We start from the raw sequence: 72089 nt of genomic DNA, 5'->3' as shown, positions 1-72089 counted from the left end.
CTATGGGGCTGGTCAGTAGCTTATGAAGTTTCCTCACTGAATTTTCTGCAGATTTTTGTTATGTGGCTGGACTTTGTCACCCACCTGCACTACCAAGGCCACAACCACAAGCTTCCCTGGTATCACAGAAAGGTAAAATTAATGGAGCTACTATCTCAGGAATAGCAAGTTAGATTGCTTAATCTGCATAACATTGTGCCAAAACTAGTGTGTTCATTATTATTTCACCCACTTGGTGTCCATTGTTCAGCAGTATAGCTTAGCCCAGTATCTATGCACATATATTGTATTGTAGAATGTGCCACTAAAGAGATGGTTTTAGTTTCACTTGCCAGCAACATCCCCTTGTGACCTTGGTGAAATGGATTGCTAATATTTTGTTGTCTAAAGAATAGTATAGCATCATGTCAAGCCATAGGTGTTGTTAATTAGTGTTTGAGAAATAAGAGATACTATGGTCTGTTGTGTTGGTGTGTCATATTATCTTTTTCTTCTCTGGGTATAATTTGAACAGGAGATTCATCTATATTTGTCTTCATTTTGCAAGGTTCTGGCGCATCAGCATCTTTACCTTATGCTATGATTTCATCTTTTAGCAACACTTCTACTTCAGCTCAAGACAAAATTTGGGTTGCAAAAGGTTTGTTTTGGTGCGTTGGTGCATTGTCTTTGAAGCCCCTTACCATTAAAACAATATAGCAATCGCACCTACCTTTTGCCATCCAGTTTGTAGGGACAGTTGTCCAAGATAGTTTTTACCTATAGTGAATCACAAGTTTGGCTGCCAAGGTCTACATTCATAGGAATTATGTTTTTATAGTTGGATTATCTTCCCTGATTCCTCGTGATGGCTGGAACTGTTACTTGGTAGTTATAGAAAAATATAAATGTTACTTCATAAAAGTTGATGTGTTTATGAATTCATGGGCCACAAAAGAACCATAAGAAAAATAACTTAGTTCAGAATAAAGTTCATACAATTCACAGAGAGCAACACAGCAACTTCGAATAAATGTTCATTGTATGCATCTGTTGACATTTAGACATCTGGTTGTGTTTAGCAAAATTACATTATTAATGATTAGTTTTGTTTGAACTTTAGTTTCTTATTCATTCTAAAGTCTAATATTCTAATGTCTCTTCAAGAAGCAGAAGTACTTCCGAAGCAGTGGCAAGATATCAAATCTGAAGCTCTTGGCCCTGACTATCTTAATCGGTATGCTCTCTGAGACACTTTTATTAAGAATGTGAGGGCATATAGAGTTCATGCATAATTGTGTATGTCGTGCATAATCAAATCAAATACCCTCTTGTTCAGCAGTGGCAAGACTTGGCTTTATCAACAAAGGATCTGTCCTGCTACTAGAGATTTGTTCTGGTGAATCTCTGTTTGTTGAGACGAGATCCTATTGTGTGAGGCTGGTAACGATGAGAGGCAGAAATTGATGCTTTGCTCGAGGAAGCTGCTGAGCTCGTTGATGGACTGCCAGCCCAAGAAGCCTAGTTAGTATAGGTATTTTCGAACATGCCACTTCTGTCGATTGCTTTCTCATTATGCTCTAGAACTAAGCATGGTACTGATGATTTGTATGGATATAACTACAGTATGTATGGAGTTCAGTACACACCGGGGTCGGGGATTTCCATGCCGTGAAGAGGGTTATCGACGATAGTATTGTGGGTGCCACATGCGGTGACCTACATCACCTACATTGCTGGGCTCTGGCGCTCTGGAAACGTCGAGGACGCGTTTTGGCAGCTGGAGATCATTGTCCCCAAGGGACTACAGCTGATCGTGGTCGGCTTGAACATACTGCTGGATCATGCTGCAAAGGATCTAGATACGTGGGTGGCCAAGGAGTTGCTGGAGCGATGCGAAGAGCTGGGCTTTGAGGTTGATAGTCATGGATCATTTCTCCAAGAAGATGAAGTGACTGCTTGTCATTAGGTTGTTCACTGATCTGCTCAAGAAGCCCATAACACCCAATCCGCAGACATACAATATACCGATCTCATCCCTGTGCCGAGCCAGCAACTTCCAGCTTGCCAAGACGGTGTTCAGCTGCAACGGGTTTGTGGTGGACACCGTGGCCTGTAACATTCTGATCACGAGTCCTACGGTACTGGAAAGGTGGGGAGCTCGAGTTCTTGTTCTTCGACGTTGATGTTGGGGAGTTTGCCCCAGACGTAATCACATACAACACACTGGTCGATTGCCTCTTTAGGTCTGGGAGGAGACCCGAGGCTGCCAATCTGGTCAGGCACATCGACGATGGCTACCCTGCGGATCCCGTAGCGCATCTAGCGTACCGGTTGGCTAGGAGTGGAAACGTTCGAGAGGCTTTGAGTCTGTTTGATGACATGCTAGCGAAAGGAGTCGCTTTAGATGCTAAGGTTTTCACCAGTGTGATCAAGGCATTCTGCCAAAAAAGGTGCAGTGGAGTACACAGATATGACATAGCTGTGCTCTGTGCTAGATAGTGTGCTTGGGATTGGACGATCCATCTCTTGCTCCCTTCATGATGAGTGCCCTACTGCTACTGCTGCAATTTGGCAGCGCCTTGCCATCGTCCCGGCATCTCGGTTCCAAGACCTATGGGCAATCCCCACACCGGTGCACCTCGACTCTTCAATCTGGCTAGAGATCCTCCTGCCTATTCTTTGGAAAATCTGGGAATCACGAAATGCTGCTGCTTTTAGAAATGAAAACCATAGTCCCCGTGTAACCATTACTAGCTATAGGGACTTTGATCTTCGGACTCTTTGGTTTTTGGAGTACATGCATCACAAGCATCAGATTCAGACCACGATACGCAGGTAGCTTATTTACATGTTTTGGTAGGATATAGACTATGGAGGCCAGTTCAAGTTCAAGGACTTGGTTCACCACTAATATAATTATGGATACATAATAAGTACGTACAAGTAGATATGTAGTACTAGTATGCATGCAGTCGCGACCATGATACTGACTACCGAGGACGCATCGGGCCAGGCCATCACAGTGCAGATAGGATCGAAGGACCTACATGATCATGCAGGCCTAGTCGTCGGCGCCGGCACCGGCGTAGAGATCCAAGATGCAGAACGGAGGCGCCACCATGCGGAAACCCTCTGGCACAGGGATGCGGCGCTCCTCCATGTGGGGCTGCTCCTCCAGGTCCTCCACCCGCTCCGGCTATGAAGGCGCAGACCAGCAAGGGCGGATCCAGCCTAGCGGGCCGCCCCGGGCCCCTTTTGTACACTGTAGCATTTCCTACAGGACTGTGCAACATTATACAAAGAAGTTCGGCCTCAAGCCCCGCCCCGCCCCCGGCCTGGGGCCTAGATTCGCCACTTCAGACGAGGACGAGGACAATGGCGGCGATCGATGACGGTGATAATGACAGCGGCGGCAACGATTGAGCTCGTCCTTGAGGCAGTAGAACAAGGATGCAACGAACAGAGGACTACCACCAAGCTGATGACCACGGCACAGATCTTGCCGACGGAGAATCGGTGTCCGCCGCTGCCATGGTTGCTGGTCGCCGGGGAGGTGGTTGCATTGCCGGTGCATGGTCGGGTTGCAGCTATACAATTGATCATGGGGCATGGTATGCCCCTCCCCTCATGGAAGGAGCATATGCAGCACGCCATCATGGTGGAGCTGGCAGGATCGGACTGCGCTTGATTGTCCTTCCCAAGAGCAGGAAACCTTCCCTTCAATAGTGGTGGACCGCCATCGTCCTCGTCAGGCGCTGGCTGGGTGTTGCTGTTGGCATTGGCCACCATCATGCATGGATCGCTTGGGCAGTTGGGCAGCAGGACACGCCGTCTCGCGAGGGCACGGCGGGCAAGGGAACTCGCAGTAGATCTGCTGCCCCTGCCCACCCGTGAGCAGTGCGACAAGCAATGGTGGAGCTATTGGGGGGGGGGGTATGGCCCCCCTATGATTAGAAAACACACTGAAGAAATTTTTTCTATGGGCTAAGATTTAAGAAAAAAGTAATTAGCCCCCCCCCCTCCCGCCAAACAATCATATTTTCTGTTTTGCCCCCCAGTTGTTCTGTGCTAGCTCCACCACTGGCAACAAGCACTATTGTGACGCAGACAGGCACGCCATGCGAGCTGGCATGGCCGTTGCGAGGTGGGAGAGACGGGTTCTTGCAGGTGCAGCTGTGGGCGAAAAAGAGGGCAGGAGCAAGGAGGGAAACATGGGAGGGGAGGGCGGTCGAGGAGGGAGAGAGGGCGGCCTAAAAGTGAACTCCGGTGGATCGATGATGATGGACATGCTAGTGCCAGGAAATTTCCTGTAGGCGAGGCTTACAGAAACGGAAAGACGCGTCTGCTACTCACGGAAAGACGCGTCTGCTACACATGGGAACCATGCCTCATGGGCAAAATGACCAAGACCCCGTTCTCTGGAACAATGGAGCGAGCAACCAACTTATTGGAAATCATACATACTGATGTGTGTGGTCCAATGAGCATTGAGGCTCGCGGAGGCTATCATTATGTTCTCACTCTCACTGATGACTTAAGTAGATATGGGTATGTCTATTGGATGAAACACAAGTCTGAGACCTTTGAAAAGTTCAAGGAATTTCAGAATGAGGTAGAGAATCAACGTGACCGAAAAATAAAGTTCTTACGATCAGATCGTGGAGGAGAATATTTAAGTTACGAATTTGGTACGCACTTAAGGAAATGTGGAATCGTTTCACAACTCACGCTGCCTGGAACACCTCAGCATAACGGTGTGTCTGAGCATCGTAATCGCACTCTATTGGATATGGTGCGATCTATGATGTCACTCACCGATTTACCGCTATCATTTTGGGGATACGCTCTAGAGACATCTACATTCACTTTAAATAGGGCACCATGTAAATCCGTTGAGACGACACCGTATGAGTTATGGTTTGGGAAGAAACCTAAGCTGTCGTTTCTAAAAGTTTGGGGATGCGATGCTTATGTCAAGAAACTTCAACCTGAAAAGCTCGAACCCACACTACTAGAAAAACACCTAATAGTCCCGGTTCGTAAGGGCCTTTAGTCCCGGTTCATGAACCGGGACTAATGGGTCGTTACTAATACCTCCACCCATTAGTCCCGGTTCAAACATGAACCGGGACCAATGTGCCTCCACGTGGCCCTGTGAGTCGAGCCCAGTCAGGGGGCCTTTGGTCCCGGTTGGTGGCACCAACCGGGACCAAAAGTCCATGTTGTTTTTAGAAAAGTGGCTACTTTAGGGGTTTTGGGGGTTATTTTTAGGTTGTTATTAGCTAGCTAATAGAGAGAAGTGTCTTCTCTTATATCTTCGTCCTTGGTTTACCAACGCTGCTGCTATATATGTTCATTTCACCAGCTGATATAATAACTCATGCATGCTCGCATCATACGTCATCATATATAATAACAAGTCCTACTAATCATGCATCATCATACAACTTCTACTCGTTATTAATAATAAGTCATACGATCATCATCCTCATAGTCATCGAACCCAACCCTACATAATTGTTCTTAGCACATGATCATCAGTATCAGGTAGGACATGACCTAAACACCCTTAAGGTAAAATAGCATATAACAATATAGACCCTGACTCTCCATTATGAAGAATGGTGATCATCCTGTCTCCAATTTTCGCCCTTCACTGATTGTTGCTTCCAAGAAGCTCCTTACGACTGTCCATACATTTTTTCCATTCTTTGATTGTCATGTCTCTACTTCTTTTAGAAACCCGGTATGGACAGTTCAGATTCGAAGGAAGACCTGGTTGTATGTTCAAAACATGAAGGCTACCATGTGTATACATCAGATGAGGCACACAATAATTCGGGATTATCTGTTGAAAAACATAGTAATAACTTCGTAGTTAGCAATGATGTACTAGTTTTAGAAGTGTGCAAAAAGATGCACGGATGTCGTAATAGTAAAAAATCTTACCAGGGTATCTCCATGGTAGTTACCGTAGTTCAACACGTGTACTAGTGGGACGTACTGACCATAATGTTGAGGAGTTTGATTGTAGATATTGTAATTCTCAAGATCAGTACAAAATGCGACCAGATGATTTTTCTCCTGATAAGTTAGTTCGGAGCCTTCGGTGTAGTAGGTTCTGTCTACCATCTTCCGCACATTCTTTAAAGAATGAAAATAAGCTGTCAATGGAAATAAGTTGTCAACTATTTTGAAATAAACAATATAAATTACTTAATAACTATGTTAAGCTCACATGGGGGAAGAATTGGAGGTGTATCCACAAGGACGAAAATCGTAGGTCTCTCTTGCGCGATTGTAGGATCACCAAGATCCATGGTGACAAGCATACCCTCATCAAAACCATACATCTTGCAAAGTGCTTCCCAGTTTTTGCAACCAAAATGGGTTACACTCTGAGCATTGTACAACTTTACTTGAAAATCCACGCCATGATGGGTACTTAGGATAATTCTTTTGGTTTCCATACTTTCATGGTCTTCAAAACCCATCCTCTCCAAGACATAGCGTCTTGCAAAGCACGGGATAAGCTAGTCGAATTGGAAAAGATGAAAAATACACGTTAAAATAGTTGAAGTCGTGCTTAATTACGAAAAAACTATTGTCGTCGTTGCGTACCGTATGAACATCGAAGGTCTCCTCGAGCTTAATGCTGAAGCGCCAATCTTCGTCTAGCTCAATGAACCTGTCGCACATACCTCGGTCGTCGTGGCACCAGTCGCACTCCCCCGGGCGGTTTTCATCGTCCGAGTACGACATTTCCGGCCTAAGTTCATAATTCAAATATTAAATATATGTACTAAAAACCCTAAATTAGATCATTATTATTAATCACGGGTTGACTATCGGTGATGGTATGTAGCTCCTCCTTTCATTCCCGAGTGCATTATTACAACAAATTGTCTAGCACACGGGAATGAAGGAGAAGCTACCCCCACGACGGCGTGGATGATGGAGGGGGCTCCTAGATTTCTGCATGGAGTGCTCTTCAATTTTAGCATTCAAAGTAGGAGTACTTTTCCAATATGAGCATTCAATAAGAAAAACCAAATCATAAAATAAAGTAGTATTCAAATTAGCATGCATTCAATTATAACCAAAAGTACATCATCTCTTGTGTCCGTACATCGTCGAATACTCCTCGAATACTATCATACATATAGCATCGCTAATTAATATAGCTAGAACCGTAGCACCCGACGGGTATCGTCGCGGGCGGTGGACACCCAAAGATAAGGAACGATCACAGGATCATAGCTCCAGTGAGATCCCTGAAGAACCTGTCAGGTATAGTCGAACCTGCCCTCCAACGCAACCATGTAGTGACGGACGTGCTCGTCCTCCTCGCTGACACGGTGACGTACCACCTCCGCGGTGTCCGGAAGCCTCGGCACTGTCACTGGCCCACGCGACTGCCACCAAACAAGGATCCGGTCAACAACAGGCTGCCTCCTCCCAACCTACATCCCCCAGAAGGTAGCACCTCCCAATACCAGCCCGGCGGAGCCCAGTCCCGAACATGGCCCTGATCAAGCAGGCCTCCACCGCTGAGTCGACGACGACGAGGATGCGGGATAGGCATCGCCACGTCGATGCAGGAACTACGTACTTCTATATATAGTTAAATAAACTAGTTTTATTAATTAAATCAACTATCTAGTTCAACTACTAAGCACTTACTATAAATAAAAAAAGTAGTACTTACTAAAAACAAAGTAGCACTTACTATATAGTACTTACTAAAAATAAACTAGTATTTTTCTAACTAACTAATATTTTTCTAACTAATTATATTACCAGAAAAATCTAACACAATATGAACAAATTAATTATACAATCTAAATTAACAAACTATGAACTACATATCTAAATTGCTACACATCTAATCTAACAAAAAAATCTATAAACTACAAAAAAATCTAAAACAAATCTAACAAAAATCATAAAACGTTGCTCACGGTGAGGTCGACGGCGACGGCGACGGCGACAGCGAGGTGCGGCGCGGGCGGCGACGGCGTCGGGGCGGCAACGTCGGGGCGGCAGGGCGGGGCGGGGCGGTGACGGCGTCGGGGCGGGGCGGGGCGGCGACGGCGTCGGGGCGGGGCGAGGCGGCGATGGCGTCGGGGCGGGGCGGCCACGGCGTCGGGGCGGGGCGGCTATGGCGTCGGGGCGGGGCGGTGACGGCGAGGTGGCGGCAGGCGACGGCGCACGGCGTCGAGAGATCGAAAGGTGGAGGAGAGATCGAAGTGGGGATGCGGTTCTGAAATTATCCTTATATAGCAAAGCCTTTAGTCCCGGTTGGTGGCACCAACCGGGACCAATGACCCCTTTAGTCCCGGTTGGTACCACCAACCGGGACCAATGGTCAATTTTCAGCAGCCCAAAGGGCGGGAAGCAGAGGGCTTTGGTCCCGGTTGGTGCCACCAACCGGGACTAAAGGGAGGGCATTGGTACCGGTTGGTGCCACGAACCGGGACCAATGGTCGTGTGCTGGCACGGTGCGTCACGAAAGTTTAGTCCCACCTCGCTAGCTGAGAGGGGCGCGCAGTGGTTTATAAGCCCCACTGCCGCACCCCTCTCGAGCTCCTCTCCACTGCAGGCTTATGGGCCTACTTACTATTGCGTTGCCTGATGGGCCTACTGGGCCACCTGCGGGCCTAAATCCTGGCCCATGGTGGGTTTCTAGTCGTATTCAGGCCGTGGGGGCCAGTAGGAGGCACTTTTTTTTCTTTACTTATTGTTGCTATTTTTATTTTTTTCCAGATTTTTTGTTTTGTTTTCTGCATTATTTATTTTCTTTTGTTTTTTGCTTTATTTTATAATTCTTTGTGCTTTTAGTTTTAGAACAATTTTAAACTTTCTGTTAGTGCCATTAGTTCTCAAATTTGAAAACACTTTTTTTGTTTTTTTGTTTTGTTTCGTGCTTTATTTATTTTATTTTGTTTCTACTTACAACAAAATACTTATTGTTGCTATTTTTATTGTTTTCCCAGATTTTTTGTTTTGTTTTCTGCATTATTTATTTTGTTTTGTTTTTTTTTGCTTTATTTTTTAATTCTTTTTGCTTTTAGTTTTAGAAAAATTATAAACTTTCTCTTAGTGCCATTAGTTTTCAAATTTGAATACACTTTTTGTTTTCTTTTTGCTTTATTTATTTTATTTTATTTTCTAGTTTTTTTTGTTTTGTTTTCTGCATTATTTATTTTCTTTTTGCTTTTAGTTTTAGAAAAAGTTGAAAGTTGAAAGTTGGCATGGTATCACGAGGGCCGAACCATAAGACATTAAAGCATTATATGCCGGGACTAAAGAGGGGCATTGGTCCCGTTTGGAGCCACCAACCGGTACCAATGGACCCGTCTAATTACTTATTTATTTTCTGCAGGTGTTTTTTAGTTGATTCTTTCTGCAGCTGTTTTTTTAGTCCCACCTCGCCAAGCGAGAGGCACTCACAGCTGTTTATAATCCCTGAGTGCAGAGACGATGAAGAAGAGGCTCAATGCTCACCTGCACGTTGGTTCGCTTCAAGCCTTGAGGAATAGGGTAGACTGCACGGAGCTATGTGCAGTGCAGTTTACACTATTCCGAAAGGCTTGAAGCGAATTAACTAGCATTGCGCCTCTTTTTTATTTTTAATGACTTATTACCACACAAAAATAAATAGAAAAAAAAATATAGCAGAAAAGAAAAAAAACTATATAAAAAACTACTCAGAAATAAATAGAAGAAAAAATAGTTGTGATTAACTTTACTAAAATCTTTTTTATTTTTAATTTAATGACTTATTACAACTCAGAAATAAATAGAAAAAAATAAATATAGCAGAAAAGAAAAAAACTATATAAAAAACTACTCAGAAATGAGAATAGATGCGCTTATAGAGAAAATTCAACATAAATTCATAATAAATTTCTACTAACTTAAGAGAAATTCAGTATGGATTTAGGTCAAATTTCCTGTATAAGGGCATCTATTTTCATTTTGAGAGGAGTTCAACAAGGCATAGAGGGAGGGGCTTATAAACCGGTGTGAGCCCCCTTCGGTTGACGAGGTGGGACTAAACTCTGGCCGTAACGAGGACCAACACTCTAGTCCCGGTTGGTGACATGAACCGGGACTAAAGGGAAACCTTTGGTCCCGGTTCATGCCACCAACCGGGACCAATGGTGGTGGCCCAGGAGCAAGGCACATTGGTCCCGGTTCGTCCCACCAACCGGGACCAATGGCCCATGTGGCCCGGCCGGCCCCCGGGGCTCACGAACCGGGTCCAATGCCCCCATTGGTCCCGGTTCTGGATTGAACCGGGACTAATGGGCTGACCCGGCCTCGACCAATGCCCCCTTTTCTACTAGTGCCAAGTCGGAAAAATGCGTCTTCATAGGATACCCTAAGGAAACCATTGGGTATACCTTCTACCTCAGATCCGAAGGCAAGATCTTTGTTGCCAAGAACGGGTCCTTTCTGGAGAAAGAGTTTCTCTCAAAAGAAGTAAGTGGGAGGAAAGTGGAACTTAATGAAGTACTACCTCTTGAACCGGAAAGTAGCGCAGCTCCGGAAGATGTTCCTGTGGTGCCCGCACCGACTAGAGAGGAAATTAATGATGATGATCAAGGTACTTCGGATCAAGTTACTACTGAACTTCGTAGGTCCACGAGAACACGTTCCAAACCAGAGTGGTATGGCAACCCTGTCCTGGAAAACATGTTGTTAGACAACGATGAACCTTCAAACTATGAAGAAGCAATGGTGGGCCCAGATTCCAACAAATGGCTTGAAGCCATGCAATCCGAGATAGGATCCATTTATGAAAACAAAGTATGGACTTTGACAGACTTGCCCGATGATCGGCGAGCGATAGAAAACAAATGGATCTTTAAGAAGAAGACGGACGCGGATGGTAATTTTACCATCTATAAAGCTCGACTTGTCGCTAAGGGTTATCGACAAGTTCAAGGGGTTGACTACGATGAGACTTTCTCTCCCGTAGCGAAGCTGAAGTCCGTCCGAATCATGTTAGCAATTGCCGCATACTATGTTTATGAGATATGGCAAATGGACGTCAAAACGGCATTCCTTAACGGCTATCTTAAGGAAGAACTGTATATGATGCAACCGGAAGGTTTTGTCGATCCTGAGAATGCTAACAAGGTATGCAAGCTCCAGCGATCCATTTATGGGCTGGTGCAAGCATCTCGGAGTTGGAACATTTGCTTTGATGAGATGATCAAAGTGTTTGGGTTTATGCAGACTTATGGAGAAGCCTGCGTTTACAAGAAAGTGAGTGGGATCTCTGTAGCATTTCTCATATTATATGTGGATAACATACTTTTGATGGGAAATGATATAGAACTTTTGGACAGCATTAAGGCCTACTTGAATAAGTGTTTTTCAATGAAGGACCTTGGAGAAGCTACTTACATATTAGGCATCAAGATCTATAAAGATAGATCGAGACGCCTCATAGGTCTTTCACAAAGCACATACCTTGATAAGATATTGAAGAAGTTCAATATGGATCAGTCCAAGAAGGGGTTCTGGCCTGTGTTGCAAGGTGTGAAATTGAGCTCGGCTCAATGTCCGACCACGGCAGAAGATAGAGAAAAGATGAGTGTCGTCCCCTATGCCTCAGCCATAGGGTCTATCATGTATGCCATGTTGTGTACCAGACTTGATGTAAACCTTGCCATAAGTTTGGTAGGAAGGTACGAAAGTAATCCCGGCATGGAACACTGGACAGCGGTCAAGAATATCCTGAAGTACCTGAAAAGGACTAAGGATATGTTTCTCGTTTATGGAGGTGACGAAGGGCTCGTCGTAAAGGGTTACGTCGACGCTAGCTTTGACACAGATCTGGATGACTCTAAGTCACAAACCGGATACGTGTATATTTTGAATGGAGGGGCAGTAAGCTGATGCAGTTGCAAGCAGAGCATCGTGGCGGGATCTACATGTGAAGCGGAGTACATGGCAGCCTCGGAGGCAGCGCATGAAGCAATCTGGATGAAGGAGTCATCACCGACCTAGGAGTCATACCCAATGCGTCGGGGCCAATCACCCTCTTCTGTGACAACACTGGAGCTATTTCCCTTGCCAAGGAGCCCAGGTTTCACAAGAAGACCAGGCACATCAAGCGTCGCTTCAACTCCATTCGTGAAAATGTTCAAGATGGAGACATAGATATTTGCAAAGTGCATACGGATCTGAATGTCGCAGATCCGTTGACTAAACCTCTTCCACGAGCAAAACATGATCAACACCAGAACTCTATGGGTGTTCGATTCATCACAATGTAACTAGATTATTGGCTCTAGTGCAAGTGGGAGACTGTTGGAAATATGCCCTAGAGGCAATAATAAAATGATTATTATTATATTTCCTTGTTCATGATAATTGTCTATTATTCATGCTATAATTGTGTTATCCGGAAATTGTAATACATGTGTGAATAAATAGACCACAACATGTCCCTAGTAAGCCTCTAGTTGACTAGCTCGTTGATCAACAGATAGTCATGGTTTCCTGACTATGGACATTGGATGTCGTTGATAACGGGATCACATCATTAGGAGAATGATGTGATGGACAAGACCCAATCCTAAGCATAGCACAAGATCGTGTAGTTCGTTTGCTAGAGATTTTCCAATGTCAAGTATCATTTCCTTAGACCATGAGATCGTGTAACTCCCGGATACCGTAGGAGTGCTTTGGGTGTACCAAACATCACAACGTAACTGGGTGACTTTAAAGGTATACTACAGGTATCCCCGAAAGTATCTATTGGGTAGACACGGATCGAGACTGGGATTTGTCACTCCGTATGATGGAGAGGTATCTCTGGGACCACTCGGTAATGCATCATCATAATGAGCTCAAAGTGACTAAGTGGTTGGTCACGGGATCATGCATTGCGATACGAGTAAAGTGACTTGCCGGTAACGAGATTGAACGACGTATTGGGATACCGACGATCGAATCTCGGGCAAGTAATGTACCGATTGACAAAGGGAATTGTATACGGGATTACTTGAATCCTTGACATCGTGGTTCATCCGATGAGATCATCGAGGAGCATGTGGGAGCCAACATGGGTATCCAGATCCCGCTGTTGGTTATTGACCGGAGATTCGTCTCGGTCATGTCTGCATGTCTCCCAAACCCATAGGGTCTACACACTTAAGGTTCGGTGACGCTAGGGTTGTAGAGATATTCGTATGCGGTAACCCAAAAGTTGTTCGGAGTCTCGGATGAGATCCCGGACGTCACGAGGAGTTCCGAAATGGTCCGGAGGTAAAGAATTGTATATAGGAAGTCCAGTTGCGGCCATCGGGAAAGTTTCGGGGGTCACCGGTATTGTACCGGGACCACCGGAAGGGTCCCGGGGGTCCACCGGGTGAGGCCACCTATCCCGGAGGGCCCCATGGGCTGAAGTGGGGAAGGGAACCAGCCCCTGGTGGGCTGGTGCGCCCCCCTTGGGCCTCCCCCTGCGCCTACGGTTGGATACCCTAGGGGTGGGGGGCGCCCCACTTGGCTTGGGGGGCAAGCCACCCCCTTGCCCCCCCCCCTTGAGATCCAATCTCTAGGGGGCCGGCGCCCCCCCCCCCTCCCAGGGCCCCTATATAAAGAGGGGGGAGGGAGGGCTGCGCAACCCTGCTCCTGGCGCCTCCCTCTCCCTCCGCACCACCTCTCCCTCTCGCTGAGCTTGGCGAAGCCCTGCCGAGATCACCGCTACTTCCACCACCACGCCGTTGTGCTGCTGGATCTCCATCAACCTCTTCCTCCCCCTTGCTCGATCAAGAAGGAGGAGACGTCTTCCAAACCGTACGTGTGTTGAACGCGTAGGTGCCTTCCGTTCGGTGCTAGGATCTCCGGTGATTTGGATCACGACGAGTACGACTCCCTCAACCCCGTTCTCTTGAACGCTTCCGCTCGCGATCTACAAGGGTATGTAGATGCACTCCTCTCTCTCGTTGCTAGAAGACTCCATAGATTGATTTTGGTGAAGCATAGAAAATTTTTATTTTCTGCAACGTTCCCCAACAATGGGCGCGCCCTCCACCCTCGTGGCTGCCTCGGCTTCTTCTTGACTTGCACTCCAAGTCCTCTGGATCACGTTCGTTCCAAAAATCATGCTCCCGAAGGTTTCATTCCGTTTGGACTCCGTTTGATATTCCTTTTCTTTGAAATACTGAAATAGGCAAAAGAAACAGCAATACGGGTTGGGCCTCCGGTTAGTAGGTTAGTCCCAAAATGGTATAAATGTGTAAACTAAAGCCCATAAACATCCAAAACGGGTAATATAATAGCATGGAACAATCAAAAATTATAGATACGTTGGAGATGTATCAACCAGCACCCTGACAAACCGGACATCACTAGCCAAACCCTGATCCAATATGAAGGCTTGAAACTCCTACACACACGGTCGGATCAGCCAGCCGCTATAGCACTGTGGCACCACCCCAGAACCTCCACAACAAACGTAGAGCCCACCTCGCTGTGACGAAGAAGAAGACACGGGAAAAAAACTCACCAAGCAGGTCGTTGCCTCCACCACACCAACCATGCCCTGACCACGAAGACTCACTGGGTCGACAAATTCGAGAACACACAACTACAACCACTCCCCAACTCCGCACAAAGCTTTGTTGGGAAGGAGTTTGAGCGGCGGCACACTTATTCAAAACGGACACAGTCATCCCCAACTCAATGGTGCCACCAAGACCAGTAACCCTACTATCTACACGCTGGGGCTTAAATCCGGGGTCCCCTCGCTCTTTCGCCGCCGGAGCAGCAAACGGGAGGTTGGGAATCATCGGTCTGGCTGGCGGCAGACTGAGGGAACGGGGTCGCCCTGTCACAGTAAGAGCGTGTCTAAGCACACTCATAAACATTGTTTTTAGTGTACACAGACATTTTTTCGCATTCTTAATACATACTACTCCCTCTGTTTATAAATGTAAGATGTTTTGGATGTTTCAATATGGACTACATATGAGCCAAAATGAGTGAACAAACAAACTAAAAGCCTGTGTATATATCCTAATCAGATCAGATTTTTTTGAAACATCTTACATTTATGAACGCAGGGAGTATATGGTAAAGCAATTTTATTTTTTTCTAGCATAAATATTTCTTGTTACGGTTTTTGAACACATGAATATTTTCTATAATTCTTAAACTGATTACATACAGTACCATCCAAAATATAGATCAGAATGCATCCAGGTGGCCGAGGCCGACACGTCCCGATTCACCGAGAACATGTGTTGGTAACAATAACAAAAATGGACGAAAGCCATTTCGCCGGCGTGCGGGTCCCACCCATCAGCCAGCACAAGCTCTTTCTCGCTTCCACTCCAGCAGCCAAACCAGAGTACCGCTGCCTCCACTCCTTCACCGCCCACTCTCCGTCGGTGCAACCGGAACACACACCGGCCGAAGACCAAAACCCCCCACCTCGGACCCGGTGCGGCATCCCAATCCCTAGCGCATCAATGCGAATGCCTCCCTCCCACCCCATAGCTGGGGATCCGGGCCGGCGGGATGCTTCTGGAGGACCTCGCAGCTCATTCGCGAGGTGCTGGCTAACTGCCCAGACGGCACCACCGTGCTACAGAAGCTCATCCAGAACACCGACGACGCCGGGGCAGGGCCGCGCGGGTCCGCATCTGCCCACAGCGACGACCACTTCGCCAGCATCTCCCACAGCTGGGGCAACAAGAAGAAGTCTGGGCGCTTCGGGTATGCTCTCTGTCGCTCTCTATCAGCAGTCGCTACTGAGCTATACTTGCAGCTGCCAATTGCAATCTGAGCCTCCCACCCGTGGAATTGAACCAGTGCGTGTTTGTTTCATGCCATGACTGCTGCAATGTCTGCATTCCCACCCTTCCTTGTTACTCATTTTGCTGTATCTGCATTCCTAACTGAAATATAGAGGGATGAGAGTGCTTTTTTCTAGGAATTTGATTAACTCGGTGTTTTGAATCAATTGTTGCTGCAAGTTTCAGCTTCCCGAGAAGCTGTGCAGGAGCCTGGACAGTGCCACTCGGAAGCTTCCGTTCGCGCTACCGTTACCTATGATGCTTGGGTACCTATTCTACTTAGTGATGCCAAATAAGCGAACATGACTTTTTATTCTACTTGCTACTGCTGATTAATTTGCTCATGATGTAACATATTTGGTAATGTCATTGTTGACCGTGCTGTTTTTGTTCAACCTGTCCAGTGGTCGAGGAGTGCAGGGAGGTCAGGCTCGCATTTCCACCCATGGAGCAATTTGTTCCACCCGAATGAGAAGGACGTGTTGGCTTGCCATGGCTGGACTCACCGTCGTGATGGGGCCTCTTTAGATACTCAAGCTATACGCCGTCCCCAACTGGGTATGTGTGTGTGCTATCTGCTCTTGTTGCATTTGTAGCCTCACTTCCTGCCAAAACTTCTGATTTTTGTTGACAGGTGGATTGGGCTGTGGGGCTGGTCAGCAGCTTATGAAGTTTCCTCACTAAATTTTCCTGAAGATTTTTGTTATGTGGCTGGACTTTGTCACCCACCTGCACTACCAAGGCCACAACCACAAGCTTCCCTGGTATCACAGAAAGGTAAAATTAATGGAGCTACTATCTCAGGAATAGCAAGTTAGATTGCTTAATCTGCATAACATTGTGCCAAAACTAGTGTGTTCATTATTATTTCACCCACTTGGTGTCCATTGTTCAGTAGTATAGCTTAGCCCAGTATCTATGCACATATATTGTATTGTAGAATGTGCCACTAAAGAGATGGTTTTAGTTTCAGTTGCCAGCAACATCCCCTTATGACCTTGGTGAAATGGATTGCTAATATTTTGTTGTCTAAAGAATAGTATAGCATCATGTCAAGCCATAGGTGTTGTTAATTAGTGTTTGAGAAATAAGAGATACTACGGTCTATTGTGTTGGTGTGTCATATTATCTTTTTTTTCTCTGGGTATAATTTGAACAGGAGATTCATCTATATTTGTCTTCATTTTGCAAGGTTCTGGCGCATCTGCATCTTTACCTTATGCTATGATTTCATCCTTTAGCAACACTTCTGGTTCAGCTCAAGACAAAATTTGGGTTGCAAAAGGTTTGTTTTGGTGCGTTGCTGCATTGTCTTTGAAGCCCCTTACCATTAAAACAATATAGCAATCGCACCTACCTTTTGCTATCCAGTTTGTAGGGACAGTTGTCCAAGATAGTTTTTACCTATAGTGAATCACAAGTTTGGCTGCCAAGGTCTACATTCATAGGGATTATGTTTTAATAGTTGGATTATCTTCCCTGATTCCTCGTGATGGTTGAAACTGTTACTTGGTAGTTATAGAAAAATATAAATGTTACTTCCTAAAAGTTGATGTGTTTATGAATTCATGGGCCACAAAAGAACCATAAGAAAAATAACTTAGTTCAGAATAAAGTTCATACAATTCGCAGAGAGCAACACAGCAACTTCGAATAAATGTTCATTGTATGCATCTGTTGACATTTAGACATGTGGTTGTGTTTAGCAAAATTACATTATTAATGATTAGTTTTGTTTGAACTTTAGTTTATTATTCATTCTAAAGTCTAATATTCTAATGTCTCTTCAAGAAGCAGAAGTACTTCCGAAGCAGTGGCAAGATATCAAATCTGAAGCTCTTGGCCCTGACTATCTTAATTGGTATGCTCTCTGAGACACTTTTATTAAGATTGTGAGGGCATATAGAGTTCATGCATAATTGTGCATGTTGTGCATAATCAAATCAAATACCCTCTTGTTCAGCAGTGGCAAGACTTGGCTTTATCAACAAAGGATCTGTCATGCTACTAGAGATTTGTTCTGGTGAATCTCTGTTGGTTGAGACGAGATCCTGTTGTGTGAGGCTGGTGACGATGAGAGGCAGAAATTGATGCTTTGCTCGAGGAAGCTGCTGAGCTCGTTGATGGACTGCCAGCCCAAGAAGCCTAGTTAGTATAGGTATTTTCGAATATGCCATTTCTGTCGATTGCTTTCTCATTATGCTCTAGAACTAAGCATGGTACTGATGATTTGTATGGATATAACTACAGTATGTATGAAGTTCAGTACACACCAGGGTCGGGGATTTCCATGCCGTGTAGAGGGTTATCGACGACAGTATTGTGGGTGCCACACGCGGTGACCTACAGCACCTACATTCCTGGGCTCTGGCGGTCTGGAAACGTCGAGGACGTGTTTTGGCAGCTGGAGATCATTTTCGCCAAGGGACTACAGCTGATCGTGCTCGGCTTGAACATACTACTGGATCATGCTGCAAAGGATATAGATACTTGGGTGGCCAAGGAGTTGCTGGAGCGATGCGAAGAGCTGGGCTTCGAGGTTGACAGTCATGGATCATTTCTCAAAGAAGATGAAGTGACTGCTTGTCATTAGGCTGTTCACTGATCTGCTCAAGAAGCCCATAACACCCAATGCACAGACATACAATATACCGATCTCATCCCTGTGTCGAGCCAGCAACTTCCAGCTTGCCAAGACCGTGTTCAGCTGCAACGGGTTTGTGGTGGACACCGTGACCTGTAACATTCTGATCCACGAGTCCTACGGCACTGGAAAGGTGGGGAGCTCGGGTTCTTGTTCTTCGACGTTGATGTTGGGGAGTTTGCCCCAGACGTAATCACATACAACACACTGGTCGATTGCCTCTTTAGGTCTGGGAGGAGACCCGAGGCTGCCAATCTGGTCAGGCACATCGACGATGGCTACCCTGCGGATCCCGCATCTAGCATATCGGTTGGCTAGGAGTGGAAACGTTCGAGAGGCTTTGAGTCTGTTTGATGACATGCTAGCGAAAGGAGTCGCTTTAGATGCTAAGGTTTTCACCAGTGTGATCAAGGCATTCTGCAAAAAAAGGTCCAGTGGAGTACACAGATATGACATAGCTGTGCTCTGTGCTGGATAGTGTGCTTGGGATTGGACGATCCATCTCTTGCTCCCTTCATGATGAGTGCCCTACTGCTACTGCTGCAATTTGGCAGCGCCTTGCCATCGTCCCGTCATCTCGGTTCCAAGACCTATGGGCAATCCCCACACCGGTGCACCTCGACTCTTCAATCTGGCTACAGATCCTCCTGCCTATTCTTTGGAAAATCTGGGAATCACGAAATGCTGCTGCTTTTAGAAATGAAAACCATAGTCCCCGTTTAACCATTACTAGCTATAGGGACTTTGATCTTCGGACTCTTTGGTTTTTGGAGTACATGCATCACAAGCATCAGATTCAGACCACGATAGGCAGGTAGCTTATTTACATGTTTTGGTAGGATATAGACTATGGAGGTAAGTTCAAGTTCAAGAACTTGGTTCACCACTAATATAATTACGGATACGTAAGTACATATGAGTAGATATGTAGTACTAGTATGCATGCAGTCGCGACCATGATACTGACTACCGAGGACGCATCGGGCCAGGCCATCACAGTGCAGATAGGATCGAAGGACCTACATGATCATGCAGGCCTGGTCGTCGGCGCCGGCACCAGCGTAGAGATCCTAGATGCAGAACGGAGGCGCCACCATGCAGAAACCCTCTGGCACGGGGATGCGGCGCTCCTCCATGTGGGGCTGCTCCTCCAGGTCCTCCACCCGCTCCGGCTATGAAGGCGCAGACCAGCAAGGGCGGATCCAGCCTAGCGGGCCGCCCCGGGCCCCCTTTGTACACTGTAGCATTTGCTACAGGATTGTGCAACATTATACAAAGAAGTTGGGCCTCAAGCCCCGCCCCGTCCCCCGGCCTGGGGCCTAGATTCGCCACTTCAGACGAGGACGAGGACAATAGCGGCGATCGATGACGGTGATAGTGACAGCGGCGGCAACGATTGAGCTCATTCTTGAGGCAGTAGAATAAGGATGCAACGAATAGAGGACTACCACCGAGCTGATGACCACGGCACAGATCTTGCCGACGGAGAATCAGTGTCCGCCGCCGCCATGGTCGCTGGTCGCCAGGGAGGTGGTTGCGTTGTCGGTGCATGGTCGGGCTGCAGCTATACAATTGATCATGGGGCATGGTATGCCCCTGCCCTCATGGCAGGAGCATATGCAGCACGCCATCATGGTGGAGCTGGCAGGATCGGACTGCGGTTGCTTGGCCTTCCCGAGAGCAGGAAACCTTCCCTTCAATAGTGGTGGACCGCCATCGTCCTCGTCAAGCGCTGGCTGGGTGTTGATGTTGGCATTGGCCACCATCGTGCATGGATCGCTTGGGCAGTTGGGCAGCAGGACACGCCGTCTCGCCAGGGCACGGCGGGCAAGGGAACTCGCAGTAGAGCTGCTGCCCCTGCCCACCCGTGAGCAGTGCGACAAGCAATGGTGGAGCTATTGGGGGGGCTATGGCCCCCCTATGATTAGACAACACACTGAAGAAATTTTTTCTATGGGCTAAGATTTAAGAAAAAAGTCGTTAGCCCCCCCCAAACAATCATATTTTCCGTTTTGCCCCCCAGCCGTTCTATGCTAGCTCCACCACTGGCAACATGCACTATTGTGAGGCAGACCAGGCACGCCATGCAAGCTGGCATGGCCATTGCGAGGTGGGAGAGACGGGTTCTTGCAGGTGCAGCTGTGGGCGAAAAAGAGGGAAGGAGCAAGGAGGGAAACAGGGGAGGGGAGGGCGATCGGGGAGGGAGAGAGGGCGGCCTAAAAGTGAACTCCGATGGATCGATGACGATGGACATGCTAGTGCCAGGAAATTTCCTGTAGGCCAGGCTTACAGAAATGGAAAGACGCGTCTGCTACTCACGAAGAGCATTGGGGGCCAAGGAATCATGATGGCTGACCAGTGTTGTAGTTCACTCCAAAGAATCCCTCTCATTAACCCTGGTCTCCGACCTCTACGATGGCGAGGTATTTCATGGCGATTTGTTCACGATGCCGAGGTTTTGCGGCAACGGCGACGTGTCCACGATAGCTTGGTCCAATCTGCTAATAAGAGGTGAGAGGTGCGCGACGGTTCGAATGAAAATCCTTCTCGTCTTTGGTTGGAGCTGGCGGCGAGGATCCCCATGAGACTACCACCCTTTATTTAGGGTCGTCGGAACAGATATCAAACATGGCATTGTGTTTGTTCCATCGAGATATCTTAAAAGTTCCTCTCCAATTTCAACCAGACTTGGCGTGTGTTGACTGTTGACCGTGTACCATTTATATCTGAATCTAGTCCCTCACTCATCTCACCAAAAAAGCCGTCGTTTATCTGCTACCTTGACTGAGAACAGATGGTAAGAAAAGCTACATTTGTACATGGATTTCCCGTGATTGATTTTGGGAAACTCTAATGACACCATGCAGCAACCACAAATCCGAGGGGTTGCAACATACGTACCTCTACAGAAACGAACGTCATAGATTGACCAAATAGGGTTTCCCCCGCTTTATATTATAAAGCACGAACACCGATCACAAGGTAATTGCCGAGGCGAACGACACATCAAGCCCAAAAGGAAAAAGAAGAAGACAAAAAAGCCAACAACGGCAGCTCGACAAGCACGGATGGTCCACCACCGCTGCGCCGTCCATCTACGTCCCACCACCCGCCATGGCACCGGACCGCCGCGTACCAAACAACACCTCCAAGGAGGAATGCGATGCCAACGACGTTGCGACAAGTCCTAGGGTTTCCCCTGACACGCAGAAGGGGAGCAGGGGATGGGTAGCACCGACGCCCTTCAGGAAGGAACGGCGGCACCCACCGGCATCACCGCATCGGAGCCGGAAGAACCGGTAGGGATTTCTCCCGCACCCCCATGCCCGAAGATAGCTAGCTACCTACCTCATCCATCCATCGACATTCTACTACACTAGAAGGGCATTGTGCGCTTTGTTGTGCTGCTTATGTTCTTGGGGTTGTGCATCTTTTATTTTACGTGGTAATTTTTTATGTTTTGAATTATTATTTTCGAAACGAGGCAAAAGACTTGCCATTTTCATTGATTAAGAAGAAGAGAACTGCCCAGTAAACCAGGCTAAAATCTATACAACCCAACCCATATGACATGGGCACCATCGGCCAACCTAGCCACCGACATGGAACCCGGAGCTGCCAAGAAGAAAACCATCCGCCGAGGAGTCGCAAGCGTCATCGTCATCGTCGGTTACCTCGAACGGGCGACTGACGACTTCACTATAGAGCTCCATCATCGAGGCTAACCCGCAAATAGTCGCACAAGCCACAACGGCACATGCCAATGGATGGCCACACACGCAAGCAACCGACAGCTCTGACTTTGACGATGAGCACCGCAAGGGGAATATCTAAGACTTGCGCCAACCATGCCATCCCCAAACGACCATCGAGTGTCTGTCATCAACACCACCTGGACTCGCTCCACCGCAGTTTCGACTTCAAAGCAACGAAGCAACCAACGGAAGGGCACCTCGGATATGCGATGTGACCCGAGCTCCTCTCGACGCCATCATCATTGCCAAAACAGAAACCGGCGCCCCGCCTCAGCAAACCGAACTCCTCTCAACGCCGTCATCGTTTTGAAAATAGTGACGTGCTAGTTGGTTTGACGTTTGGGGGAAACAATGGAGTGTGTTCTTTTTATTAGAGATGCTACACCTACGAACAGACTTTACGGAATCATGGTTAGAGATAGATGTGTCAATTTTGGTTGGAGATTAGGGGAATAATGGCCCAACGATGAAAATCAGGGAAGTGATTGACTATGTGATTGGAGGGCATTTTATAATTAATAGAAATAAATGATAAGGTTACCTATGTTGTTGGCCGCGTGTGTTATGCTAGTGCTAAACATGTCATAGGCGACATTTTCTTTTTTCACCAAAAGCCCATACTCCAGACACTTACCAAGGGAACCATTCATCTAGAGATCCCACCACGAGGCCTAGGTCAACGACCGATTGAATCGTCTATCCAATCCAAATTGAAGCCCTTGGTTGAATGAGGGGGCTTTAAAGTTAGGAAGCTTAATGAACTAAGAGATTTCATTGCCACAACCAAGGATTGCTGAGTCAAAATCAGGTATTAAAATTGTATACCTCAAAATGAATGGGAAAGCTCCAAAATTAAGGAGCATAGTGTATTAAAAAGTTGAATGAGAGAGCTTCTTGTGAAATTGTAAACCCAGATTGTATACCTCAATCGAATGAGAGATCTCCAAAATTAGGGAGCATAATTAAAATATTGGAATGAGAGAGCTCTTTGTGAAATTGTTGACTTGTTCAAAATTGGATAACCCAATTCCAATTGAAGACCTCAATTGAATGTGTGCTCTTTAAAATTAGGGAGCTTAGTGTTATAGAGGATACTACTGCCAACCTATAGACTACAGTCTATATATAAAACTGAAACGTTCATAAATTTAAACTGAATTTCTGGTACACCTTTTGATCCATGCCAACCACAAAACTTACATCACATGAAGAGAAGAAAAAAAAATGATTCTGTATGAGAGTATTTTTCCGTAGTCTAAATGTGTTGTGCAAGAACTGTAATGAAGTAAAATTAACTAGCATCGGCACTAGGGCATTCCAGTGATTCGCATGTCCTTTTTTTGCGAAGAATCATAGAGTTTATTACCCCAAAGTTACAGGTTTACAATCCTCAGCGATAAGCACGCTGACAAACGGTGGAGAACATCCGCATGTCCTTGATCATGTTGAACTCGACGACATTGCCGCACGACCTGGTAATATTGTGTTCGGTAAATTCGTACTAGTACATGTACATGTGCTATGTAGAAAACCTTGCTTAGCACCGTAGTGCTCAGTCGATGAGCAGTACTGGTCAGCTGAAATCAAGCATACAAACAAGTACAAATTGTTACTTCCTTCATTCCATAATCTAAGACGTTTTTTGATAGTGTCAAAAACACTTCTGCATTATGGGGCCAAGGAAGTACTCCCTCTGTAAAGAAATATAAGAGTGTTTAGATCACTATTTTAGTGATCTAAACGCTTTGTAAAGAAATATAAGAGTGTTTAGATCACTATTTTAGTGATCTAAACGCTTTTATATTTCTTTACAGAGGAAGTAGATTATAACTGATTGTAGTTACACAATTGTTAGTACAACTTTTCTGCAGTTATGTGTGTGTACAAGATTAGAGTTGTAGCATTTGTTGCTCAACTCGGTTACAGGTTCCCGAGAAATGTGTGTCTTTCTGCTTACTCTGTCTTTCTCCGTTTTGTGTGTGCCTCAACTGAACCACCACGTACGCGTGCATTTGTGTGCGCCGGTGAGAAGCGAGAAGCCACACGGGGGAGGTCCATAAGCCACCATCATTGAGTACATGAAAATGGTAAAATGGACTTACCCTAACAAGTGGCGGCAGCGAGTGTACGGTCCGCCGCCTCTGTTTAATTTGAGCCTAGGCCAGCTGCGGATGTGTGCATAGAAACATGAAGAGGAAGCACCGGAGAAGAGAGAGAGAGAGACGGCAGGCAGCTTGGGCGGCGAAGGCACTCACCTGCGTCGGGGAAGAAGATGGTGGCGGTGGAGAAGGTCGAGTGGATGACCCAGAGCTGGGGTGAAGGCTCTCCTCCCTCGGCATCTCCCGCCTCGATGTCGTGAGCGCCCTTCCAGCCCTCGTCATTTCGCAAAAGCCTATGTGTTCTTCGCCGCCGGACGGCCAGAGGAGTGAAACTGAATTCATGCATTGGATTGGTGGATGATGATCCATGGCGTGCTGAATTTAGGTGTCCGTGCTGCTGCCGAACGTGCCGGCCATGTACGAGCCGCACTTCGGCGTTCCCATGAGCGGCGCCGTGCTCAACGCCATCAACACGCGCCTCGACGCGCGCACGGTCGCCGTCCTGCTCCGACACTCCAGCTCCAGGCTCGTCTTCATCGACCCGGCTCTCATCTAGCTCCTCGATGATGCGCTCTGCCACCAGCGGTGGTCTAGTGTCGCTCGTGGACTGGGCGGTGCCGCCGCGGCCAATGTTCCTGTGGACGTTGCCTATGTTCAATGCGAACGGCTGGAGCTTCCCTCGGGGAATGGCCGTTGTGCATCCGCCGCGTCGAAGACAAGAATGTCTACGCCGCCATCACGGAGGATCACGGTGTCACGCACCTCTGTGGTGCGTCCGTCGTGCTGCCTCAGCATGCTGGCCAAATCGCCGGAGGTTGTGCGCAAGCCTCTCCATAGAATGGTACGGATCGTGACTGCCGGCTCGCCTCCGCCCGCTGTAGTGCTGCATCGTGCGGAGGCATTGGGCTTTGAGGTCAGCAATGGGTACGGAGACCGTGCGCGTGGAATGGCGAGTGGAACAAGCTGCTGGCGTCCGAGCGCACCCGGCTCAACGTGAGGCAAGGCGTGCGCACCTTTGGCATGGCCAAGGGGGACATCGTGGATGGCAAGACCGACCACACACTACAAGAAATATGTCAACTTATGACCTTCTGTCAGTGACCCTGGAAGAATTGGTCATAGATTTATGACCATTTGAGACCAATTGGTCAAAAGCTGTTCGAGGGGCTCCAAACCCTAAACCATTGCGACCATTTTGGTCAGAAAGGTCATAATTTCCTTACATGAAATGGTCATAAAGCTAACAGTGCTAGTCCACTGCCTTATTTTTAGTTGTTAACGACCAATATAGATGGTCATAGCCTTGTAAATTATGGTGGGTTGCTATGACTAGGCGCCACCTCATCAGTTTTACCTATGTGTCATGTCCATGTGGCAGTTTTTACCCTAGGTTGTGAAGCAACCTATATTTCTGTCATTCCCAAAATTCCCAAAAAAATCTCATAAATTCTTTGGGTCATATCTTCGTCAAATATGTAAAAACCTTCCTTGCCTAGTTCAAAAATAATTCAAAAATATTCATTTTCTTATTCTGTTCAGAGTAACAGTTTGTGAAGGAAGTACCACTTTGGCATGTCCAAATAGTATCCATTTTCTACAGTGCTTTCCTATGCCCAAATAACCATCCTCCACCAAATGCCAGCTCAATCCATTCATTATTTTGAGCCGAGCTACAACATTCGTATTAATGTCCAGTGTGGTGGTTTGCAAAGCAAGTACCACCTAGGCTCCTCCTTTTGAGCTGAAAATTTGTGAAAACGGTCTTCTTAGTAACTGATCATCCTCAGCCAAAACTCACGCCCATTAGCCATGTACATTTCCCGTACCACTAATCAAACACTTGGCTGCTAATTCATGTTTGAGCATCGATTGGTCTCCTCGTGAGAATCTTATGTTGTAATTTTCTTCGTAGCACCAACCTGGGGAGTGCCCAACCCACTAGACATGCCTAGGCCGCCCAGAACACATGGCAACGCCACGGTCACGCGGTGACCACGCGGCGGGCATGCGAGTTTACGCGCTCTAGAGTTGGGGCCCTCGGCCACCGCCCAAACCTCGACGTATCGCCACCAAACCATGTATTTATGATTAAATAGGTCCTTATGTAACTAGAAATGATTTTTGGAAAAAATAAATAGCAAACTATGAGGCAGCTGTAGTTCAAATTTGACCCGCTTCCAGCTGAATCGGCAGAAATTTGTCTTTTTCACGAGAGGTGGATCAAAATTTTTTACACCAGACCATTTTGTCAATTGTGCATTAAATATGGCCTAGTATTTTATAAAAAATGATTTGGTCCAATTTTGCAACAATTATTTGGTAGTTCCTTCACAAAAAACCTCCTTTCGGGCACTCGAAAAATGGAAAATGGTTTTTTCGTCCAACGAAAATGAAAACTTCCTTAGGGAACATTGTTTGCCATTTCAATATGCATCCTTGTGCACAATATGAGATCATTTGAACAAACCATGCCATGAATGTGGCCATAAGATTGATCATTTGGCTTGAAAGCCATGAATCTTCACACTTGATAGCTCATTGATGGGGTTATGTACCTAGGGTAGGGTCATGGACCTGATCTAAGCACCTTTCCCAAGGACACCCTTAGAAGAGGTCGCCTTCCAGTCGACCAATGAGGGACACACTCGACTGACTTGAAGGACTCGACCACGAAGACCCACTCGACCACCAGAAAGTCAAGAGGCACTCTGCACTGCAACGGCCTATAATCAAGTAGACTTTATGATAGTAAAGGCACTTTATGTGGGGCGTTACCAGTAACGCCCCAGACTTAACTCACCTTAAACCCTCTCCTACGTGGGCTGGCTGGGTCCTGGCGCACTCTATATAAGCCACCCCCCTCCACAGGCAGAAGGGTTCGGCACCTTGTGATTCATATACTCATAATCCACTCGACCGCCTCCGGGCTCCGAGACGTAGGGCTGTTACTTCCTCCGAGAAGGGCCTGAACTCGTACATCCTTTGTGCTTACAACCTCTCCATAGCTAGGACCTTGCCTCTCCATACCTACCCCCCACTCTACTGTCAGGCTTAGAACCACGACAGTTGGCGCCCACCTTGGGGCCGGTGTTTTAGCGATTTTGTGGAGAAGTTGCGATTCTTCTGAGTACTTTCATCATGGTGTCTGCTGGAGCTTTGGTCGGGGGTCAAGAGATCCGTCTCGGCACTCTCACCTTCTTCGTCGACGACTCCGCGTGGCTCCATGATGCTCCACTCGACGTTGATGCGCTCCCCGTCCGCGGTGCGACGCATTTTCGTGCATATGTCCGCGGCGTTCTGCTGCGGCAACCGTCGACCCAGTATCGGTCGGCCCCTCCATCGTCCACCCTCCCGGTATCCCGCCAGCGCAAGCGCTCGGGCCGGTCGAGGCTTCAGCGATGGGTGAGGCACGCGGTGGCTCGCCAATCGGCCACCACCCAAGTTGCGGCAATCGAGCCCGACGAACCTCTCTACGGCTTGTTCGATCTAACGACTGGCTCCGTAGAGACTGCATCCGAGTGCGGTAGCAGTGATCCAGCGGCGGAAATCTTGATGGTCGACGGGCCCCACAGTCCCCCTGGCTTCGCCCGTGGTGGTGGAGCAGGTGACGGCGGCGACCCTACACGAGGCTACGAAGAGTACCAGCCCGAGCCACTCGACTCTCTGCAAAGAGAGGAACTTCGCCGCAGGAACGAGGATCCCCTGCGTATTCCCATCGCAGGAGAAACCCCCGAGGCTCGTGCCTTGGAGGAGGCGCGTCTGGCCAATTTGGCCGAGCGCACTCGACTGGAGAACCTTCAGCGAGCTCTCGACGAGCGCGCGCGGCAACGAGTTCCCGACAACAGTCGACGTCAACTCTTCCCGCCGACTCAGGTATATCGAACCCCAATTCAGAATTTAGCAGCTGCGACCCGTATAGCAGAGTCCATCCAGCCTTCGCAGTCGGAAGCTGGCAGAGGTTTGCTGCAGATCAGGGATCTGCTCCGGGCAGCAGGAGATCAGAATTCAGCCGTGTCTCAGTCGCGCAACAGAATTCACAGTCGATCCGTCACTGTGAATACGGTTCAGTCGGCTCATAGCCCCAGATCGCCTCCGCGGCGTGAAGGGCGCGAGAATCGACGAGATCAATATGGCGACAGACTCGACCGAGATGATAGGCGTCGAGTGCCCTATTCCCCTCCGAGGGGTGGGTCTTACGCTCCTCGGCAGCCAGATGATAGGCGTCAGTACAGTACAGGGCGTAGGGTTCCAGTCGACCCCAGAGAACCAGGCTTCGACGCGCGATCCATTATCGTGCAAGGGTTGGTTGACCGGAACAGAGCCCATCGAGGTGGACTCGACAGAGATGTACCCACAAGCAGTCGAGTGCATGTTTCTGGTCCTGAATGTTTCAGCAGAGCTATCAGAGCCGCAGTTATCCCTCCCAATTTCAGGTTGGCAACAGGAGTCAGCAAGTTCACTGGTGAGTCTAAGCCTGAAACTTGGCTTGAAGACTACCGAGTGGCAGTTCAGATTGGTGGTGGGAACGACGAGGTGGCCATGAAGCATTTGCCCCTCATGTTGGAAGGTTCTGCCAGGGCATGGTTGACTCAGTTACCTCCTAGCAGCATTTACACTTGGGAAGACCTGTCCCGAGTGTTCGTCAGGACGTTTGAAGGAACTTGCAAGCGACCAGCTGGATTGACAGAGTTGCAAGTCTGCGTGCAGAAAACTAATGAGACTCTCAGAGAGTATATTCAGAGGTGGATCACTTTGCACCACACTGTGGAGAATGTGTCCGATCATCAGGCAGTCTGCGCCTTCAAAGACGGCGTCAAGAACAGAGAACTGAGTTTGAAGTTTGGTCGAACCGGTGACATGACCTTGAGTCGGATGATGGAGATTGCTACCAAGTACGCCAACGGCGAAGAAGAAGACCGACTCCGAAGCGGCAAGCACAAGCCGAGTCAGTCGGAAAAAGGAAACACCAGTCGGAAACAGAAGCGGAAGGCTGAACCGGCAGCTCCTGGAGAGGCTCTGGCCGTGACTCAAGGAAAGTTTAAGGGGAAACCAAAAGGATCCTGGAACCCCAAGAAGGTAAAGGATAAAGAAGGGAACGACGTGATGGATATGCCATGTCACATTCACACGAAGAAAGACGAAGAGGGGAATATCATTTACCCGAAGCACACCACTCGCCAATGTCGACTCCTGATCCAGCAGTTTCAAGGAAAACAGTCTAAGGACAAGGAGAAGGAGTCGGACAAGGCCGAAGACAAGGAGGACAGTGAGGAAGGATATCCGCATATCAACTCCACTCTGATGATCTTTGCAGATGTGGAAAGCAGGAGTCGACTGAAAGTCATTAACCGAGAGGTGAACATGGTTGCCCCAGCGAAAGCAAATTATCTGAAATGGTCTCAAACACCCATCACATTCGACCAATCTGATCACCCGACTCATATTGCCACCCCTGGGAGGCAAGCTTTGGTGGTCGATCCAGTTGTCGAAGGCACTCGACTGACAAAGGTGCTGATGGATGGTGGAAGCGGGCTGAATTTGTTATATGCAGACACACTGAAAGGAATGGGCATTCCGATGTCCCGACTGAGCACTAGTAACATGAGCTTTCATGGGGTTATTCCAGGAAAGAAAGCCGAGTCACTCGGCCAAATAGCCCTGGACGTGGTGTTTGGTGATTCGAAGCATTTTCGCAAAGAAAAGTTGACGTTTGAGGTCGTGGATTTTCAGAGTGCATATCATGCCATTTTGGGGAGACCAGCTTACGCACGGTTCATGGCTCGACCATGTTACGTGTACCTCAAATTGAAGATGCCCGGCCCCAAAGGAGTGATCACTGTCACCGGTGATAGGAAAAAGGCAGAAGAGTGCTTTCAGAAGGGCTCCAAGATTGCTGATTCCCAGGTGACAGCGGTCGAGTTCGAGGAATACAAGCAAAACGCAGATCCGAGTGACTTGCTGCGATCAAAGAAACCCGCCACAGAGTCTGCATTCCAGTCGTCCGGTGAGACGAAGCCTGTCCACATTCACCCGACCGACCCCGATGCAGCTCCGACCCGCATCTCTACAACACTCGACCCAAAATAGGAAGAAGCGCTCATCCAGTTCCTCCGTGAGAACTGGGACATTTTTGCATGGAAGCCCGCTGACATGCCAGGTGTTCCCAGGGGACTGGCTGAGCATCGCCTAAGAGTCGACTCATCTGCAAAACCAGTCAAAGAGCATCTTCGGCGGTCCGCCGTCCAGAAGAGAAAAGCCATTGGCGAAGAAGTGGCTCGACTGTTGGCGGCAGGATTTATCCGAGAGATATACCACTCCGAGTGGCTCGCTAATGTCGTCATGGTCCCCAAGAAAGACAAGTCGCTCCGAATGTGCATTGATTTCAAGCACATCAACCGGGCCTGCCCGAAAGATCATTTTCCTCTCCCTCGCATAGATCAAATTGTTGACTCGACCGCGGGATGCGAGAGGCTATCCTTTTTAGATGCCTACTCCGGGTACCACCAGATCCGTCTGTACGGACCCGATGAGGTAAAAACAGCTTTCATCACTCCATTCGGGTGCTTCTGCTATATCACCATGCCATTTGGCCTCAAGAATGCCGGAGCCACATTTATGCGAATGATTCAGAAGTGTCTACTCACTCAAATCAGTCGGAATGTGGAAGCATATATGGATGATATTGTTGTCAAATCACGAAAAGGTTCCGACCTGCTCGTTGATCTCGCCGAAACATTTGCCAACCTCAGAAGATATGATATCAAGCTCAATCCATCAAAGTGCACATTTGGAGTTCCTGGTGGCAAGTTACTCGGTTTTCTCGTTTCCGAACGGGGAATCGACGCTAACCCAGAAAAGATTGGCACTATTCTCCGAATGAAACGCCCTGTGCGAGTGCACGATGTCCAGAAGCTTACTGGATGCTTGGCCGCATTAAGTCGATTCATCTCACGACTCGGTGAAAAGGCATTGCCTCTTTACCGACTGATGAAGAAGACAGACAAGTTCGAGTGGACTCCAGAAGCTGATGCAGCGTTTGCCGAGCTCAAAACTCTGCTCTCCACCCAGCCGGTGCTTGCTGCTCCAATCAGCAAAGAGCCTCTGTTGCTCTATATCGCAGCCACAGGACAAGTCGTCAGTACTGTGCTAACGGTCGAGCGGGAAGAAGAAGGAAAAGCTCTCAAAGTTCAGCGCCCAGTGTATTATTTGTCTGAAGTCTTGACTCCATCCAAGCAGAGATATCCTCATTATCAGAAGCTTGTGTATGGAATATACATGACCACAAAGAAGGTTGCTCATTATTTCTCTGATCATTCCATCACAGTCGTCAGCGACGCTCCACTATCAGAGATTTTGCACAACAGAGATGCAACTGGTCGAGTGGCCAAATGGGCGATTGAACTTCTTCCCCTTGATATCAAGTTTGAGGCAAAGAAAGCCATTAAGTCCCAGGCAATAGCAGATTTCCTTGCCGAGTGGATTGAACAGCAGCAGCCGACTGAAGTTCACTCGGAGCATTGGACCATGTTTTTTGATGGCTCTAAGATGTTGAATGGTTCCGGTGCTGGGGTTGTCCTGGTTTCCCCCAGAGGAGATAAGCTCAGATATGTGCTCCAGATTCACTTTGATTCCTCCAACAATGAGGCAGAATATGAGGCCCTCTTATATGGGTTGCGCATGGCCATTTCACTCGGCGTCCGTCGCCTGATGGTCTATGGCGACTCGGATTTAGTGGTCAATCAGGTGATGAAAGAGTGGGACGTGAGAAGCCCAGCCATGACTGGATACTGCAGTGCAGTGAGGAAGCTGGAAAAGAAGTTCGAGGGGTTGGAGCTCCATCATATACCCCGACTGAAAAATCAAGCAGCTGATGATCTAGCAAAGATAGGTTCCAAGAGAGAAGCCATTCCGAGTGGTGTGTTCTTGGAGCATATACACACTCCGTCAGTCAAAGAAGATCCTTTCACCGAAGAAACTCCACAGCCCAAGAGTGCCACAGATCCGACTGAAGTTGAAGTCCCAGCGGTGGTCGACTTGATCATGGAGGTTTTGGTGGTCATTCCCGACTGGACAGTTCCGTATGTCGCATATATCCTGAGAAAAGAGCTTCCGGAGGATGAGGAAGAGGCCCGACAAATCGTCCGTCGATCTAAGGCCTTTACCGTAATCAAAGGACAATTATACAGAGAAAGCGCGACTGGAGTCGGTCAGAAGTGCATAACACCGGAAGAAGGTCGACTCATCCTCAATGATATTCACTCGGGGACCTGCAGTCATCATGCGTCCTCTCGGACCATCGTGGCCAAAGCATACCGAGCCGGATTTTACTGGCCAAAGGCGAATGAAATGGCAAAAGAGATAGTGGATAAGTGCGAGGGATGTCAGTTCTACTCGAATATGTCGCACAAGCCTGCGTCAGCTCTTAAGACCATCCCACTCGTCTGGCCTTTCGCGGTATGGGGACTGGACATGGTCGGTCCTTTGAGAACAGGACGAAGTGGTTTCACGCATGTACTGGTGGCAGTCGACAAGTTCACCAAGTGGATTGAGGCTAAACCAATCAAGAGCCTTGACACCGGTACTGCTGTTAGCTTCATCAGGGAACTAATATTCAGATATGGAGTTCTGCACAACATCATTACGGATAATGGGTCGAACTTTGACTCAGAGGAATTCAGAGATTTCTGCAACTCCCAAGGCACACGGGTCGATTACGCTTCAGTCGCTCATCCGCAGTCGAATGGACAAGCAGAGCGAGCTAATGGACTGATTCTTAAGGGATTGAAACCTCGACTGATGCGTGATCTCAAACACGCGGCTGGAGCCTGGGTAGACGAACTTCCCTTAGTGCTTTGGGGGCTGCGGACCACACCTAATCGGTCGACCGGAAGAACTCCATTCTTCTTGGTCTACGGAGCTGAAGCAGTCTTGCCGAGTGATCTTCTCCACAATGCTCCTCGAGTTGAAATTTACAACGAAGCAGAGGCTGAACAGGCGCGGCAGGACGCAGTCGACCTTTTAGAAGAAGAAAGGGAGATGGCTTTGATCCGCTCGACCATCTACCAACAAGATTTGCGTCGTTTCCACGCCAGAAATGTGAGAGGTCGAGCCTTCCAGGAAGGGGATTTAGTTCTCTGAGTGGATCAGCACAAACCACACAAGCTTGCTCCTTCTTGGGAAGGCCCCTTCATCGTCACCAAGGTTCTCCACAACGGGGCGTACCGTCTTTACAACGTCGAGCATAATATCGACGAGCCCCGAGCTTGGAACGCGGAACTACTCCGCCCGTTTTACACTTAAGTTTTATCACTCAGATGAGTTGCAATAAAGTACTTCTGTAGTTCATGGACTTCAAAATAATAGTGTCATAGTTCCTCCATAATATCTGTCACTTTTTATTTTTGTCCAATAAAATTCCCCTCAGTGGGTGACTTAGCTGCGAATCCGTTTTGCCTAAGTTTGTAAAAATCCTACCGAGTGGTGAGCCAGACTCCCACTCGGAGGCTTAGCTGCGAATCCGTTTCGCCTAAGTTATCAAAATCCTACCGAGTGAAGAGCAACCCTCTCACTCGGAGGCTTAGCTGCAGTCGAAGCACTCGCCTAAGTTATCAAAATCCTACCGAGTGTAGAGCAACCCTCTCACTCGGAGGCTTAGCTGCAGTCCAAGCACTCGCCTAAGTTATCAAAATCCTACCGAGTGTAGAGCAACCCTCTCATTCGGGGGCTTAGCTGCAGTCCAAGCACTCGCCTAAGTTATCAAAATCCTACCGAGTGTAGAGCAACCCTCTCACTCGGGAGCTTAGCTGCAGTCCAAGCACTCGCCTAAGTTATCAAAATCCTACCGAGTGTAGAGCAACCCTCTCACTCGGAGGCTTAGCTGCAGTCCAAGCACTCGCCTAAGTTATCAAAATCCTACCGAGTGTAGAGCAACCCTCTCACTCGGGGGCTTAGCTGCAGCCCAGTGCTCGCCTAAGTGGACTGAAGAATATGTCGATTGCAGTAAAGGCGCCTTGCTTTGAACCTGCAAAAGACATTTCGAGCCAAAGGCAATCATATTCAAGCACCAAATTCAAGTTTGAATCGATATCTAAAGGAACCGAGAGTGCTCAGGCGTTAAGCCTGTTAAGGTTTATCGGTTACAATTCCACTCGGCATACCGAGGCAAATTTAAAGCGTCGAGCCAGAAGAAGTTTTTTACCCCTCCTGTGGAGGGCTGGAAGGAGCAACGAATTCATCAAGGTCAATTCCGTCGGCGATCCAAGTGGCAGCTGCAAGGAAAGTTTCCATAAAGGACCTGAAGTCGTGTTTCTTGGTATTGGCCACCCGAAGGGCCGCCAGCTTCTCTTCTCGCGCATCTTTATAGTGGACTCGGGCCAGACACAGAGCAACATCTGCACCACACCGAGCCGAGGACTTCTTCCATTCTTGCACTCGACCAGGGATCGTGTTCAACCGGGCCATCAGCGACTCAAGGTCATTCTGAAGTGTCTCCTCAGGCCAAAGCGTCGAGTCGATGCGAGATGTGGCGGCCTTCAGCCTTGCGAGATAGTCCACGACAGCTGCGACACGAGACTCCAGTCGGAAAACATCCATGGCAACTTCGTCGTTCACCGGAGAATTGACAGGGTCGAGGTTTGGCTCCAGCCGGCTAGTTTCTTCTTCAAAGTTTTGACAGAATTCTGCAAGGATGATCACTAAGTCAAGGGGATGGTCGAATGGAAAAACCACAATTGGAAATGTTTGCCAAGCATAGAGGTTTACCTTCAAGCATAAGAAACAGCTTCTTGGCTAGACTACTCAGGAAGGCCTCCAGATCAGTCTTCTTCCCAGTCAATTTGCTGACTTGGTCGGTCAGGGCAGCTTTGTCAGTTTTTAGTCGACTGATCTCCTTGTTGGCGATCCCAAGAGCAGCTTTCAGATTGGTATTGTCTTGTTCAAGCTTGGTGACTGAAGCCAACTTCTCGTCAGCAAGCTTGATCTTCTCAGCTAGTTCAAGGTCTTTCTTCTGTTGGGCCTCCCTTACCTTACCTGCAAGTTACAGCAAGATCAGATTTTGAAACAAGCAAGGGGAAAGCAGTCGTCAGGGTCTCACCAAACATACCTTCGGTCTCCTCCTTTGCCTTTGTCAGCTTCTCCTGAACCAGCTTCAGGCTCAGCTCGAGTTGAGTATGCTTGTGTTCCAGCTCAGAGTAGCGAGTCACAAGATCACAAGAGTTCTGCGAAGAACCAATCGACTAAATGTCAAATATAATTCACTTCCGAGTGAAAAAGGAAAAAACACACGTTTCTAAGACTACAGCCGAATACAAGCATTCGACCGTAGTCTCGGGGACTACACCCAGTGGGTGCACTCAGCGTGCCCCCACTAATCCTGTTGAAGACAAAGTCGACCAGTCGACCTCAAAAAAAAAGAGATGCATTCTTTAAGACTGTGATCAACTGCAAGCAGTCGACCACAGTCTCGGGGACTACACCCAGTGGGTGCACTCAGTGTGCCCCCACCGGTTTGTGAAATCCAGTCGACATAGTCGACTGACAGAAAAATTGACATCATAAAGCCTAAGGCCGACTGCCAGCAGTCGACCTTAGCCTTGGGGACTACACCCAGCGGGTGCACTCAGCGTGCCCCCGCTAACACGGAGTTTATTCGACACACCCAGCGGGTGACTACTATAAATTCCGGAAAAGAAAAGTTTTTGGTAGCATATCCAACAGAACAAACAGCGGTCGACTGACCTGGACATTGCTTTGGAGGGCAGAACTGGCGTCATAAGCCGCCTGGCTCGCATCCCGGATGGTCTTCAGCTGCTCCATCATGATTCCCGCTTGGCGTATCACCTCCTTCGCTGCGCCAGCTTGGTCCTCTGGGACGTGGTGCATCGTGAAGAGGGAGGGCTGCTGAGCACTCGTCAATGGGTCTGCGAAGGACACCGTGTGTCGAGTGATGTTCTCTTCCTCCACAGTCAGAATCTCAGGCGCCGTCACATCCTGAGGCACCTTACTGGCGGACGTTTTCTGACTCCTCCTGCGCTTCAGCGGCTCTTCATCCTCATCATCATCAGGGAGATTGATAACAGTATTGGGTGGAGCTACGGAGAAAAATCAGGATCAAAGATCGCGCGCCAGTCGACTAAGAACGGCGTTAAGAATACAGTACCTGGGTTCGAAGTTGCTGCGTCCTCCATCTCGTGGTCATCAGCCCGGGCCGAAGTTTCAGAAGTGGCAGCACTGCAACTCCGAAGGATCAGTCGACTAACTTCAGCGTCGACCAGAGACAAAGTTCACACAGAATAAGAAAATATGAGCAGCACGGTTACCCTGATATGGTGGGGATGGACACCTTCATCTTCGGCAAGAGCTTGATCGGCTTCGACGAGGCCGCCCTGGGCTGCTTCGGCGCCTTTTCAGTCGGCACCGGAGAGGTGGTCCGAGGGCGCTTGGTCGACTGAGTGGCGGTCGCAACCCCCTTACCACGTTCGGTCGAAGGGTCGTGGACAAGCTTCGACCGCCTTTCTGAGCGCGGTGGTACGACCTCCTCCTCCTCTTCTTCCTCGTCCTCGACGTCATCTTCATCACCGTCATCATCATCATCGTCGTCATCATCCTCTGCAACATCCGAGTCCCATTCCTCCTCTTCCTGGCTCTCGCCCCCGCTCGCCTCGCCCTCCTCAGTCGAAGCTTGTGCCCCATTGGGCATCGAGTACAGCTCGGTGAGGGCCTAGCAGATGTCCAGACAAGGATCAGTCGACCAGTCGGCAGGGTTAACAGAAATGAATGCGACAAGGGCGCAGTGGAGAGCAGGGCAAGTGTACCTTGTTTGGGTCGCTGTTGTGGTCGAGTGGAGGAATCCTTCTGGCTCCGCGTGGGTTATCCTTGTTTCCGGTAACGGCTACCATCCATCTTTCCAGAGTGACGTCGTCGACTGCTTCTGGATGGACTCTAGTCTCGTCTTCGGTCCCACGGTACAACCACATGCAGTGGCTCCGGAACTGAAGGGGCTGGATGCGACGCCTGAGGAAAACCTCCAGGAGGTCCATGCCCGTCACTCCCTCCCGAACCAACTGCACCACGCGCTCCATCAACATCTTCACGTCAGCTTTCTCCTCCGGAATCAGCTTCAGAGGGGAGGGCTTGTTCACTCGGTCCATGGTAAACGGAGGGAGTCCACTCGACTGCCCTGGCGTCGACTGGACCTGGCAGTAGAACCAAGTCGACTGCCAGCCTCTGACGGACTCGGGAAAGGTCATGGGCGGGAAGGTGCTCTTATTCCTCACCTGAATCCCCAGACCCCCACACATTTGGACGACTCGGGTTCTCTCATCACCTGGGCTCGCCTTCTTCACGGTCTGAGATCGACACGTGAATATATGCTTGAACAAACCCCAGTGCGGTCGACAGCCCAGGAAACCCTCACACATGGACACGAACGCGGCAAGATAGGCAATAGAGTTTGGGGTAAAGTGGTGGAGCTGCGCCCCAAAGAAATTCAAGAAGCCACGGAAGAAAACACTCGGCGGCAAGGAAAATCCACGATCAACATGGGTGGCCAAGAGCACACACTCACCCTCTTCTGGCTGGGGCTGCCACTCCTTCCCCGAAAGCCTCGCAGCTCCATGAGGAATCAAGCCCTCGTTGGCCATGTCGAGGAGGTCACTCTCGGTGATGGTCGACTGGATCCAGTCTCCTTGGACCCAGCCCTTCGGCAGGCGGGATCTGGACGAGGACCCTCCGCGGCTGGTGGATCTCCCCTTTGCCTTCTCCGACGCCGACGCCTTCTTCGCACGCTCCAGCGCCGCCGTCTTCTCCTTGGCCATGGTTGCTGGGGAGATGCGCGAAGGGAAGTGGTGCGGGGGCGAGAGCGAGCACGTTGGGCGGGGAAGAAGGAAGCAGAGAGAGAGAGAGAGAGAATGACTGAGGCGCAGTACAGAAATCCTCGCCGGGCGCATTTATAAGGTCCCTTCCGAGTGGATGACAGGTGGGCCCGGTCGATCTAATCATATCAGGAACAGTTATGCAGACGGGATACGTGGCGAAAAAGGCGGCACGGAGATCGAGGCGTCTATGTCCCGTCCCATCTGAACGCTGCGGGCCATCCCGCTTCGCGCGCGTCCCCAAATTTCGCATCCCGCGGAATCCGCGAACGGCAGATCGGTCTGTCAGACACGGGGTTTCCGGCGATCCGTCGCTCGGATATCGTCGAAGCCCGAAAGATCACTCGACGCAAGAATAGAATGGATCGAGTCGACTGAAGACAAGTCGCTCACTGTCGACGCAGAGATTCTTTGGTCCAGGACAACGCACGACCAGGGCACAAAGGTTAATCGGAAACAACGTCAACTCCTTCCTCACTCGTAGCCTCAATCCATTCGGGGGCTAATGATGGGGTTATGTACCTAGGGTAGGGTCATGGACCTGATCTAAGCACCTTGCCCAAGGACACCCTTAGAAGAGGTCGCCTTCCAGTCGACCAACGAGGGACACACTCGACTGACTTGAAGGACTCGACCACGAAGACCCACTCGACCACCAGAAAGTCAAGAGGCACTCTGCACTGCAACGGCCTGTAATCAAGTAGACTTTATGATAGTAAAGGCACTTTATGTGGGGCGTTACCAGTAACGCCCCAGACTTAACTCACCTTAAACCCTCTCCTACGTGGGCTGGCTGGGGTCCTGGCGCACTCTATATAAGCCACCCCCCTCCACAGGCAGAAGGGTTCGGCACCTTGTGATTCATATACTCATAATCCACTCGACCGCCTCCGGGCTCCGAGACGTAGGGCTGTTACTTCCTCCAAGAAGGGCCTGAACTCGTACATCCTTTGTGCTTACAACCTCTCCATAGCTAGGACCTTGCCTCTCCATACCTACCCCCCACTCTACTGTCAGGCTTAGAACCACGACACTCATTTCTGAGAACACTTTTTTAAAATAATTACCGTATTACAAGTTTATTATTTTTCCTGGAAACTTGGTCACATATAATGACACAATGCGAAGGTTTTCCAATTTTTTGATTTTTTTTTGAATTTTTTATGCCCGTTTGAAAATGCGGTCAAAACGGCGGGCTTGACCGTTCCTAGCTAGTGGTTGAATCTTGGAATTTTTTTGGTGTTTCTATGATTAAATAGATACTTATGTACCTAGAAATGATTTTTGGAAAAAATAAAGAGCAAACTATGAGGCAACTGCAGTTCAAATTTGACCCGCTTCCAACTGAATCGGCGGGAATTTGTCTTTTTCACCAGAGGTGGATCAAAACTTTTTTCACCCAACCATTTGGTCAATTGTGCATTAAATATGTCCTAGTATTTTAGAAAAATGATTTGGTCCAATTTTGCAACAATTATTTGGTAGTTTCTTCACAAAAAAACCTCCTTTCGGGCACTCGAAAAATGGAAAATGAATTTTTCGTCCAAAGAAAATGAAAACTTCCTTAAGCAACATTGTTTGTCATTCCAATATGCACCCTTGTGCACAATATGAGATCATTTGAACAAACTATGCCATGTATGTGGCCATAAGATTGAGCATTTGGGTTGAAAGCCATTCATCTTCACACTTGATAGCTCGTTTCTAAGAACACTTTTTTAAATATTTGCCGTATTACAAGTTTATAATTTTTCCTGGTAACTTGGTCACATATAATGACGCAATGCGAAGGTTTTCCAATTTTTTGAATTTTTTTGAGTTTTTTATGCCCGTTTCAAAATGCGGTCAAAACGGCGGGAATGTCCGTTCCTAGCTAGTGGTTGAATCTTGGAATTTTTTTGGTGTTTCTCTGATTAAATAGATACTTATGTACCTAGAAATGATTTTTGGAAAAAATAAATAGCAAACTATGAGGCACCTGCAATTCAAATTTGACCCGCTTCCAACTGAATCGGCGGAGATTTGTCTTTTTCACCAGAGGTGGATCAAGGCTTTTGACACCGAACCATTTTGTCAATTGTGCATTAAATATGTCCTAGTATATTAGAAAATTGATTTGGTCCAATTTTGCAACAAATATATGGTAGGTCCTTCATAAAAAAACTCATTTCGGGCACTCGAAAAATGGAAAATGTTTTTTTTTTGCCAAAAAACTCATTTCTCATGACATATTTTTAAAGATATTTATCTTATTTCATGTTTGTTACTTTTCCTGAAAACTTATTCACATTTGGTGACACAATGAGAATGTTTTTCATTTTCTTTTTGAATTTTCTCAGGTCATAAAATAGCTGATATGATTTTAACACGCTATTTTTAGTCAACTACGACCAATTTAAAATGGTCATAACGTGGTACTGCATTTTGATTGGTTCGTGGACGTCTCACGCGGATCGTGTCTGGAACACCGTCGGATGCTTGCGGATCCAACGGCAGTCCTTGGCCCACCACACCAACCCCAAGCCCACCTAAGCCGAAACCCTAGCTCTACTCGTGGACGTTTTCCATCCCCCCCCCCCCCCCCCGCCTCCTTTCTTTCTCCGCCTCCTTTCTTTCTCTGCTCCTCGTTCCCTCATGCACCCACAATCCCTCCCCCGAAACCCTTGCTGCCGCCACCTACGCCTCTTGTTCCGGCGTGTTCCGGCGGGCCTCGCCGGTGTGCAGCCCAGATCCGAGCTCCCCTGCCTCCGCTCTTCCCTCCCCTCCGGCCAGATCCGCCTCTTGCGTCCCGGGTAGCTCATCCCAACCCCTTCCCACGGCTAGGATTTCGAGGGTGGCGTTCCCACCAATTCCGGCGCGGCGGCGGTGACTGTGCTCCGCCCTCTTCGACGCCCACCAATCTAGCCGCACGGCACGGCCATGGCCATGGCGGAGGCCAGATCCACCCCCTCCCTCATCTCCTCGCTGCCGCCACCTCCTCCCCGTCCTGCAGCGGCGTGTCCCGCCACCACCTCCTTCCTCGATGCGTCCCGCAACGATGCCCATCGCGTCCCGGAGCTGGACGACGGCGCGGTGGAGAGGGAGCCGGCGGCAGCGTTGCGCGATGGTAGGTGACGAGTCCTCATCTTTTCCTTGGTCCTCTCTGCTCCCTTCCTAGTTCCATCTGATTCGATTTGCTGAATCGGTTGCCTGCCACTGACAGGTGCGTCGAGCGGGCCGTCGCCGCGTCGAGCTCCACCGCCCAAGTCCGGCGTCCCGCCGCCCGCCGGACCTCCCTGGCTGTCTTCCTCCACTGCATCCCGTCGCTCCTCGAACGCATCAAGTCCCCCTGCATCAAGCGTCGCCCTCACCAAGACGCATCGAGCGCACTCACGTGCGTGGGGTCAAGGGCGTTGACCGCGCCCCTGCCTGGCCAGATCGCCAGCGCCTCCCCGCTCGATCCCCTGCTCGACCGCTCGCATGGTTGGGCCACCACTAAATTTCAGTCGTGATTTATATAGATCCTCTCTTTCTCTTTTTACGAATCAATCAAACAAATAGCTGACAGTCTTAATTCACTACAAAACTAGCCAGGCTTGTGTCGCTATCTTATTATTATCAAATCAACTGGCCTCTATCTTCAGTTCAGATGACAAATACCTACTACTAGTAGGACTACTTTGTTAAGATGACTGCTCTACTCTAGGCCCAGCACCAGCGATTCTTATCGGATCCTAAAAATGAACAGCACCCAAACAAACGCATGGTAGTAATCTGAGGCTTTTAATGGATGCCTGGACTATTTTACAAGGATTCCTTTTTGCGCACCTGTACTGAACTGCCTGATTGCTTTCAATTCAGTACCAATTTGTCTTACCACTCGTAATCTATGTTGCACATTGCACTGCTGTATGAGATAAACAAACTATGCATCTAACAGATGCTTGTACTGGATACTCTAATACTAGTATTTAGCGATCCACTTTGCTGTCGAAATTGTCTTATGATTCTTACAACCCTACTCAGGATTGGGCTCCAAACTGAATTCGATGCGGCTGTTCACTAATTTGTTTTTTATATTTTATAAATGATGGTAGTTTGTATAAGATGTTCACATGTTTTTTTACTAAAATCTCTTATGCCCTTGACTTAGCTTAACCCAGAATAGCAGCATCCTTGATGCGTACTGACCTTCACCTCGTTCTTTCTCTCGCAGACTCAAAGGAGACCATATGCAAGGCACCTCCTCTTCGGCTGTGAGAGTGTCCAGGGGTCGTGGGTGCGGCTAATGCCTATGTCTGTGGCCGCACTTGACATGCCCTCTCTTTAACAGCACATATCATTTTTTATAACTCTGTTATCTTTTCCCAAGTCTTTATTATCTTGCCTAGCCTTGTACTAATATGTATTGTTTGATGCTAATTACCCAAGCTAGTGCATGATGTTAGGGATAACCTGAGAGCACTTGCCTAAGTTTATAAGATATGACATGTGTCAGTCCAAGCCTGCTGCTCTTTCAATGCTTTTGCTGTTGTACTGTGTTTCTCTAGTTGTTCGAATGTTTCTGCTTCTTTTGGACCTGATGATAAGGACCTTTCTTTTCTCCCGTGGGTTAAAACAATGGGAGTTTGCATGGAAGGTTCTCTCGCTGTATGTGAACAGCAGTATGATGTTACTTGGCAAATGTTTTTTCTATGACATGAGGGAAGAGCTACTATCATGTGCATGGAAGGTTTTCAAGTGAGCACTTGTTAGTTTGTTTAGTACTTATGTAGTATGGGAAATATGCATAGGTATGTCCATGTGATTTTTAAGCATGCTTACTGCCTACCTGATACAGAGTTCTATAACTGATGTTCTTTATTTGACAGTCTATAGCCTCTTATAGTTGAAAACTTGAATAGTTACATTATGTGTGCTGCTGTGTCTCTTATAGTTTCAGAAAAACATTAATTTATCTGTCCTGTTCTATTAATCCTAAAGATGAAACTCATGCATATGTTGCTTAACCTGACTGGCTTGAGTATTGTTCCGAACGAATTATACTACAGATTGCCTTCACTGTTTTTCTTCTAGTTATCTCATAGGATTACTCATGAGGCACATCTATTATCTCCATTTTTTAGAACAAAAATGTGATTAATTCGGCATGCTTATGAGTATCATGCTTCTGAATATCTCCAAGCTGGATATTTCCATTAAACATGTTTCTGAATACCTCCCATATATATTTCCGTTAGTCTGCTTAGTGCATCATTAAGATTATAAGCATCATTTTCATTGAATCCTGGTTACATACTTGTGCAGGAAATTGACCTGTGCGGCGGCGGCGGGGAAGGAGCAGCATCGGCAGCCCTGACAGAGGAAGTCATGTTGCCGTTTTGTTTGTTCCCAGCCTTGACTATGGTTGTCCAGCGAGTCCGGCATGTCGTCATTTTCTTGTAAAGCAGTATTGTATCACACTTGTAGAGCTCGTTACACATGTAGATCTTGTAAAGTACTGTATTACACATGGTCATATGTATTGGCAACGTGATCTGGTTGCTCTTATTTGAAGTATCATGTGTGCTTTTGTCTGCCAAGTTAAATATTAGTTGAAATATGAAGAATATGAGCATGATAGATGGGACTCACTTACCAGACCCAAACCTGACAACTGGGACCCATCTGACTGGTGGACCCATTTAATAAAAAAAGGAAATTATAATTATTTAGACGAAAAGGCCAAGGCCCAATAATAAAAAAGGCTACAATGTTGGGCCAGGCCCATGAAATCAACCAAAAATTGATAAAAAAATATAGAAAGCCTGAATTAATGGGCTAGGCCCATGTAGAAAACTGAATTGGACCGGGCTGAATCTTGTGCCACATCAGCTTGCCACGCTGGATGCCTACGTGGCATGGGTGAGGTTGCTAGTGACCAAAACGCCACAGTAGGAATATTTTGGTCGTAAACGTCTTTGACCATTCCAGAAGAAAGATCGCTATAGTCAGTTTACGACGGCCAGCTTTTGACCTTCTGTTTTTTGTCACAAAAAGGTCATAAATGGAAATTTGTGATCTTTCAGTGACCAATAGTGGTGGTCATAAGTTGACATATTTCTTGTAGTGACAGCGTAGCCCGTGACAGCGCCATCATGGGCGAGATCGTGCTCCACGGCGGGTGCATAATGCTTGCCTGCTTGGGTAGCTCAATGACGGCGAGCCGACCAGGGCGGCGATCCGGGACGATGGGTGGTTCTACACGGGGGACGTGGGCATGATGCACCCTGATGGGTACCTGGAGATCCGGGACCGGTCCAAGGACGTGATCATCAGTGGCGGCGAGAACATCTGCAGCGTGGAGGTGGAATCCATGCTCTACGGCCACCCGGCGGTGAGCGAGGCGGCTGTGGTGGCGTGGCCGGACGAGTTCTGGAGGGGAGACACCGTGCGCGTCCGTGAGCCTGAAAGAGGCCGCGTCAGGCATGGTGACCTCGTGGAGCCGGGGGCACATGGCGGGGTACATGGTGCCCAAGACCGTCATGTTCCGCGCCGAGCTGCCCAAGACGTCCACCGGCAAGGTCCAGAAGTACGTGCTACGGAGGCTCGCTCAGGAGATGGGACCCACACCCACTCGCAGGGGGAGCAGCAGCAGCAAGATGTAGTGTACGGCATGGCAAACGGGCAAAGTGCTTGTTTCTGAATTTTCATCCCTTTTGCTTTGTGGGTGGGCAAAGTGGTACTCCCTCCGATGTACTACAAATTTAAGACACGCTTTGCATATCATTGGAAAAGTTGGCTAAAATCCTTTATTTTCAGGACAGAAGGAAGAATACTACTACTTCTTAGATACAACCTCTTTTATCCATTTTGATGACAAGTATTTCCGGACGGAGAGAGTTGTATATTTATTAGTCATCTAACTTTTTTTTCTAAAAAGGAGGTTAAAACCCCCTGCCTCTGCATCAATCGATGTATACAGTAATCTTTATTAATAATTCAACAAGGGTCTCACAAGAACATACATCAAGCCACCCGAAGCCACCACTCACAACTACAAAATCGATAATGTGAAGTGCTATCACTCCCCATATCTAAAACCGGTGTCGTCGTCGATCCATCCGCATAACATATCGAAACTTATAGCCGGTGCAGCAAAGCTAAATCATACACCGCATGCACATGTTTTAGAAGCCGTCATCATCATCGAACCGCTAACCAATCTTCAGAAAAGAGATTCGCATCATCCTTGCCAGTCCGGCCATATGTCGACGCCACCACGGCGTCCAACGGCACCACCTCCATGCGCACAAACTACTGAGCACGTTGCAGTCGCCACCGGTACATCGCAGCACCATGCCGCCAAGTACTACCAACCGACACATCTTGAAGTCTCTGAAAGATCTACCGTGGTAGCACCTACCGAACAGTCATGACACAGCGTAGCACATGTCGGTCATGCATGACTTCAAATCTTCACCGGAGCTCGTGCAAGAGGAAACTTCTCATTCTGCTCTTTCTTTAGTGATACAAAGGAGGATCCCTACTACTACATCTTACTCTGAATTCTTAGTCAGTGATAACCCAAGCTATGTGCCAAAGTAACTTAAACTATTTTGTTCTTTGCTTGGTTTACACTGAACAACTTTTTATTTGTATGTTAAACAGGGATTGTTTTTATTTTATTTTGTTATAAAGTTGACATCAAATCTTCACCAACTTTATTCATGTTTTTGGTCAGCTCAATAAGGAGAATGATATCTAACTGTTTTCTTAAAAAAATCAAAATCAAGGTAATTCTGAAGTCATTAAACTCATAACAGAGGATGCAAATTCAGAATGCCGCAGTCAGTCAGCCGTAGAAATAGAGGCGAATTAGGAGATATAAAGTTGACATCAAAACGCCTCCCTGGGAGATCGCACCTAGTAGTAGCGACAGAAGCATTCAGAGACGACGCACCGGTGATGCAACACCTGAAGTTCTTTCAGGGTTTTTTTCTCGGAACAATCCAACGACGTTGAGGCGCCGTACTATCAAAGATTTCCTGGCTGGTCGGGGAGAAATAAAGAAAATAGGGTCGATGGTGGTTTCTTGCCAGAGTTGGGAAGGGTTGAGGTGAGAATTAATGGTCTTAGTTATGTCGTATGTTTCCTATGAGCGTATGCATCCTATAAACAATCGGCCGCCACCTCTTATCAATAAATACCACGCGGCTTTTTCTGTTTGAGAGTAGGAACGCTTCAACCATTTTACAGGACGAAACATTTAGAAACATTAAAACTGTGCACTAATCCAGCCTTCTCAGGCCATCAGCGCCACGACCATCGGATCTACTGTTTTAGACGTCTTCGGCCGTCCGATCAAACTCTAGCACAGTACTTTCGTCAACTCGAATGGGCAGCTGCTCCCATGGCAAAATTGGGGGCCTGTGGTTAGTTGGGCCCTCAGTCTCGCACGAAGCCCATTTTAACGTCACGAGGCAAAACAACCATCGAACGGCCACCCCTTTCCTCCCTTCAGTCGACGCCCTCCCTGCGCCGCCTCACCTCCTTTGCTAGGTATCCGTGGCGGTCGAGCTCCCGCCCCCAGCGACGCCACAGCTGCAACGACATAGTAGCCAGGAATCGTCGCCACCGCCCGACCCCAACGTGGCACCTGCAAGGTCACCCTCCCTCCCACCTCCTTCTGACTCACCCCATCGTCTCGCTTGTCCCCCCGTTCCAGATCCAGTGATTGTCCAAGGCTACGGATCCCGCTCGACAGCACTTAGTGATTTTGTTCCAGTAGGTACCCAGAGGCCAGAGGTATTCCGCTACAACTTTCCCACACCTCATTCCCTCATACTACCTTCGGATGATTTGAAAATGAGATCTGTTTAATCTGCGAGTAGTTGATTTGAAGCTCTGATTAACACTTGAGGAGCCCTAAAACAATCAGATTACAAAGACGTGGTGGCTCATGCCCTCTGTATCTCCGCTCCTCCACTGCGTATGTTCGCATGGTTGATTGAACAAGATGGTTGCAGCAAAGTACTTCAGACAGCCTCTTCTTTGACATGATTAATCACGTTGCCTGCCACAATGCTGGCACATAACTTATTTTATACAGGATTACACATGAATTTAGGAATATCCTTGCTATCCAGCAATCGGTTATTTTCTTTGTAGACTACATGTGTCTTATCTTTTCGCCTGCAAAGAACCGAGATGAGTTTCTCTATGCTTTTGCAGGGAGTCAATGCAGTTTGCAAAGTTTTTTTTTTTGGCAAAGACATTAACCAACAGTGGGAGTCTTTAGTTGGTACTTGGCTAATCTGACTTTATGCCACCACAGTAGCAACGGTGTATTCCTAATGTTATTTAGGGACATTTGTTATAGGGAAGATGAAGAGAAATGTGTAGCCCCAAGGTCTGTTATGCTTCACTTTGGCTGACAAGTGAAAAATACCTATGCATAGAATGTATGCTAGGTACGAACGCCCTAAACTATATCTTGTGCGACAATTAAATTTTGATGTAGCTCATAGCTTGGTATTATCAGCTTGACGTCAACTCAAATATTATGTTGATTATTGATTTTTATTTGACTGATCACTATTGTTGATATCTTTACTGTGGGGAATTTTATATTAAAAAAATGCTTTCCTTCATATCAAGTAGTGGTGGAATGCTTGAGAGAAAGCTGTCAAAGCATGATATAGAGCATGAGAAATTTCTATCTGAGGTAAGCACTTGATTTCTTAATTCTAACCCATTGTATATTGTGTCACCTGTAATAAAGTCATTCAGGTTAACAGAGTGAATAATCATATTGATGAGTGGATTTTCTTAAATTATATACAATTATGCACAACCTATAGCCCATCAGTGACACACTTTGTTTGGACATGTAAATGTTGTTATCCCTTGATTAATGTAGTTTCAGGTCTAGGAGTTTACCATTGCTCTGCTTTTAGGCAAAGAATAGTTGGATAGCATTTTCATGTTCCATAGAGATCGAAATTTAATTATTTATCGTTTCATATTCACTTTTCTTAAAGTGCTTTATGTAGTTCTGAAAGTGTGGATGCTTAGAGGATGAGACCATCTCTCGATTCAAATCCAATGCATGCTATGCTTTGATCCCCAGGTTATATTTGAAATCCCCAGGTTACAATTTTGTTCGGTTCCATTTATTGTGTATTCTTTTCTTTGTCTAAACCTTCCTCCCTTTGGCAGAGCACTAAGTCTGATGTATTCATATGTTCTGTACAACAAAAGACTTCGTGTCAAAATTCTTGCAAGCTGATTAACATGCTTTGTGAAATTGATAAGCTATTAAACCCAAGCCACATGTAGATCCGTAGTGTCCTCAGCATATTAGTATATAGTCTATTGTTTTCCTTGGAAAATAGATTGCTTCAATGCTACCGCTGTTTTGCACTGGGGAAATACTTCGTTCAGTTATTAGAAATATTAATTAATTTTTCACTATTAGCTGTTCATGCCTCTGGATTAGCTCTCCTATTTTTGTTAGATGAACTGCTGAAAATATTTACTGCAGGAGGGTGACAATGCAAATACACTTTATAAGCTAATTAGGTGAAGATTGGTTTCTTTGGTAAGCCTTGGATACTTTGTAAGACTACATAACTCTTCTTGGCTTTGTTCTTCCCTATACTATTACTATCAACACTCTAAAATCGTTCGAGCCAAAAAAATAAAAAACTCATTAGTCTAAGTTGAGTTGGAATGGACAGAATATACATACCTGATCTATGAATCATGAAAAATGACATATGTTGATCATGCATTCTGCTATTCAAGAACATCTGGAATTAAAGTGCCACAGCCAAATGATGATAATCTTCAAGCCTTATTTAATTCCTTCTTCCCATAAACCATTAGGATATAAAGTGCATAATCTAGCATCAGGACTGGGTATCTATGTATTCAAACAACTATTTTGGCATATAAATATTTGTTTATTGGTTATGTAATTTATGACATTACACTTAACGCTCGGATATTGTTGAATAACACATTTGTTCCATGCTTATGTTAGCCTCCGCGACTATGCTTCTGGGCTTATTTGCTCATTTTTCTTCCCTTTACGACCCTTTATCCAACCTGATTCTATTTTGTTCAGACTCCTAACTAATGATGTTTTCTTTGTCTCACGTATTTGAAGGTCCTATATAAATTAAATTGTTGGATTCTGATCAGTTTGTTGGGGCAGTTCTTGGACCATGGTTTTTGGCTTTTGGTGTATTCGTTCTGGAAAATTCTAGCCTAAATATTTGCATGCCCTGCTCTCTAGCCATGGATCTACTCTTGCAATTTGTAACTACAAGCGCAACTTAGGAATCGTCGTGGTGCAACTGTTCTGGTACATTCACTTTCACATTTCTTTGATCAATCTACCTTTAAACTGATTGTGAATCTGATTGCTTGGCATCTATACACTGGAAGATAATATAACTGAATTGCTTCTATCTGGCTTCGCTATTTATAAAATCTGCTATACTGTGTATTTGTGCATGGGATGAGTCATTAGGATTGTTGCCTGACTATGGCAGTTGTGGATATTTGTCTCCCACTCTCTTCGACCCAAAATAATGCTATGTTCTCTAACCAATGTATGGCTTGGTTTCATATATTACCTCTGTCCGGAATTACTTGTCGATCAAATGGATGTATGTAGCACCCGACGGTGGGAGCATTTCCTAAGCAACCATAGTGTTCACAAATTCTCTCGAAATTGCGAGGCAATTAACCATAATACTCCCACATTTAGTCTATAATCCAAAATTCACCACTCTATGCCACTTTATGCGAACACAACCTTCACGTTGGATGCTTTCATATATTTACAGATGTGCCAATTATTTTATAGTAAAAATATACGGGCGCGGCAACAAAATGCAAGATAGGCTTCAGACAAATGATGATGGTACTCCTTTCCTGATCTGCATGGAAGTGTAATACAACTAGGCTTGCTAATACTACATGGGGGTGCTGTGAAGGAAACCTAGCGAGTTGATACACAACTAGAGACGACTCTCCGCTCCCAGCCCCTTCCAAGCCAACCGGCGGTCGCCACTTCGGCACCCGCCACCACCTCTCTCCACATGGCTCCCCAGTCCTCCCTCCCAAGCCCCATCTTCCTTCTCTGAGGAGGAATTCTACGACTTTGCGACGGTTGTGCTCGGTTCGGCGGCCAAGGACTTGGTCCTCTCCAGCCCAGATTCGATGGAGTCTCGTAGGTGTTCTCTGGCTGCCGTGGTTGCTTCGGAGTCTGACACTGAAGGTAAGAGGGCCGTCATTGATCTGGATGGATTCTCTTCAAGGCGGACGCGTGGTGACTGGAAGCTTTTTTTGATCGTGGTCGCTCCAAATCCGGTCCTCTCCGATCGAAAGCTCGACGGAGGAGCAGGAGGGCGGATGGATTGAAGTGAGGAACAAGCGAGGTGGTCGGTGCTCGCCCAAGGAACGGTCACCCCCGCCCCGTCCTTTCCCGACCAGGGATCACCCAGCCGGCCAGTCCGAGAGGACCTCCACGGTCTATATTTCAAATGCTTCTCTGAGTTGCATCGCGCAGTGGATTGCACCAACCCTCCGAGTCCGAGGTGTTTTAAGTGTCGGGAATCTGGGCACAGGAAGCACGAGTGCGAGGCCTTACAGTCCTACGTCGACTGCCGCCGAATCTGATAGGCAGCGGAGGATGACTGGTCGTTCTAAGTTGGAGGAGGATACCAGACAAACTTTAGACCTAGTCGCTGGCAACAACTTCTTCTCAGGTTGTTTCACAGCGCTCTCCTCCCGCGGAGTGGAAGGATCCGGGATATCAGCGTGCTGATGCTGGGTGCTGGCACCTATGCTCAGTTAGAGCGCTCAGGCCAGGGCACCAGGACTGGTTCCGACGCTGTGCGGATGGTGCAACAACAGTCGTCCAGGGCTGCAGTTCATGCGCCGGTAGGTTGTGTTACTCTGTGATGCGTCGGCGGCGCCCAGGAGCTCGATTGTTTGATGGTCGTTCTGGGGAGCGAGATGGCCCAGGGAGGCTGTCTCCACCACCTCCTGGCCCCCCTCCGGTTGGTGCGCTTCATTACAGTATCGGGGCTGGGCATCAATTGTCCTGTCGTGACTCGTGATGCCCCTGATAGGATTCCATCGAGCAGGGGTGTTCGACTTCAAAACGGAATGTCCCACTGGTCATCCTGATTTGAGGCCGGACAGGGACGTTGCTATCTGTCCTTTACGCCGGGGATGAGCGCGCCTTGGTCATTACGGTGAGTGGGAATCGACCCTACATGTCCAGAGAGATGGTATACCAGGTCCTCGTCAGAGAAAGAGGACTGCATAGGGATGCTTTCACGGTTTCTTGGTTATGTTTGATTCAGTGAGAACAAACCTGTGGTGATGAATAGAGGAGACATCAAAGTGGCAAATGTTCATTTGCTGTTCAACAACTGGAATCGTCAAGCTCAAGCTACCAGTCGGGGTTCTTCAATACAGGTGTGTGATCAGCCTAGTCAGTATGCCGGATCATGCTTGGTGCTGGGGCAATGGGGCAGAAATTTTGTCTCCATCTTGTTAGATTGAGTCCATCCATCCAGAATTTGCCTCCAGGGGAAAATCTTGAAGCATTGGACTGATGATCCGTACAAGGTCCCGAAATTCAGATATGCTCGCTTTGTTGAACCAGTGGAAGATGAGCTTGGGCAGGTGACCCTGCGTATGCCGCAACGCATGCCAGAATAGGTTGTTGCGAGAAGATTGACACCCTTCAGTACTCCCTCCATTCCACAATGTAGTGCCTATAGATTTTTATGAAAGTCAAACTTTGCTAACTTTGACCAAGCGTATAAAGAAAATTGTCTACATCTAGAATATCAAACATGTACATTCTGAAAATATAACTCACGATGTATCCAATGATGTACATTTGGTATTCTAGATGTATCTACTTTTTTCTATAAATATGATCAAAGTTTGTAATGTTTGACTTCTGCAAAAATTTATAGGCACTATATTATGGAATGGAGGGAGTACTAAGGTCCCCATCCACCTGCATTCGGTCGAAGATTTCTCTCTGCCGCCGGTTACCTCCCGCTCAGATGGCAGGAGTGATCTGGGCATTAGTGTCTCGCCGGACTCAGCGCGAGGGACTAGACGTTTCCCTTTCTCGATCGCGATGGTGGAAACTGATGGAAAACATCCTTCCCGACCCTCCAGAAGTAATCAAGGGTCGCGTAGTAATTTCCCTCGGTGGAGCTGGTGCCTACCGCCTATAATTACTGTGCCTCTAGTGGCCCCGACCGCTGGCCATTCCCAGTGGACGGCGGCGTACCGTCCTGAGGAGATCTCGCGCCCGTTTGATGATCCTTGTTACAACGTTCAAAGAGCGGATGCCGATGCGTTTTTCTCGGCGACCGATGCTGCTTTATTGGGGGAAGCATCTAGAGTTTAGTTCAGTGAGAGGGGTATGATCGTTGTTCAATCAGATATGCTACAGAAAGGGCCCCATCAGGAGGGGATGGGAAAGGTCAGGGATGAGGCCCACGTAGTCCTAACTGAGCTACAGGGATCACCCATACATTATGGGCCTCGTGTAGGGTTGACTGGGCCAGAAAACAGCACCTCTTCCGAGACAGAGAGGCCGCCAGCTGCACCAAGTTTCGGCCGGCCAGTTGAGTCCTTTACGAGGGTCTCCTTCTCGGGTGCAAAATGCAGTCTTAAACATGTTTCTGAATACCTCCCATATATATTTCCGTTAGTCTGCTTAGTGCATCATTAAGATTATAAGCATCATTTTCATTGAATCCTGGTTACATACTTGTGCAGGAAATTGACCTGTGCGGCGGCGGCGGGGAAGGAGCAGCATCGGCAGCCCTGACAGAGGAAGTCATGTTGCCGTTTTGTTTGTTCCCAGCCTTGACTATGGTTGTCCAGCGAGTCCGGCATGTCGTCATTTTCTTGTAAAGCAGTATTGTATCACACTTGTAGAGCTCGTTACACATGTAGATCTTGTAAAGTACTGTATTACACATGGTCATATGTATTGGCAACGTGATCTGGTTGCTCTTATTTGAAGTATCATGTGTGCTTTTGTCTGCCAAGTTAAATATTAGTTGAAATATGAAGAATATGAGCATGATAGATGGGACTCACTTACCAGACCCAAACCTGACAACTGGGACCCATCTGACTGGTGGACCCATTTAATAAAAAAAGGAAATTATAATTATTTAGACGAAAAGGCCAAGGCCCAATAATAAAAAAGGCTACAATGTTGGGCCAGGCCCATGAAATCAACCAAAAATTGATAAAAAAATATAGAAAGCCTGAATTAATGGGCTAGGCCCATGTAGAAAACTGAATTGGACCGGGCTGAATCTTGTGCCACATCAGCTTGCCACGCTGGATGCCTACGTGGCATGGGTGAGGTTGCTAGTGACCAAAACGCCACAGTAGGAATATTTTGGTCGTAAACGTCTTTGACCATTCCAGAAGAAAGATCGCTATAGTCAGTTTACGACGGCCAGCTTTTGACCTTCTGTTTTTTGTCACAAAAAGGTCATAAATGGAAATTTGTGATCTTTCAGTGACCAATAGTGGTGGTCATAAGTTGACATATTTCTTGTAGTGACAGCGTAGCCCGTGACAGCGCCATCATGGGCGAGATCGTGCTCCACGGCGGGTGCATAATGCTTGCCTGCTTGGGTAGCTCAATGACGGCGAGCCGACCAGGGCGGCGATCCGGGACGATGGGTGGTTCTACACGGGGGACGTGGGCATGATGCACCCTGATGGGTACCTGGAGATCCGGGACCGGTCCAAGGACGTGATCATCAGTGGCGGCGAGAACATCTGCAGCGTGGAGGTGGAATCCATGCTCTACGGCCACCCGGCGGTGAGCGAGGCGGCTGTGGTGGCGTGGCCGGACGAGTTCTGGAGGGGAGACACCGTGCGCGTCCGTGAGCCTGAAAGAGGCCGCGTCAGGCATGGTGACCTCGTGGAGCCGGGGGCACATGGCGGGGTACATGGTGCCCAAGACCGTCATGTTCCGCGCCGAGCTGCCCAAGACGTCCACCGGCAAGGTCCAGAAGTACGTGCTACGGAGGCTCGCTCAGGAGATGGGACCCACACCCACTCGCAGGGGGAGCAGCAGCAGCAAGATGTAGTGTACGGCATGGCAAACGGGCAAAGTGCTTGTTTCTGAATTTTCATCCCTTTTGCTTTGTGGGTGGGCAAAGTGGTACTCCCTCCGATGTACTACAAATTTAAGACACGCTTTGCATATCATTGGAAAAGTTGGCTAAAATCCTTTATTTTCAGGACAGAAGGAAGAATACTACTACTTCTTAGATACAACCTCTTTTATCCATTTTGATGACAAGTATTTCCGGACGGAGAGAGTTGTATATTTATTAGTCATCTAACTTTTTTTTCTAAAAAGGAGGTTAAAACCCCTGCCTCTGCATCAATCGATGTATACAGTAATCTTTATTAATAATTCAACAAGGGTCTCACAAGAACATACATCAAGCCACCCGAAGCCACCACTCACAACTACAAAATCGATAATGTGAAGTGCTATCACTCCCCATATCTAAAACCGGTGTCGTCGTCGATCCATCCGCATAACATATCGAAACTTATAGCCGGTGCAGCAAAGCTAAATCATACACCGCATGCACATGTTTTAGAAGCCGTCATCATCATCGAACCGCTAACCAATCTTCAGAAAAGAGATTCGCATCATCCTTGCCAGTCCGGCCATATGTCGACGCCACCACGGCGTCCAACGGCACCACCTCCATGCGCACAAACTACTGAGCACGTTGCAGTCGCCACCGGTACATCGCAGCACCATGCCGCCAAGTACTACCAACCGACACATCTTGAAGTCTCTGAAAGATCTACCGTGGTAGCACCGACCGAACAGTCATGACACAGCGTAGCACATGTCGGTCATGCATGACTTCAAATCTTCACCGGAGCTCGTGCAAGAGGAAACTTCTCATTCTGCTCTTTCTTTAGTGATACAAAGGAGGATCCCTACTACTACATCTTACTCTGAATTCTTAGTCAGTGATAACCCAAGCTATGTGCCAAAGTAACTTAAACTATTTTGTTCTTTGCTTGGTTTACACTGAACAACTTTTTATTTGTATGTTAAACAGGGATTGTTTTTATTTTATTTTGTTATAAAGTTGACATCAAATCTTCACCAACTTTATTCATGTTTTTGGTCAGCTCAATAAGGAGAATGATATCTAACTGTTTTCTTAAAAAAATCAAAATCAAGGTAATTCTGAAGTCATTAAACTCATAACAGAGGATGCAAATTCAGAATGCCGCAGTCAGTCAGCCGTAGAAATAGAGGCGAATTAGGAGATATAAAGTTGACATCAAAACGCCTCCCTGGGAGATCGCACCTAGTAGTAGCGACAGAAGCATTCAGAGACGACGCACCGGTGATGCAACACCTGAAGTTCTTTCAGGGTTTTTTTCTCGGAACAATCCAACGACGTTGAGGCGCCGTACTATCAAAGATTTCCTGGCTGGTCGGGGAGAAATAAAGAAAATAGGGTCGATGGTGGTTTCTTGCCAGAGTTGGGAAGGGTTGAGGTGAGAATTAATGGTCTTAGTTATGTCGTATGTTTCCTATGAGCGTATGCATCCTATAAACAATCGGCCGCCACCTCTTATCAATAAATACCACGCGGCTTTTTCTGTTTGAGAGTAGGAACGCTTCAACCATTTTACAGGACGAAACATTTAGAAACATTAAAACTGTGCACTAATCCAGCCTTCTCAGGCCATCAGCGCCACGACCATCGGATCTACTGTTTTAGACGTCTTCGGCCGTCCGATCAAACTCTAGCACAGTACTTTCGTCAACTCGAATGGGCAGCTGCTCCCATGGCAAAATTGGGGGCCTGTGGTTAGTTGGGCCCTCAGTCTCGCACGAAGCCCATTTTAACGTCACGAGGCAAAACAACCATCGAACGGCCACCCCTTTCCTCCCTTCAGTCGACGCCCTCCCTGCGCCGCCTCACCTCCTTTGCTAGGTATCCGTGGCGGTCGAGCTCCCGCCCCCAGCGACGCCGCAGCTGCAACGACATAGTAGCCAGGAATCGTCGCCACCCGCCCGACCCCAACGTGGCACCTGCAAGGTCACCCTCCCTCCCACCTCCTTCTGACTCACCCCATCGTCTCGCTTGTCCCCCCGTTCCAGATCCAGTGATTGTCCAAGGCTACGGATCCCGCTCGACAGCACTTAGTGATTTTGTTCCAGTAGGTACCCAGAGGCCAGAGGTATTCCGCTACAACTTTCCCACACCTCATTCCCTCATACTACCTTCGGATGATTTGAAAATGAGATCTGTTTAATCTGCGAGTAGTTGATTTGAAGCTCTGATTAACACTTGAGGAGCCCTAAAACAATCAGATTACAAAGACGTGGTGGCTCATGCCCTCTGTATCTCCGCTCCTCCACTGCGTATGTTCGCATGGTTGATTGAACAAGATGGTTGCAGCAAAGTACTTCAGACAGCCTCTTCTTTGACATGATTAATCACGTTGCCTGCCACAATGCTGGCACATAACTTATTTTATACAGGATTACACATGAATTTAGGAATATCCTTGCTATCCAGCAATCGGTTATTTTCTTTGTAGACTACATGTGTCTTATCTTTTCGCCTGCAAAGAACCGAGATGAGTTTCTCTATGCTTTTGCAGGGAGTCAATGCAGTTTGCAAAGTTTTTTTTTTTGGCAAAGACATTAACCAACAGTGGGAGTCTTTAGTTGGTACTTGGCTAATCTGACTTTATGCCACCACAGTAGCAACGGTGTATTCCTAATGTTATTTAGGGACATTTGTTATAGGGAAGATGAAGAGAAATGTGTAGCCCCAAGGTCTGTTATGCTTCACTTTGGCTGACAAGTGAAAAATACCTATGCATAGAATGTATGCTAGGTACGAACGCCCTAAACTATATCTTGTGCGACAATTAAATTTTGATGTAGCTCATAGCTTGGTATTATCAGCTTGACGTCAACTCAAATATTATGTTGATTATTGATTTTTATTTGACTGATCACTATTGTTGATATCTTTACTGTGGGGAATTTTATATTAAAAAAATGCTTTCCTTCATATCAAGTAGTGGTGGAATGCTTGAGAGAAAGCTGTCAAAGCATGATATAGAGCATGAGAAATTTCTATCTGAGGTAAGCACTTGATTTCTTAATTCTAACCCATTGTATATTGTGTCACCTGTAATAAAGTCATTCAGGTTAACAGAGTGAATAATCATATTGATGAGTGGATTTTCTTAAATTATATACAATTATGCACAACCTATAGCCCATCAGTGACACACTTTGTTTGGACATGTAAATGTTGTTATCCCTTGATTAATGTAGTTTCAGGTCTAGGAGTTTACCATTGCTCTGCTTTTAGGCAAAGAATAGTTGGATAGCATTTTCATGTTCCATAGAGATCGAAATTTAATTATTTATCGTTTCATATTCACTTTTCTTAAAGTGCTTTATGTAGTTCTGAAAGTGTGGATGCTTAGAGGATGAGACCATCTCTCGATTCAAATCCAATGCATGCTATGCTTTGATCCCCAGGTTATATTTGAAATCCCCAGGTTACAATTTTGTTCGGTTCCATTTATTGTGTATTCTTTTCTTTGTCTAAACCTTCCTCCCTTTGGCAGAGCACTAAGTCTGATGTATTCATATGTTCTGTACAACAAAAGACTTCGTGTCAAAATTCTTGCAAGCTGATTAACATGCTTTGTGAAATTGATAAGCTATTAAACCCAAGCCACATGTAGATCCGTAGTGTCCTCAGCATATTAGTATATAGTCTATTGTTTTCCTTGGAAAATAGATTGCTTCAATGCTACCGCTGTTTTGCACTGGGGAAATACTTCGTTCAGTTATTAGAAATATTAATTAATTTTTCACTATTAGCTGTTCATGCCTCTGGATTAGCTCTCCTATTTTTGTTAGATGAACTGCTGAAAATATTTACTGCAGGAGGGTGACAATGCAAATACACTTTATAAGCTAATTAGGTGAAGATTGGTTTCTTTGGTAAGCCTTGGATACTTTGTAAGACTACATAACTCTTCTTGGCTTTGTTCTTCCCTATACTATTACTATCAACACTCTAAAATCGTTCGAGCCAAAAAAAATAAAAAACTCATTAGTCTAAGTTGAGTTGGAATGGACAGAATATACATACCTGATCTATGAATCATGAAAAATGACATATGTTGATCATGCATTCTGCTATTCAAGAACATCTGGAATTAAAGTGCCACAGCCAAATGATGATAATCTTCAAGCCTTATTTAATTCCTTCTTCCCATAAACCATTAGGATATAAAGTGCATAATCTAGCATCAGGACTGGGTATCTATGTATTCAAACAACTATTTTGGCATATAAATATTTGTTTATTGGTTATGTAATTTATGACATTACACTTAACGCTCGGATATTGTTGAATAACACATTTGTTCCATGCTTATGTTAGCCTCCGCGACTATGCTTCTGGGCTTATTTGCTCATTTTTCTTCCCTTTACGACCCTTTATCCAACCTGATTCTATTTTGTTCAGACTCCTAACTAATGATGTTTTCTTTGTCTCACGTATTTGAAGGTCCTATATAAATTAAAGTGTTGGATTCTGATCAGTTTGTTGGGGCAGTTCTTGGACCATGGTTTTTGGCTTTTGGTGTATTCGTTCTGGAAAATTCTAGCCTAAATATTTGCATGCCCTGCTCTCTAGCCATGGATCTACTCTTGCAATTTGTAACTACAAGCGCAACTTAGGAATCGTCGTGGTGCAACTGTTCTGGTACATTCACTTTCACATTTCTTTGATCAATCTACCTTTAAACTGATTGTGAATCTGATTGCTTGGCATCTATACACTGGAAGATAATATAACTGAATTGCTTCTATCTGGCTTCGCTATTTATAAAATCTGCTATACTGTGTATTTGTGCATGGGATGAGTCATTAGGATTGTTGCCTGACTATGGCAGTTGTGGATATTTGTCTCCCACTCTCTTCGACCCAAAATAATGCTATGTTCTCTAACCAATGTATGGCTTGGTTTCATATATTACCTCTGTCCGGAATTACTTGTCGATCAAATGGATGTATGTAGCACCCGACGGTGGGAGCATTTCCTAAGCAACCATAGTGTTCACAAATTCTCTCGAAATTGCGAGGCAATTAACCATAATACTCCCACATTTAGTCTATAATCCAAAATTCACCACTCTATGCCACTTTATGCGAACACAACCTTCACGTTGGATGCTTTCATATATTTACAGATGTGCCAATTATTTTATAGTAAAAATATACGGGCGCGGCAACAAAATGCAAGATAGGCTTCAGACAAATGATGATGGTACTCCTTTCCTGATCTGCATGGAAGTGTAATACAACTAGGCTTGCTAATACTACATGGGGGTGCTGTGAAGGAAACCTAGCGAGTTGATACACAACTAGAGACGACTCTCCGCTCCCAGCCCCTTCCAAGCCAACCGGCGGTCGCCACTTCGGCACCCGCCACCACCTCTCTCCACATGGCTCCCCAGTCCTCCCTCCCAAGCCCCATCTTCCTTCTCTGAGGAGGAATTCTACGACTTTGCGACGGTTGTGCTCGGTTCGGCGGCCAAGGACTTGGTCCTCTCCAGCCCAGATTCGATGGAGTCTCGTAGGTGTTCTCTGGCTGCCGTGGTTGCTTCGGAGTCTGACACTGAAGGTAAGAGGGCCGTCATTGATCTGGATGGATTCTCTTCAAGGCGGACGCGTGGTGACTGGAAGCTTTTTTTGATCGTGGTCGCTCCAAATCCGGTCCTCTCCGATCGAAAGCTCGACGGAGGAGCAGGAGGGCGGATGGATTGAAGTGAGGAACAAGCGAGGTGGTCGGTGCTCGCCCAAGGAACGGTCACCCCCGCCCCGTCCTTTCCCGACCAGGGATCACCCAGCCGGCCAGTCCGAGAGGACCTCCACGGTCTATATTTCAAATGCTTCTCTGAGTTGCATCGCGCAGTGGATTGCACCAACCCTCCGAGTCCGAGGTGTTTTAAGTGTCGGGAATCTGGGCACAGGAAGCACGAGTGCGAGGCCTTACAGTCCTACGTCGACTGCCGCCGAATCTGATAGGCAGCGGAGGATGACTGGTCGTTCTAAGTTGGAGGAGGATACCAGACAAACTTTAGACCTAGTCGCTGGCAACAACTTCTTCTCAGGTTGTTTCACAGCGCTCTCCTCCCGCGGAGTGGAAGGATCCGGGATATCAGCGTGCTGATGCTGGGTGCTGGCACCTATGCTCAGTTAGAGCGCTCAGGCCAGGGCACCAGGACTGGTTCCGACGCTGTGCGGATGGTGCAACAACAGTCGTCCAGGGCTGCAGTTCATGCGCCGGTAGGTTGTGTTTACTCTGTGATGCGTCGGCGGCGCCCAGGAGCTCGATTGTTTGATGGTCGTTCTGGGGAGCGAGATGGCCCAGGGAGGCTGTCTCCACCACCTCCTGGCCCCCCTCCGGTTGGTGCGCTTCATTACAGTATCGGGGCTGGGCATCAATTGTCCTGTCGTGACTCGTGATGCCCCTGATAGGATTCCATCGAGCAGGGGTGTTCGACTTCAAAACGGAATGTCCCACTGGTCATCCTGATTTGAGGCCGGACAGGGACGTTGCTATCTGTCCTTTACGCCGGGGATGAGCGCGCCTTGGTCATTACGGTGAGTGGGAATCGACCCTACATGTCCAGAGAGATGGTATACCAGGTCCTCGTCAGAGAAAGAGGACTGCATAGGGATGCTTTCACGGTTTCTTGGTTATGTTTGATTCAGTGAGAACAAACCTGTGGTGATGAATAGAGGAGACATCAAAGTGGCAAATGTTCATTTGCTGTTCAACAACTGGAATCGTCAAGCTCAAGCTACCAGTCGGGGTTCTTCAATACAGGTGTGTGATCAGCCTAGTCAGTATGCCGGATCATGCTTGGTGCTGGGGCAATGGGGCAGAAATTTTGTCTCCATCTTGTTAGATTGAGTCCATCCATCCAGAATTTGCCTCCAGGGGAAAATCTTGAAGCATTGGACTGATGATCCGTACAAGGTCCCGAAATTCAGATATGCTCGCTTTGTTGAACCAGTGGAAGATGAGCTTGGGCAGGTGACCCTGCGTATGCCGCAACGCATGCCAGAATAGGTTGTTGCGAGAAGATTGACACCCTTCAGTACTCCCTCCATTCCACAATGTAGTGCCTATAGATTTTTATGAAAGTCAAACTTTGCTAACTTTGACCAAGCGTATAAAGAAAATTGTCTACATCTAGAATATCAAACATGTACATTCTGAAAATATAACTCACGATGTATCCAATGATGTACATTTGGTATTCTAGATGTATCTACTTTTTTCTATAAATATGATCAAAGTTTGTAATGTTTGACTTCTGCAAAAATTTATAGGCACTATATTATGGAATGGAGGGAGTACTAAGGTCCCCATCCACCTGCATTCGGTCGAAGATTTCTCTCTGCCGCCGGTTACCTCCCGCTCAGATGGCAGGAGTGATCTGGGCATTAGTGTCTCGCCGGACTCAGCGCGAGGGACTAGACGTTTCCCTTTCTCGATCGCGATGGTGGAAACTGATGGAAAACATCCTTCCCGACCCTCCAGAAGTAATCAAGGGTCGCGTAGTAATTTCCCTCGGTGGAGCTGGTGCCTACCGCCTATAATTACTGTGCCTCTAGTGGCCCCGACCGCTGGCCATTCCCAGTGGACGGCGGCGTACCGTCCTGAGGAGATCTCGCGCCCGTTTGATGATCCTTGTTACAACGTTCAAAGAGCGGATGCCGATGCGTTTTTCTCGGCGACCGATGCTGCTTTATTGGGGGAAGCATCTAGAGTTTAGTTCAGTGAGAGGGGTATGATCGTTGTTCAATCAGATATGCTACAGAAAGGGCCCCATCAGGAGGGGATGGGAAAGGTCAGGGATGAGGCCCACGTAGTCCTAACTGAGCTACAGGGATCACCCATACATTATGGGCCTCGTGTAGGGTTGACTGGGCCAGAAAACAGCACCTCTTCCGAGACAGAGAGGCCGCCAGCTGCACCAAGTTTCGGCCGGCCAGTTGAGTCCTTTACGAGGGTCTCCTTCTCGGGTGCAAAATGCAGTCTTGACCCCGGTTGGCACTCAGAATAGTGGCCAGAATAAAAGCAAAAGGAATTCTGGTTCGTCTGCGCCGCGGGGCCGTGTGTCAAGCTCAAATTCACAAGCTCTCGCTGCATTTTCCAAGCGCGCACTAAAAGAAATCGTGCCTCCACTTCTCCCTCTGCCAAATGTGCAGCAAGAGAGATGTGGTCAGCATTGCCACAACAGCTTGCTGGTCTTTCTGCTGAGCGGCGAGCCCAAGTAGTGATGGCCAAGAGGGTGGGGTTGACCACAACGGACATCCCTATGTGGAAGGAGGCATTGGAGAAGCTCAAGTTAATGTTCCAAAAGGAACTGTCTTTTGAGGAAATAAAGTGTTGGCCAAATTATTCAAGATAACTGTGCCTGCTCCATTGGAAGACATTGCAGTGTAGAGTCTTGGTCTTTTGGTCGTTTCGGTCCAGCATTCTATGGATAGAAATAATATTAATATCCTTTGTTGGAATGTGCGTGGCCTTAATGCGGACGCTCGCCGTTCTACGGATTTGGGTGTGTCATCTCGTAAGCCCTTCTGTATGTTGATCATTTACTAAACCATGAATCCACTTCATTTCGTTCTTCATTGTCTTGTTTGAGTGTGCTATTCCCAGACCACTCTTGCCTGAATCATATGGTCCTTCCCCATAAGCATCATTTTGGTTTCAGCATGAAGAAGAAACATGTCAGGTTCATAACCCAATAAAACACATTCTGCTTAACAGTTGAGTTAGTAAATTCTACTCAACAATGGTACTTGAGGTATTGGTTTACCATCACTTCAAAAGCTCTTTTGAGTTCCAGACAGCCTTAAAGCAATAACGAAAATCAAGAAGTACTGGACCAGCTACACATTTGTTGCTAAATTATCTAGGTATACCATGCATGTCCTGTTATGTTTATCGCACTATAATCATGTTAATCACCCCCAGAAATGTTTTTAATCATGTTAATCAGCACAGGGCGCTTCCTTGCGCGGGCGGAGTGAGGTGAGCGATTTGGTGGTGGTGGTGGTGGTGGTGTGTGTGGGGGGGGGGGGGGGGGGGGGGAGCTGCTCAGGTGGCGAATGGCTTCTCCGCCCAGCCCATTTGTCCGCAGTTGTTTGGACCAACTAACAGAATTCTGTAAGGTTTTAGGACGTGGATGCCAGCCAATTTAGGCCTGCCAGGGGGGGGGGGGGGGGGGGGGAGCTGCTCAGGTGGCGAATGGCTTCTCCGCCCAGCCCATTTGTCCGCAGTTGTTTGGACCAACTAACAGAATTCTGTAAGGTTTTAGGACGTGGATGCCAGCCAATTTAGGCCTGCCAGCAAATATAATTCTGCAGTCGTAAATCACAGTTTTGATCATCAAAAAAACATTTTTTTTTCTTCAAGAAGAAAAAGAAAAAGGTACGTACATGGGTAGCAGCATACTTTTTCTAATAGACAAGATAGTTTTGTCTTCAATTTTTCACACGAGTACACTGTTTTGTGACCTCCCAGAAGTCCGAACTACTGAGAACTACTCCCTCTGTTCCAAAATAGATGACTCAGTTTTGTACTAAAGTTATTATAAAGTTGAGTCATCTATTTTGGAACGGAGGGAGTACCTCGGTGTAGCATATGAGTACCTTTTACTTTACTACTTAGAAAAAAGTATGAACAAAGGATGTTTTTAATATCATGGCATGGTTTAAATTTTTACGTATTTCCATATGCAAGTCCCTCATGGAGCAAGGTTGATCCTGCTACTGGTATGAACTGCGTCGAGCTTTACAATGCCTTCATTATGTACATGACTACTGTCCATTGCTTAGAATACATGTAAAGATGAAAAGTTTTTTCTTCGTTTGCAGATTCATGCTTCGGCGGCGCAGTAAGGGCAGTCGAGGTGAGCACGATTGACACCACCGGGGCCCATCCTCCACGTCGTCCTCCTCTCCGCCATCCACACGGCCATCGGTGACGCTGCCACTAGTAGAAAAGGGGGCAATGGTCCAGGCCGGGTCAGCCCATTAGTCCCGGTTTAATCCAGAACCGGGACCAATGGGGGCATTGGACCCGGTTCGTGAGCCCCGGGGGCCGGCCGGGCCTCGTGGGCCATTGGTCCCGGTTCGGCTGGACCTATTGGTTCCGGTTGGTGGGACGAACCGGGACCAATGCGCCTCGCTCCTGGCCCACCAGCAGTGGTCCCGGTTGGTGGAGTGAACCGGGACAAAAGGCTGGCCTTTAGTCCCGGTTCGTGGAACGAACCGTGACCAATTAGTTGCCTATATCTACCCCTCGCCCACGAGCAGAGCACTCCCAGTGCTCTGTTTTTCGTGGCCGGCGAGGGGAGAGCTTTGTGGTGCTCTAGCTCACCTCCTATGCACACGAGGTGTTCGATGGAATGCCCGAGCCACACTACTTAAGCTTTCTCCTCTCCAAGCTCGACCTCCAAGCTCCATTTTCCTCAATATTTGTCTAGGTTTAGCGGTCCGTCACGTCCCGTCCCCGTCTTCACCGCCGTCGATCGCCCGCGCCGATCTCGTCGCCGGCACCACCGTGGTGAGTCTCTTGTTCTTATCTTCTTTCTGAAAGGAAAAAAAATCTTACTTGTATATTTATATAGATACTTGTATAATTTCTTACTTTTATTATTGCATCTTATATAGTGTGATGGTTTTGGTATCCGCCCCCGTCGGCCCTCGTCCTGTCTATGATTCAGATGTGGTATATATTATCTTTTCATAACTATTGGTTCATTTATTGTTTATGACAATTATGCCGACCAACGTGATATAGATTTTATTTATTTAGGAGGTTGTTGAACCGGAAATTCCAACCGACCCTATTGTCGAGAGGTTAAATTTAGTTGAAGAAGAAAACTATTTGTTGAAGGAAAAAATTAGAAAAATTGAGGAGGAGAAGATGATATTGGAGTTGCATGTTGCGGATGTCGTCGATGATCACAAGATCAAGATGGATGCAATGCGCTTGAAGATTAGGAAGATTATAAAATATACCCTTCATACCGAGGCTTGGTATCATTATGCCGTTGGATCAGTTGTTACATTGGTTGCGATTATGATCGTATTTGTTTTCGCATTGAAATGTTTTACATAGTTTCAGTGTATGGTTTAATTAATGTAGATGCTCTGCAGAGCTTTATGTTGTTAGATGAGAACTATGTATGTACTTTGGTTTTAATGTGATGATGAACTTCTATTAATTTGGTCACTAAATTATCTATTCATGATGTTCTGTAATGATTTTTGACACACTTAATTATATATAATGCACGCAGATGAACCGGCAATGGATGTACGGTTCAAGACACACCTCCGAGTACATTAAGGGCGTGCATGATTTTCTCGAAGTGGCTGAGGCAAACAAGCAGAATAGTTTTATGTGTTGTCCATGCCCTATATGTGGGAATACGAAGTCTTACTCTGACCGGAAAATCCTCCACACCCACCTGCTTTACAAGGGTTTCATGCCACACTATAATGTTTGGACGAGGCACGGAGAAATAGGGGTTATGATGGAAGACGGCGAAGAAGAAGAGTACGATGACAACTATGTGCCCCCTGAATACGGTGATGCTACTGAACATCAAGAGGAACCAGACGATGTGCACGATGATGCTGCAACGGGCGAAGCTGCTGAAGATCAAGAGGAACCAGACGATGTGCCCGATGATAATGATCTCCGCCGGGTCATTGTCGATGCAAGGACGCAATGCGAAAGTCAAAAGGAGAAGCTGAAGTTCGCTCGCATGTTAGAGGACCACAAAAAAGGGTTGTACCCCAATTGCGAAGATGGCAACACAAAGCTCGGTACCGTACTGGAATTGCTGCAGTGGAAGGCAGAGAATGCTGTGCCTGACAAAGGATTTGAGAAGCTACTGAAAATATTGAAGAAGAAGCTTCCAAAGGATAACGAATTGCCCGACAGTACATACGCAACAAAGAAGGTCGTATGCCCTCTAGGATTGGAGGTGCAGAAGATACATGCATGCCCTAATGACTGCATCCTCTTCCGCGGTGCGTACAAGGATATGAACGCATGCCTGGTATGCGGTGCATTACGGTATAAGATCAGACGAGATGACCCTGGTGATGTTGACGGCGAGCCCCCAGGAAGAGGGTTCCTGCGAAGGTGATGTGGTATGCTCCTATAATACCATGGTTGAAACGTCTGTTCAGAAATAGAGAGCATGCCAAGTTGATGCGATGGCACAGTGAGGACCGTAAGAAAGACGGGAAGTTGAGAGCACCCGCTGACGGGTCGCAGTGGAGAAAAATCGAGAGAAAGTACTGGGATGAGTTTGCAAGTGAGCCAAGGAACGTATGGTTTGCTTTAAGCGCGGATGGCATTAATCCTTTCGGGGAGCAGAGCAGCAATCACAGCACCTGCCCCGTGACTCTATGTATGTATAATCTTCCTCCTTGGATGTGCATGAAGCGGAAGTTTATTATGATGTCAGTTCTCATCCAAGGCCCTAAGCAACCGGGCAACGATATTGATGTGTACCTAAGGCCATTAGTTGAAGAACTTTTACAGCTGTGGAATGGAAACGGTGTACGTACGTGGGATGAGCACAAACAGGAGGAATTTAACCTAAAGGCATTGCTATTCGTGACCATCAACGATTGACCCGCTCTCAGTAACCTTTCAGGACAGACAAACAAGGGATACCACGCATGCACGCACTGTTTACTTGACACCGATAGTATATACCTGGCAAGCTACAGGAAGAATGTGTACCTGGGCCATCGTCGATTTCTTCCTAAAGTCTCATGACTGCCACGTGATTATGACGCAACTGCTTCCGGTTGCATTGAGGGGGCTTCTACCGGAAAACGTCCGATTAGCCATTGTGAAGCTATGTGCATTCCTCAATGCAATCTCTCAGAAGGTGATCGATCCAAAAATCATAACAAGGCTAAGGAGTGATGTGGTGCAATGTCTTGTCAGTTTCAAGCTGGTGTTCCCACCATCCTTCTTCAATATCATGACGCACGTCCTAGTTCATCTAGTTGATGAGATTGTCATTCTGGGCCCCATATTTCTACACAATATGTACCCCTTTGAGAGGTTCATGGGAGTCCTAAAGAAATATGTCCGTAACCGCGCTAGGCCGGAAGGAAGCATCTCCATGGGCCATCAAACAGAGGATGTCATCGGGTTTTGTGTTGACTTCATTCCTGGTCTTAAGAAGATAGGTCTCCCTCAATCGCGGTATGAGGGGAGACTGACTGGAAAAGGCACGCTTGGAAGGGACTCAATAATATGCAGGGACGGATATTCTTGGTCTCAAGCACACTACACAGTTCTACAGAACTCTACCTTGGTGACCCCGTATGTCAATGAACACAAGAACAGTCTGCGCTCCGAACAGCCGGAGCAGTGCGACGACTGGATTACATGTGAACACATCAGGACTTTCAGCAGTTGGTTGGAAGCACGTATCAGAGGTGACAACACTGTTTGTGATGAGCTGTACTTGTTGTCCAGGGGACCATCTTTGACGGTATTGATTTGGAAAGGATATGAGATAAACGGGAATACATTTTACACAATTGACCAGGATGAAAAGAGCACCAACCAAAATAGCGGTGTCCGCTTTGATGCAACAACCGAGAGGGGAAAGGACACATATTATGGTTACATAGTGGACATATGGGAACTTGACTACGGACATGATTTTAAGGTCTCTTTGTTTAAGTGCAAATGGGTCAATCTGTCAGGAGGCGGGGTACAGGTAGACCCACAGTACGGAATGACAACAGTGGATCTGAAAAATCTTGGGTACACTGACGAACCGTTCGTCCTAGCCAATGATGTGGCACAGGTTATCTATGTGAAGGACATGTCTACCAGACCGAGAAAGAGAAAAGATAAGGAAGCGAATACATCATACGATGAGCCAAAGCGCCACATAGTTCTTTCAGGAAAAAGGGACATCGTGGGAGTGGAGGACAAGACAGACATGTCTGAAGATTATGAAAAGTTTCATGAAATTCCTCCCTTCAAAGTCAAGGCTGACCCCAGCATCCTGATAAACGATGAAGATTATCCATGGTTACGGTGCAATAAGCAAATGACACAAGCGAAGAAAAAGTGAAGACTTTCTCCCGCAACTATTATAATGATACCATGCCAACTTTGTAACTGACGAGTATGATACCATTGTTCGTTTTGTACATGCACATGCTATGTGGGTCAATTTATGATACCATGCCAACTTTCAACTTTTTCAGAGTTCATTTGAAATGCTTTAATGTCTTATGGTTCGGCCCTCGTAATAATTAAAAATAGCAACAATAAGTATTTTGTTGTAAGTAGAAACAAAATAAAATAAATAAAGCAAGAAAGAAAACAAAAATACAAAAAAAGTGTTTTCAAATTTGAAAACTAATGGCACTAACAGAAAGTTTATAATTTTCCTAAAACTAAAAGCAAAAACAATTAAAAAATAAAGCAAAAAACAAAAGAAAATAAATAATACAGAAAACAAAAGAAAAAAACTGGAAAATAAATAAATATAGCAACAATAAGTAAAGAAAACAAAAAAACAAAAAAAATGCCTCCTACTGGGCCCCCACGGCCTGGATATGACTAGAAACCCTACTATGGGCCAGGATTCAGGCCCGCAGTAGGCCTAGAAGGCCCATCAGGCAAAGCAATAGCAAGTAGGCCCGCAAGCCTGCGGTGGAGAGGAGCTCAAGAGGGGTGCGGCAGTGGGGCTTATAAACCACCGCGCGCCCCTCTCAACTAGCGAGGTGGGACTAAACTTTGGCCCCGAGGCGGGCAGCACAAAGGCCTTTGATCCCGGTTGGTAGCACCAACCGGGACTAAAGGGGGGGCATTAGTCCCGGTTGGTGCCACCAACCGGGACCAAAGGCCGCCGGTTCTCGCCCTTTGGGCTACCGAAAAAGAGGCCTTTGGTCCCGGTTGGTGGCACCAACCGGGACTAAAGGGGGGCATTAGTCCCGTTTGTTCCACGAACCGGGACCAATGCTCTTGCTATATATACAGCACTTAGCAGTTTTCGCCAAAATCCATCTGTTTCTTCTTGCCCCGACGCCTTCTGCTCCTCGTCGCTGTCGCCGCCGAGCCCTGCCCCGACGCCGTCAGGCTGGCCCCAACACCGTCGTCGCGCCTGCCGCCCCTACCGGCCACGACCCCGTCGCCGTCGCCGTCACCGCGCGCGCCGCCCCTGCCCCGACACCGTCGCCGTCGCCGCGCGCGCCACCCGTTCCCCGACCCTGTCACCGTCGCCGCGCGTGCCGCCCCTTCCCCGACCCCGTCGCCGTCGCCGCGCGCGCCGCCCCTTCCCCAACCCCGTCGCCGTCGCGCCGACCACACGCCGCCGCCTTCGGTCCGGCCGCCGGCGCCCTTTCCTCTTATTTTTTTGTGCATTTTATGTATATGTTCTCTGTGTATATATGTATATGTTCTCTGTGTATATATGTTCATATATGCAAAAGTTAGATTTTAGAAAAACTTTATATATGCAAAAATTTATATCTGCAAAAATTTATACATATATGTAAGTATATATGTATGTATAGATGTATGTATGTGGATACATGAGGGGGGTCGATATACCCCCTCTCCGATAGCATTTTTGTGCATTTTAGGTTAGTGTATATATATGTTGATGTATATATGCAAAAGATAGATTTTTAGAAAAAAATACTATTTTTTCTGTTGATGATATGATGATGTTTTTTTTCATATATGCATTTTTTCATATATGTATTATTTTTTTAAGTTGTTAGTAGATATCGATTTTAGGTTAGTGCATTTTAGGTTAGTGTAGAGGAGAAATTTAAAGTAAAATAAGGAAAAGGAAGAAAAGAGGAAGAAGGAAGAAGGAAGAAAGAAGAAGAAAAAGAATGAGAGGAAAAAGGAAAATAAGAAGATGAAGAAGAGGAGAGGAAGAAGAGGAGAAATAAATAAAAAGAGGAAAAAAGAAGAAAAAGAAGAGGAGAAGAAGAAAAGAATAGAGGAGAAGAAGAAAAAATAAAATTTTTCTATTTTTTCTTCTTCTCCTCTATTCCTTTCTTCTTCTCGTCTTTTTTTTCTTCTTCTTCCTTCTTCCTTCTTCCTCTTTTCTTCCTTTTCCTTAATTATTTTCCTTTCTCGTCGTTGTCGCGTCGTTTTCGATATAACCCCCTCGAGATAACTTCGACATGAGGGACGGTCCATATATATACCCCCCCTCGGCCCTCTCGCTCGACCAAAACTCTCGAGGACACCCAAACCCTAGAGAGAAAACGATGTTGGTCTCCTACCCCCTTCCGCCGCGCCCCTACCCGACAAATTAACTCTCTCGAGGCCACCCAACAAATTTACCAAGTTAAAAGAGCGTTGTCGTGAAGGCCACCCAAACCTTTGAAGCGTTGTTGTGTCGAGGCGACCCCAAACCCTAGAGAAGCAGCGTCGAGGCCACTAACATGATTCCTTATTGTGATTAGCTGGCTAGTTCTACGTTTGCCACTAATATATATATATATATATATATATATATATATATATATATATATATATATATATATATATATATATCCATCTGTACCATGTTTGAATAATAATTGACATGTTGTAAATATTTGCAGAAACTATGGAGCACTGCCGAGACGAAGAAACAGAAGCAATATTGAGAGACATAATCGCAAATGGAAGGGATGAAGTTGCGTCATTTCTCCTCGACACCGTTGGTCAGATGGAAGAATAGGGTGAAGAAGAGGGCTATGTTCATGATGGCTTCGGCCCATTAATGCCGGTACAAGAACATGACTATGTTCTTGATGGCTCCGGTGACACAATGGAGGTACAAGGACACCGTGCTGACTGCTCCGGTGACCGAACCGAGCCCGGCCAGGTATATATATATTAGTTAAGCCCGTGCTGACTAGTTAATTGATGCTTCCATTGTTTTGGTATATGTACACATATTAATTACTCTCGTCTTTCTTCATTATAATTTCTAGCCCTCCGGATCGAGCACAACTTCGGTAAGGAGACGAGGCCCGAAGAAAAAGTTGAGCTCGGATGAAAAGTTTGAGATCATAGAAATCGCGTCCGACGACGAACCGATTGAACCCATCCGGACAAGGAAGGAATTTTCTGCTCAGTGCGGGGTTCTTGTTAGGGAGAAGATCCCGATCAGCATCCAGCAATGATATAAGCCTAAGGAGGAAGACCCTGAGGTGTCTTATGTCAATGATATGCAAAAGGAATATCTTTGGACTGAGCTGAAGGCAAATTTCACCCTACCGCCAGAGGAGGATCCGAAGAAGCCAGTTAAAGAGGAATTAATCAAGTCTTGTGCTCTTAAGAAGATGGCAACCCTAATAAGGAGGTGGAGGAAAGAGCTGAACCAGTTTGTCAAAAATAAAAAGACACCAGAATTCATCGGCAAATATGAGAAGACTAAAGATCACTGGCCCGCATTTGTGGCCCACAAGACATCGGAAAAGAGTAAGAAGATGTCGGAGACAAACAAGAAAAATGCTGCGAAGAAGACGGACGAGCAACTGGAAATACCAGTCAAGAACCTTCGACACTATATCGATGCAGCGCAGCGAGTGACGTTCCTTCCAAACAGGGAGAAGGACGAGGTCACAATGGCCCTTGGGAATCCTGAGCACCCTGGATGGACACGAGGCACGCCAGGCTCCATTCCGTGGAAGGTTGGTTTTCCAGACGCACGGGGGTTACAAAACCCACAAGAGGAGGAAGAAACTGGAGCAG

The 72089-nt window shown here is 47.1% G+C and overlaps 3 pseudogenes; all 3 read left to right on the top strand.

The window, feature by feature from the left end:
- Window positions 1-15266: 15266 nt before the first annotated feature.
- LOC123039653 (pentatricopeptide repeat-containing protein At1g05670, mitochondrial-like) lies at window positions 15267-19265 on the top strand (annotated as a pseudogene).
- A 609-nt stretch (window positions 19266-19874) lies between these two features.
- LOC123039652 (2-methylpropanoate--CoA ligase CCL4-like) lies at window positions 19875-44798 on the top strand (annotated as a pseudogene).
- An 8991-nt stretch (window positions 44799-53789) lies between these two features.
- On the top strand, window positions 53790-54299 carry LOC123039651 (2-methylpropanoate--CoA ligase CCL4-like; annotated as a pseudogene).
- Window positions 54300-72089: the final 17790 nt, after the last annotated feature.

This window comes from Triticum aestivum, chromosome 2B, assembly GCF_018294505.1.
Source record: "Triticum aestivum cultivar Chinese Spring chromosome 2B, IWGSC CS RefSeq v2.1, whole genome shotgun sequence".
Classification (NCBI taxonomy): Eukaryota; Viridiplantae; Streptophyta; class Magnoliopsida; order Poales; family Poaceae; genus Triticum; species Triticum aestivum.
Note: the sequence above shows the minus strand (reverse complement) of the source record. Positions and strands in the feature narration are given on the sequence as shown.